Source organism: Carassius auratus, unplaced genomic scaffold, assembly GCF_003368295.1.
Source record: "Carassius auratus strain Wakin unplaced genomic scaffold, ASM336829v1 scaf_tig00214963, whole genome shotgun sequence".
NCBI classification, from domain to species: Eukaryota; Metazoa; Chordata; class Actinopteri; order Cypriniformes; family Cyprinidae; genus Carassius; species Carassius auratus.
Window position 1 is genome coordinate 556,033 of NW_020527884.1, and position 72,089 is coordinate 628,121.

Below are 72,089 nucleotides of genomic sequence, written 5' to 3' on the forward strand. Positions count from 1 at the left end.
GTCACATGCATCAAACTAAGATTGATGTAAAGACACAAAGCACTTCCATTAAGTTAGCATCTTTAAACATACACTCATAAAAAAAAAATTATAATTAATGACTTTATAACCATAAACAATCTGGATGTTATGTTTCTAAACGAAACCTGGCTAGAAGACAACAATCCTTAATGAAGCAGCCCCTCCTAACTTTAATTTCATGAGTGTCTGCAGAACTGTTAGGAGAGGTGAAGCTGTAGCTGCCCTATTTAAAGATATCAAATTTAGTCAGTACTTGTCTTCTGAATATCTAGGGATTGTGCTGAAAGGTGCTCCACGCATTCTATTTATTATTATTTACAGGCCTCCAAAATACTCTTCAGCATTTGTTGAAGAGGTCACAGAAATGTGATCAATGATTTTAATATTTATATAGATAATGCAGAAAACAAAACTACAAAAGAAATAATAATGATTCTAAACACGTTTGACCTGATTCAGCATGTGCATGGACCCATACACAAAGGGGGACGCACTCTAGACTTAATCATCAGTGGGGGTCTAAACATTTCATCCATTGTTATTAAGGACGTAGGACTAGCTGATCTCTGCTACCACTGAATCTAGATCTGTCTCTGTCAGAAGGAGATGCGTAAACACAAGTATACTATTTATGGAGCCTATATCTTTAAGAGCAAATATTTCTGTAGACTCTTGATCTTCTCCTTGATTCCTTCAACTCAAAAGTTAAGAATGTTATTGATGATATTGCTCCAATAATAGTCACTAAGAAAAAAAAAAAACAGACAGAAATCAGCTTGGAGAAGATCAACAGCAGTTCAGAATTTCTTCTCAGACCTTACAAACAGTAAGTTAAAGGGTTAGTTGCCAGCAGCCATATCAACCTGGAGCCCAAGACCGGTTGCCCACTGAAGCTAAGCAGGGCTGAGCCTGGTCAGTACCTGGATGGGAGACCTCCTGAGAAAACTAGGTTGCTGCTGGAAGAGGAGCTAGTGAGGCCAGCAGGGGGGTGCTCTCCCTGTGGTCTGTGTGGGTCCTAGCGCCCCAGTGTAGTGATGGGGACACGATACTGTCAACAAGCACCGTCCTTCGGATGAGATGTTAAACCGAGGTCCTGACTCTCTGTGGTCATCTTTCGAAAAGAGTAGAGGTGTGACCTTGGCATCCTGGCTCAATTCGCCCATTGGCCTCTGACCATCATGGCCTCCTAACAGTCCCCATATCTCCTGATTGGCTTCATCACTCTGTCTCCTTTCCACCAGTAAGCTGGTGTGTGGTGAGCGTTCTGGCGCACTATGGCTGCCGTCGCATCATCCAGGTGGATGCAGCACACTGGTGGTGGATGAGGAGATACCCCCTGACTATGTAAGCGCTTTGAGTGTCTAGAAAAGTGCTATATAAATGTAAGGAATTATTATTATTATTATTATTATTATAGTTCACCCAATAATCAAAATTATGTCATTAAGAACTAACCCTCAAGTCGTCCCAAACCTGTGAGACCTCAGTTTATATTCGGAACACATTTTAAGATATTTTAGATTTAGTCTGAGAGCTCTCAGTCCCTCCATTGAAACTGTGTGAACGGTATAACGTCCATGTACAGAGGTAAGAAAAAACATCATCAAAGTAGTTCATGTGATATCAGAGGGTCAGTTCGAATTTTTTGAAGCATCGAAAATAAATTTGGTACAAAAATAGCAAAAAACTATGACTTTATTCATCATTGTCTTCTCTTCCATGTCTGTTGTGAGAGAGTTCAAAACTCTGCAGCGTAGTTATGTCCGGTTCACAAACAAATCATTCGATGTAACCGGATCTTCTTGAACCAGTTCACCAAATCGAACTGAATCGTTTAAAATGGTTCATGTCTCCAATAAGCATTAATCCGCAAATGACTTAATAACTTTTTTTAATGTGGCTGACACTCCCTCTGAGTTCAAACAAACCAATATCCCGAAGTAATGTACTCAAACAGTACACTGACTGAACTGCTGAAGAGAAAACTGAAGATGAACACTGAGCCGAGCCAGATAGCTAACAAAAGACTGACTCGTTCTCGAGTCAAGAACAGTTTCTGTCAGACGCGTCCGATTCGAGAACCGAGGAGCTGATGATACTGCGCATGTGTGATTCAGTGTGAAGCAGACCGACACAGAGCGTCTGAACCAAACTGATTCTTTTCGTGATTGATTCTGAACTGATTCTGAGCTAATGTTATTAGCCCAGGTAAACCGAAGGTTTGAATCAAGGGCAAATATTGAAAATGAAGTCATTAGGTCGGGCGCAAAAGAACCAGTGAACCAGTTTACTGAATTGAACTGTCCGAAAGAACTACTGGTGATCCCGAAAACCGATGCAACCGGTTCTTGACTCGAGAATGAGTCAGACTTTTGTTCATTATCTGGCTTGTGATCAGTGCGGGAAGAGTTATTTTTGATTTGATTTGATTTGATTTATTAGACAGTAAAAAATAAATGCATAACATGAAGTCATCATAGTGACATTATACATTAATCAGAACTGTCGAGGATAACACAAGAAAGTTAAGAACTTATTTCCATTGTGGTCCTCGTTGTAGTCTGATAAAGATGGTCAGGCAAGCTACAGATGACTAAGGTACCTTAAACATTCAATCACATCCAAAAAATAAAATAAACAAATACATACACTTCAATAATAAATATTCCATAAGATCACATAAAAAATTTAATCTAATTAGCATTTAGCAACCATTCACCACATGCTCTATTAAAACAATGATCTGACTGGCTTAACTTAATCTCAACTGGGAGTTTGTTCCATTCCATTGCTGCAGTGTACAAGAAGGTGTTTTGCCCCGAACAGCTCTTAAATCTACAAGGAACTATGTCTGTGGCACTACCTCTAGTTGAATAGCTATGAGAGTTCCTAATAAGTTTAAAATAATCTTCAAAATACTTTGGCTCATTCGTATACAAAATCTTTCGTGTCAATCTCAGTTTCAACTGTCTCACCCTGTTTTCAACTGTCAACCATTTTAATTTCTTAAGTTCAGGAGAGCCGACATGGTTCCTATTGTTGAGGTTTAAAATCAACCTGACTAATTTATTCTGTGCCATTTGGAGTTGAACTTTTTTCCTCTTTGGGGTGCTGCTGTACCATGTAATACAGGCATAATCGAAGTGTGGCTGATTAAAGCATTTGCTAACATTTTTAACGTTTCTGTATTTAGAAACTGAGCCTTACGTGCCAGGAATTTAATTCTTTGGTTCACTTTTATAATAACCCTTTGACCCATACTTTCTCCACTCACAGAACTATCCAAATCACAGCCTAAACATTTTACACAATTTTTAGCTTCAATCTGGGTGCCACCCAGAGAAATTTTGAGCTCAGGAGTCCTACTCAACCTTATTTTTGGACCAAATAGAATAGATTCGGTTTTCCCCAGATGCAAAGACAATTTGTTCTCGATCAGCCATTCACTTATGTTATTTAACTCCTCACTTAAATGGTTCTCAATAACTCCTTTGTCCTTATGGGAGAATACCAAGGCTGAATCATCTGCATAGAGAAAAAGATTACAGTTGCAAACAGATTTCATATCATTTATATACAAGAGAAACAACAATGGGCCCAGGACACTACCCTGAGGCACCCCACACATTATTTCTCTAGCTTCAGACAGAGTGCTGTTAATATCAACTCTTTGATACCTCTCAGTCAAGTATGATCGAATCCATTCACATGCCATACTGTTAAAACCTAGAGCTTTTAGTTTAATTAGCAAGATCTGATGGTCAACAGTATCAAATGCTTTCTGGAGGTCTAATAATACCATGCCACAAAGTTTACCCAAGTCGATCTCACTTCTTAAATAATCTGTCAAGTATAATAAACAAGTATCCGTAGAATAAGATGTTCTAAAACCAGATTGCAATTCATAAAACAAATTAGAATTACTAATGTAATTATTTATTTGCTCTTGTACTATTCTCTCCAAAACTTTTGATACAACCCCCAAAATTGAAACTGGTCTATAATTACCCTCTTCTAATTTGTTCCCTTTTTTATGTAACGGAACAACCCTAGCAAGCTTCAAATCTTTCGGAACTCTACCTGACCTAATCGAAAGATTAAAAATATGAGTGAGATATGGAGAAATATATTCTGCAGCATCTTTTAAAAAACTGGCCAGAATTTCATCTAGACCCATTGCTTTTGAACACTTAAGTTCATTCAATAACTTTAATACCTCGTCCTGTGAAACCATAGAAAGGCCAAAAGTGTCTGCTACCACCCCAAGTTTAGAATAATAATTAATCATGACCTCACTATCATATAACCCAGGTTTTCTTGGTAGATTTTCAACTAAATGTCCAGCTACAGATGTAAAAAAGGAATTAAATTTATTTGCAACCTTTAAATGATTAGAAGAGAGCTCCCCATTGATATTAAGGCAAGTATTTTTTGTCTTTGTCTTAAGCCTATTACTGTACCCAATTTGTTTCAATGACTGCCAAAGTTTCTTTGGGTTACCTTTATGCTCAGTTAATTTATCACGAAAAAAGTCCTTTTTACACCTTTGAATCATCTTTTGCACTATATTTCTTAACTTCTTATACTTATCCAAGTCATACTGCTCTTTACTCTTCCTAAATACAGAAAAGGCTTTATTTCTCTTACTAATTGCTTCTAAAATATCACCATTCATCCATGGTTCTGACCTCAGTTTTACTCTAATAGTTTTTATCGGAGCAACTTTATCTACTGCCTCTAAGAACATATTTTTAAACTGCCCCCATGCTTCCTCAACATCCGAACATAACACTGAAGACCAATTCAATGAATTCAAACACTCAATAAAAACCTCACGACTATATTTTTTCAATGACCTAATCTTAATTGTGTTTTGTTTCTTCAATACAACTTTATACTTTTTCCTTGTACAATAAATTAATGAGTGGTCACTCATAGTACAATTTACAACCCCACTCTGAGAAATCATAGATTGCTCAGATACCAAAATAAGATCAATGACCGTTTGACTCATTTTAGCCACACTTGTGGGCTCTTGAATTAATTGCTGTAAATCAAAAACCTGGCAAAACCTATTTAAGGCTTTGTACATCCCATGCTCCTTGTTAGAAACATCAGTATTAAAATCACCTATCATTATAACCTCATCCCTAAAATCAGTACATGGGACAAAAGATTCTTCCATCAACTGATAGAAATTATTCTGATCAGGAGGTCTGTACAGAGCCCCAATTAATATAGGCTTACTTTTAATTAACTGTACATCAAACCACACAGCTTCAATATGATCGTGATTTAAATCCATTCTACGATTAAAACAAATATCAGCCCTAATATAAACACATACTCCACCACCATTACGATTTCTATCTTTTCTTAAAACAACATAATTTTCGATTTCAATTTCTGTATCACTAATCGAGGCGTCCAGCCAGGTCTCTGAAAAGCACACAATCCCAACTTTACTATTACACATCATCAATCTTAACTCATCTAATTTGGATAATGAACAGATACAACTGTTTAAACTTTAGATACATTTATTTGTCAATGTTCATCTTCACCTTCAAAGCCAGCAGATTCAACTCTGAGATTCAGATCAACTCAAAGATGAAGTTCCTCCCCAAAGAACAATGTCACAAGTTTTACATTATTGTATATTATTTATTTAAGTCATATATTTGTATAAGTTAGTATATTCACAACAAAAGCATTACCTGCCTCTTTAGACACAATTTCTAGATTTGTTTTTTTTCTTCAGTTTGTGTAATAGGATGTGTTATTTTGCTGTGTCACATGCACACTGCTCATTAAATTGAATCGAGAGTAGAATATAGTCAAATCATATTTTTTTCTCAAATATTTGTTAACACCTTAACTGTCACTCATATTTTTCAAGAGATTTGAATGTGCATGATACAAACCAAAATTTTTATAATTCATGACTGAAAATTCATGATTTTAAAGTCCTTTATTCGTTATTTAAGTCACTAAATAACCTAGGACTGAAATAAATTGCAGCTATGCTCACCGAATATATGCCAAACAGAGCACTCAGATCATTAGGATCGAGTCAGTTAGAAATACCAAGGGTTCACACAAAACAAGGGGAGTGCGCCTTTACTTACTATGCTGCCTGCAGTTGGAATAAAAACAAAAATTGTTATGACCCCTGACTCAAGGGAAGCAACAAAAGACAAGAGACACACGCAAACCAAATATTAATCTTAAGAAAATGTTTATTTACCACTAAATTAAAGTAATATTAAATAAAATGTAAAAAAAATTAAAGGAAATCACAATGTGTCTGTATTTGTCAGTAATGTCAGTGTGTAAAGCAAAGTGCATGGTTGGAAGTGTAACACAATGTTGAGGCATAAAATGCAACAGAACAAGTCAAACAAAAGTCCCAAAGCCAAAACAAAGTTCAAACCAAAAAAAGACCAAAGTTCCAAAATCCCCAAAGTTCCTCCTTGGCTCAAGTGGAGATCTCGTTTTAAAGGAGCGCCTGAAGCACTGGTCACAGGTGTCTCCAATAGACTGCCAATTTGTGGAAACAAGTAACAAGCTACAATATCCAAAACCAACAACAGAGGTCGTCACATTGCGAAAAGGTTGTGGGATTTATAGGTATACTCTAAATAGGGATGCCAGAGACCGGTATGTGGACAAAATCAGCACTAATAACAGTTTGGATCTATATGAAATTCCCAACAACGAGTGGAGCACTGACGACTTGCTGCCGCACTTTTGCAGCTACCCTGTTTGTTTTGTGAGCGCCTACACTTCTGAATAGTTCTGAAGCTACAAGTCATTGGAGTCTCATGTGCAGTTCACAAATGGATGGGTTCAGGAAAATCATAGAAAATTTGCAGGAAAGTTGTGGAAAGTTAATCCATTCTCATTTTATTTTCCCCATGGTGATTATGTTGCGCTATTAGACCCCACAATACAGCAACGGTTTACCATAGTTGAAATAGATTTTTAATTACTCAAATTAAGACACAAGAATGAAAGGGAGTACGTCTAAACACTGCGCAGTAGCCCGAGTAGCAGTAAAGGAGGCCATCAACATGGCTGCGATGCCAAGTAATGACGTCACGATGCCCAAGACCTTTTGGCCTCGGATGTGCATGTAATCAGTGAGATGCTCTCTGGGAACTGTAGTCCAGGGTGATCTGTGACAGTCTGTGTGGTGCAAGAGTAAATGTAAATCACAGGCAAATTCTGGTGGCGATCGGACAGAAGACTACAAACCAGGTGAGTTACAGTAAGTTTAAAGTGAAATGCTTTTCATTCAATCTTGGGAATTTTCATACTTTCATACTTCCTTTCAATTTCATTTCACTTCTGTACTCGCGATAGCAACCTATCTCCCAGTTTTCCTCAGCCTCAAAACAGCCAGCCAATCAACAAACAGAGGGTGGGCTGAGAGCCGTGGCATCGGCCCTAAGCATTGAATGTAAGATCGAAAGTTTAGGTTAGGGAAATCGAAAACCACAGCGGACATAGAGACATGGGACGCTATTCACAGAGTGTTCGTTTTACATTTTCAATGGAGGTGATGTTGTGGCCCTAATCGTGACAGGTTTTGGGAAAAGTTTAATTTATCAACTGTTACCGATCGTCAATGAGACAGGGTGATAATTGTGATTGGATCAGGTTAAAGAGGCAGTGAAACTCGCTCAATGGTTTGTTTTCACAGCAGTCCTGTTTTTACAGAGGAAGTTTGAGGCCACTGAGCCAGCGCTTAACACACGTCATAACCAGACGTTATGTGATTGAATTATGGGTAACTAATGATTTTAAACTTCAGACAAGCTTGACTCTTGATATACCACAAAGATATTCTGTCAAGACCCATTCACAAAATAAATAGATCAAGCATATAAAGCATCATATTATTTAACTACACCAACCACTTAAAATAAACTGAATATTATCATCCCTTTACGTGGATGCTAAAATACTTGGCATTAGTTATTGATCTTGAAGTGAAAGAGTGGGGCCTCAGGACAGGTTACATAAGCTATAGTTATTAAAGTCCCCAAGAATGGTTAAAACTAGGGCTGTAGCTATCGAATATTTTAGTAATCGAGTATTCTAGCACAATTCCATCGATTAATCGAGTAATCGGATAAAATGTGTTTTTGCTTAATTAAAGTGCAATATTAATTATGCAAGATAAAATAAGACTCCTGGACCTCTTAAAGTGAACAACTAAGTTTCCTTATTTAGAATTTTTTTAATTTAATTTTTTTAATGCATTGAATGCAATGCATACATCAAACATAAACATTTAATTATTATCCATTGTTTCTCTGTCTGTACTTGTACTGTGAACAATGACAATAAAGTTGACAGATGAATTAAGTGCTTTTAAGTGCCATTCAGTTGGGGTTTTAAATAAAGCATTTTATGAGATGCACATTAAACATTAATTTAATTTATCTTTTAATTATTGAAAATTAACTTAACTTTTTGGTAAACAAAGGGGATTTACTATAAATTTCGTGTTTAAACCTTATAAAAATTTTTGAGGGGGATGATGTACCTTTACAGTTCTGTGTGTGTGATGTTACGCTAGTTTTACTCAAATTAAACGGTCAACTGCTCATAAAGTGACTGTCAGAGCAGTTCTGGAGATGTTGTTCATGTGTTCACGTCTTATTTAGTGAGACAGCAGACGCTGAAATCACCGGAGCGACACGCGCACTTCAGTGTGAGTGATAAAGGAACGCGCGCTTCTTCTCCATTCATTAACAGAGACAAGCAGAACATGAAGGATTCATATTTAAATAGACTGTTCCAACTTAATATTTACAGATATTAGTCCATATCGTGATTTGATGTAAGTGCAATGGCCTATTTTTGATTAATTAAAAAAATGTGGCAAATTCCGTGCCATTCCGCGTTAAACTGTAAATTCCGTTTTTATGACTGGATTCCACGATTCCCTCCGCGTTTAATGCATTGCGGAAATCATAGGGCCCTAGTTGTGGTATGCCAGCCCTATCTTGCAATGGACACACGCCACGACGTTCTATTCACGTTTGCACGCGACCTCAAATCAAAACAATGCTGACTCCTTGCAGTATGCGATTTCGGACTCCGCGCTTGTGTCTCCTTCTGCTTTTTGGGTGATGTAAATGCGTTGTGTCACATTAAAAAAATTATTGCGAAAGAACCTGACGTGAGATTTAAAATAAATTAAAAGAGGCTTCGAGGCAGAGGAATTTGACTCGATCATTTTTTGTAATCGAGTTACTCGAGGAATTGTTTCAGCCCTAGTTAAAACTGATTAGCAAGATTAGCAAGTTCACAAGTAAAATTAATATTAATTTTTTTCCAAGCTGAAAAAAGAGGAAATCAAAATGGAAAATAAGTTGTTGTAAGGGAAACAGGTCAGTTTAGCTCAAATGGAATTATTTATGTTATTTATAGGGAATTTGTTCAGAATCGTTGTTTTATGGTTGATCAGTTGGCCAGAGATTCATTGAATGAGCCTCATAACATCAATCAAAATTATATATATAAAAAGAAATTAACAAAAAAAAAACAAACACTTTATTAGCATGGTAACAGGATCAGCAGTTTAAGACATTATCTTGTAAGCACAAAACAAAAAACATACAATTTTCAGTGTACATAAGACTTTATTGGAGAAATCAAAAAGACATGTAAACTAATCTAACAAACACACACTCATACATTCACACGAGTTGCAGAAACAAAGAGGAATCATATCCATATAGGAAATTACTGAACAGTTTTTAATCAATAAACCAGCAAGAATCTGGAGGTTGTACTTGTGTTGCCTTCATTTTAAAGGAATTAATTTTGCATGGCATGGCTGCAGAAAGGGGTTTCTGTAGGTTGTTGATTGGCTGGAAGTTCAGTAGTCATTGGAAGTGATGTCATGGGCGTTGGCTGAAGGATGGTGTGAAGTCGTGTACAATGGTTGAAGTTTTAAAGTTGGTGCAGACAACATCTGACGTAGCTTTGTGGCAAAACTTAGAACAAAAAACTGAACAGGAAAATAAACTGATGTAGAAGAAAGAAAGAAAAGCTGTTGAGACTAGACGGCTTGTCTTCTCATGCTGGTTGAGTAACAGCAGGCGTGCAGGCCAAAGCACACTTTGAAGAGCGTTTAAAAAGCTGGTCATATGGTACTTTAAAGTGCCCTAATATTGTATTGGAATCCCCTACAACAGGATTAAATGCATTTAAGGTAAGAAAACATTGTAATTTTCAAACCTAACTTTACCGCGCTGAACTTTGAAACATGGATTTAAGAAATTTTAATGATATTTAAGGTCTTATTTTATACAAAGAATCTATGAATGTACCACATTTATCTTAAATGACTGTTTGAAGAATAAACACCCACCTCCTTGTTCCTCGTGTTTTATTCTCAAGGTTTCTGGTTCACTGGTGTTCCCTTCACTCTCCTCTTTAATGAACTCTTAACGCAGCAGATCTCAGTTCAGATTATACTCCTCCAGAGATTCCTAATTGATTCAAAACTTAGTTAACGATTATGAGGATGAGAAAATAACAAGGTACTGAGTCAAGAACTGTATATTTCTCTTTAAAAAAAAACACGTCTAACCGTTTCTATTAAAGCAGCATCCCAACAAAACAACAACACAGAGTGCGGTGAAACTAAACTTCTTCCTCTGAGGTTTAATGGTGTTTGGCAAACAAACAAATGTGTTTAGCGCCACCCGCTGGACTGGAGCAAGAGGGTCTGGCTGCAGACTTGCACTCTCAGACACTTGCACTTCCGCTAGTGACATCACTTGCAGTATTTATTTTTTATTTTGTTGAATTTTTTATTACTTTTTGTTTGAATTTCCCAACATTTTATAACAGTAGCCAGGTGGCGAAGACAAGAAAAAAGAAACTAAATTACAATCTCACTTGCAATCGCTACTTGCACCCTCCGCTACCTGTGACGTCACTTGCAGTCAACACAAATCATGCATGTTGCCAATGGAGAGAAGATGCTGTGGTGATGATTAAACGATTAAACCTAATTTAGTACTATAATGTACAGGGTCCTGCAAGAAAAAGACAAGACAGGCAAATCCGTGGCCAGAACACCAGAATATGAACGCTTGCGCTTGAAGTCTCTCGCTAAGCGTTTTTCTCCCGTAGAAAAACATAAACACTTAACATGGCTTAATGTATTAAGATGCTATTAAAATATCAAATTAAATATACAGTTCATTATTTTAATGAATATGTTTATAGTATTTTCCTCACAAAATGTGGCATTATGGACTAAGATGATAAAGGCCAAACTCAATTTGCCTCTCTACATTATCAAAATACATAACTAATATGTACAGGCAAGCAGGTGAGCCTAATAAGTGCAACACGCAAAGTTTCGCGTTAAGCATTTTCCAATATAGAATAAACTGTCTACAACTCGTTTCACTGTCTTTGTCCATTAAGCTACATTATGCGTTTTATTTATAATGATTTTCTATAGGAGAAAAACTTTTAATGTACAATTTAACGCACTGCGTTCTGTACTCGTCTGCTGGCCTGTACGGAGTTGATCCTTTTAAAATCACTTAATGCATTGCATAATGCACGTTCCCAGATCGCACACGTACATCTGCAAGATGTCTGTTAAAGATCTGTTGATCTGGAAAGCATCTGCTGTCTACAAACATCTGACAGACGTCTTTCAAATTCACGTCAATTTCAAATTTCATAAGCATCTTATAGACATCTATTTGACATCTATTGCAGATGAGCAAACACTCTAAAAAATACATCTTGCAGTCAACAAGACATATAGGCTAGGCCTACTGAATTGTCTTTATCATCTTAGTCTGTTATTAGGGCACATTAAGCATTTTGCTGTTTGAGAGGACAAAGTTTGCCCATTGTGTTCAGCCATCTGCTTGCCTTGTAGTACATTAAATAATTACTGTATATCCAATTTGGTCTTTTAATTGAACTTAATGTATCTTAATACATTGTCATATTAAGTGTTTGTTTTTTTTCTACAGGAGGAAAACGCTTAACGAAAGACTTTGTGCATTGCGTTCATTTTCTGCTGTTCTGTGGCCATGGATTTGCCGGTCTTGTCTTTTTCTTGCAGGACCCTGTAAATTATAGTAGTAGTCGTACTAATTTAGTTTAAATCGTTTAATCACCACCACAGTGTTGTCTCCAGTGGCAACAGGCACGATTTGTGTCAGCGGAGACAGCGGAGAGTGCAAGTAGCGACTGCAAGTGACACTGTAATTTATTTTATTTTTTCTTGTCTTCACCACCTAACTACTGTTGTAAAATGTTGAGAGATTCAAAAATAAAGTTATCAATAAATAAAACAAAATAAAAAAATTAAGCCTGTCTAGCGTCTTGTGTTGTTCAGAGCGTTGGCATTTTTCCGTGTATCATGTTCTGCCTTCCTTGTGTTTGTTTCTCTTCGTTGGATTGTCCTGTCTTCCCGGAATGCCGTCCACTCACCTCATCTCTGGATACACCACTTACCTTCATGGCTCGCTCCCCCGCAGTTCCTGCATCACACTCTCCTGCTGCCAGCTCACCATCGCACTCTGGATCATCGGAGAACCTGCCTCTTCCCGGACTGTGCATCCCCCGTCAAGAATCACCTGTTCCCCTGTCTTCATGTTCATTGATTGTGTACCTTCATTAAATACTGTTTAACTCGCACTTGCTTCCTTCCCTTCCTTTTACAAATCGGTACACAAAACCATTAAAATATGGTCTCAAGAATCCGAGTCTCGAGTAGTCAACACTGTATCCATTGCAGAGTTGAATACGGCTCGTTCAATGAATTGCTGGCCGTCTCAGTGATCAGCCATAAAACAGTGAGTCTGTCTCTTTTTGGTAATGAAAGTACAAATGTATTATTTAGTTTTGCTAAAGAAAATATAAAAAAAGGGATTTTACTGTAGAATGCTGTGTTGCAGACGCAATGAAGAAGGCATCTAAGAAGAAGTCTCGAAGGAGAAAAATTAGAAAATGGAGAAAGACTTTATATAGGAATCTTCTTGGGGATTTCCAGACCTCATAACTTCACAAGACATTGGGATCCTCCTGCTGCTGGTGGATGCAGGTCTCACATCAGTGAGCTTCAGTCTGCAGCTCTGGACGATTCTGAGAAGATGGGGATGCTGAGCTAGTCTTCGAAGGACATCCTAAGTTCCTGCCAGGCCTCTGCCTTGATTTTCCATTCACCAAAGATCCTAGGATTCTCAGCTGATGTCTCTCATTAGCTCTTTTTTACTTTCCTCTGCACTGTAAAAAGTAATCACTAAATCTCCTAAAGAAAAGCTTGTAAATACAATTCAATTAAGCTGTGTTAAATGAACTTTCAGGTGGATGCGGTAGTTAAACTAAACATCTTAAGTAAAACAAATTTAAGAACATCTAGTTCTGTAAAATCTAACAAGCTTGTTAACTTTCTGTTGACTTTACTTAATGTGAAGTTGTTTGTTTATCTTACTGATGAAGACATAGTACTCCTTACTATTTGTTAATCACTCAAATAATCCTAATTAAGGTAGACTAATGTGAGTTGCTTGAGTGCCATTTTGTTCAGAAAACTTATCAGAGTTTCAGGACCATTTCTATTCAGCTGTCAATCATGTCAGCTTAGTTAGAGGTTTCCAACCTTTAAAAACCTACACAAGATCATTTAAACACAAAAGTTGAATAATAAATAGTAATCAGTAGTGAAATGGCCCCAGCTTTATATTATAATACCTGTTTACTTACATAGTAACTAGAAGTGCACACAGTAAGTTACCACCATCCAAGTACACATTGGTACATAGTATCTACAGCCCTAATGTTTGTGTAACTACACATATGTAACAATCCACTGAATGTGTGTAACAGGACATTGGTAATAGCACTTTATGGTAATGAAAGTGCAATGTGTAAAAGGACTAACAGCACTATTGGTTAAAGAAAATGTTGAACTTTATATTAGATTTATCAAGTAATTACTCTGTTACACAGCAGCGGCCAAAAAAATGTCCTTGAAAAAATAACAACCTTGCTTTGGTATGAGATATTATTAAGTATTGCTTTTGATAATACAAGCTCTTTTGTATCATTAAAAAAACATTCCCGTCCATTGTAACACATTTGAATGATTTAATTGTAACCATGTTGTTACAAGGGGAAAAGCATGAACTGTTTATGAATTCCATTTTAAAGATTGTTATTACAGCAGCATGAAAAACAAAAAGGTTATTCAAACTGGGAATAAATAATATAAAGAAACAAAGCACTCCATGACATCAGTCTAAAACTGTTCTGCTTTTTCACAAAAACTCTGTGGTCCACACTGCACAATCAATCTCTTTTCTGCAGTTTGTTGTTTATGCTGATGAGTGAGTTTGTGAATTAGTGAGCGATCACTAAAAAACTCCAGAGTCCTCCACTGCAGTCAAAAATAAATATGCTGTAAAGAAACAAAGCAAATCCAATTTAAAATGCGACAATTGACACCTTTCAGTCATTTCACTTTACACATTTCACATGAATCAATCTAGCTTGAAATCAAATGTGTCAAAATCAAATCAAAGTGTAAATTATGTTCATAAAGGATGTTCATATGTTCATAGTTTCTGCTTATAGTGTACATACACTTTTACATAATCCATCTGTATAGTATGTTCATAGTACACCCGTCTGTATACAATGCTGATAGTATTTAAAATCTGTATATTATGTTCATAGTACTGCCTTATTTGTATATTTATTTGTAACATATTGTAGACACTGAATATTCTGTACTTACTGCTTATTGCACTTCTGGTTAGATGCTAACTGCATTTTGTTGCCTTCTAACTTACATTGCAGGGGTTAAAGTGGGCCGGAACGGTCCGGAACTGCGTTCCAGCATGTCATATAAGTTAATAAATCAATAGAATCATTAAAATCAATGATAGAGCGATGGTAGGTTATAGTAAAAAAAATAAAAATGTTGCTATGCACTGTCAAATTGCAGCCAGCCTGGTGCTTCCTATCTGAAAGAGTCTTTACGCATCAAGTAATATCACGCCCTGGCCCGCCTTTTTTTACTTGAAGAAAATAGTTTGCAATTTCATCAGCAGAAGTCAGCTTCAACACTCTCGAAGGAGTTCGCAGGCCGCCCCCGTACAATACAAAATCAACCACAGTTATACCCTGACAGAGGATACTAATTGCGTCAATACATAAGTCAACAAAATTCTGATTGGTTCCAAAACCAAGATAAACTCTCCAAAGACGTATTTCTGATACGCTGGACACTGGCAGTTGATAGTTTGTCCTGGGACTGTCTGAGCTTCTCCCTGTACAGACAGATACTAACACACATACACAGAGAACTTATCTAAAATTCAAGGCTTTCTAGCACTGGCGAGTGTCTTATCATTACGGTTGGATACACACACATAATATGTGGACATTAATCTTGAGGAAAAGAAATACAGCAGACATAAGGTTACACATTTCACTCTTGCTATAACTTGATTAATAGTCAAACAAGAAATCATGTAATAATATAATATAATATCAGTATGAAGGATATGGCAACTCGGCATCCACTCCTTCAGTCCCCCGTTTTAGATCAATGTGGGGTCTAATACCCCACATCTGGTCTAATAAATTAGGTCGGGTGTAGTTGTGATGCATGCTAATAATGCAGGCTGTTTGTCAACTTAAACATGTGCATATACTTAACATCTCTGGTACTGGCTGACATTTCTAGTAATAAACACATTATTTTGTACAAAATACTTCCCATATACATTCTTACTTCCCATATACATTCATCTACTTACCTAATCCCACAATATCTGCACTTGCACTAGTCTTTCTTAACAATGTCTTTTCCAGTGAATCATTCTGTGTGTCCCTCAACCTGGAAAAGTGTCCTCCATCCATATATACTTTCATCAACATCTATTTGTAAATACCTCTCTTCCTACTACAGCTACTTCACACTTACCCTCTAAAACAAAACATTTATCCAACAACCTTAAGACTAAATTTGCATATTCATTAACCATATTTAACAAATCATTAAAGAAAACCGTATACACTATAACCAATTCATTTTTTTTTACCTTTAAGAAGGATATTTGTCTTATTTGTTTTCTTTTAACATGTCTTATACAACTATGATGAATTTTTGTTAATTTGGTCATATCGTAAAATAAACTCATAACCACCGTTATTGCATTCCTGACATATGTCAGACCCTCAGTCACCTCACAGATACCAAAAACAGACATTGCTTATAACCTAAATCCCAGGAAAGATACCCTTATTTTATGAAAATCTATAATTTTCCAGATCAATGGTGCAATTAGAGTGATTGAATATCCATTATACCCTTTCACTCCAAACTTGGTGTTAAAAAAAACACAAAAATGAACAAACCAAAAATAAGTAAGATCAATATTGAGCCATCTTTAAAAATAAAAATAATCATAATCATTATTTCCTCGAAAACCTAGAGCAGTTCCTAGTTTATTACTTAATAGCCCTTTTATTAAGTTTTACTTTCACCACGAATCCAGTTGCAGTCATCATAGATCACATGCTGTTTAAACATATATGAACCATTAAACTAAACTTGTCATAGTTAACAACATTTGATCAAAATTAAATTTTAAGTATTGAAGTGTCTAACTTCAAAAATACAACTAACCCGTCCACTTATTGTCATGCATGTATTTTTATACCATGACATTACTGTTAACCATACTCATTGCCTTTTTATGACCTTTTTTTTAATGCAAATCTTGTCAATTATCATACCATATTACTGTACTCAGACTATATTAATGACACATTCAGAGGCAAATCATCAATACTTCGTATAAAGTCAATTTAGTTCTCACTGTTTTGTCAGTTAGAAATGCTTACAGGTCCGCTACGTGATCAATGTCTTAAAAACCCTTCGTTCATGTTTGTCATTTGGCAGTGATATTTATTTACTCAAAATTATTATAAACTGAAAAAGAGCAGACAGATTTTTCCAATACTATTACTAAATGAACAATACTATTACTTAGTTCTAAACGGCCAAATATTTATTAAAGAGACATCCTCAGTTTCTGTAAATCTGTATTGAAACAGTATACATTATCAAAAAGCCTTGTCAGTGTTCACAATATTAATTTGATTTGACTTGACTAGGTGTTCATAAGCAGCTCTATAGAGCCTATTACAATTGTGTTGTTTAAACATAATTTATTTATTTATTTTGCTGTGCTATTTCAATTAATTCAAACCTCTTGTTATGGAATTCCTCCATTAAGGGGCTATCCCAGGAGATCCACACCTTTTTGTTCAACTTATCTCTGTTCTACATAGACCACTACATAAAGCTTTTGCACTATATTACACAAGCAGGATTCACTCCTTTGTTTTCCCACCAGGCTTCTTTATGTGAGGGTGCTCTCTGGATAAATTGGTTAGTGATGTAGCCAATCTGTCACTGTTTTTCTGCCGTCAAGTCTAAAATATTTACCTTTACCATTCAAACAACAAAGTGTTAACTTGTTAAAATTTAGACCCTCATTTAAATTTAGGCATGGATTTTAAACCCATTTTGGACGGCAAACTTAAATTTCACAAATTCAATCATATAAACACTCTTAAACATATTAATCCAGAGAGTGATTTAAATCAGCATTATAAAAGACAAAACAAGTCATTATTACCAGTAGCAGACAGAGCTGGATAACCAATACACTTAAAGCTCGTCCCATGTTCGGCATTGTCTTTTTATTAGTTTCACTCAGAATTATCGACTTCTGTAAAGTAATTTCACTTAACACATCTGTAATGATAAAACCCTCATTCCAGAGGTTAGTGAGTCTAGTGACACAATTGAAACAAAACAGGAACAGAATCGTCCCCCAAAAATATATAGTAGCCATCCTCGTGCATGCACACACTTAACACATGAATATTTAACAGCTCATATTTAAGGTTTGCTTTTGGTATTAAATCGGAAGGATTTAAACTTAAACATTGTCTGTGCATATTACTAGTTTGAACCTAGTCTCTTATCTAATCTCAAAGTTTGCCTGATCATTAATGATTTTTATTTTTAGTAAAATCAGCTGGGTTGTTTTGGTCTTAAAATCATTGCTCTCTTTTGGTTACTTTTACTTAGTAGGCCGATAAGAGAAGCAGAGCACCATCCCTGCCTCCACTCAAGCACTCTCTCTCTCTCTCTTACTGTGCAAAAAAATATTATTTATTTTGACAATTTGTGCCAAACTTTAACTTAGACTTTAATATCTAATTCATTACAACATCTTCCTACGTGTGTTATGTTCTCGTCAGTTCTAGGACCCTAGTTTTTCCTGACAGCGCCACCTACCATACTGGACGATAAAGCGATGGCTGCAGTTTCAGGACCGCAGTTCTAGTACCCTGTTGGTTTAGTTTGCAGTCACGTTACTTTGTATATAGCATCAATATATTAACCTCAGTAGCATTTTTTTTTAAATGTGATTTTTGATTCAAAATGCAGCAGAGGTTAATTACTAAGTGTGCTTTGAGTCACAATTTTAAATTTAAACATGAATTTACACAAAATATAAATGAAATATCAATTTTGTAAAGTTGATGTATCAATTTTAAAACAATTGTAAAAAATTAAGAACCTTAAAAGTCTTAGTGTCTTGAATTATACAGTATATTGATTAACCTACTTAAGGGGAATTAGCTCATTATCAGGTAAGTTAAAGTTGGAATCAGCGTATGGAGTCACTAAATTACTGCCACTATTTTAAAAGTTGTTGAGAGGCAAGACAAGACACAAGAATGATTCAAGAATGTTTATTTATATACATATTTCACGAGTTCACCCTTACATCTAATCTGAAGGCAAATAGTAGGCATATTTTGGCGTGCTGTCCTGGGGGAGGGGTCCGGGCCCGGAGCATAGCCCGAACCCAAATAACTCCCCCTATCCCAATTTGGGATAAATAGATTAGAAGTGAGGAGTTGGGGTGGAGGAGGGTTGCCGAAAAACTGTCGTGGGACAGGAGGTAGGAAGACTGGATATATATACGCGTGCGTGCTATAAGATGATTAGCTAAACGAGATGCACCTGTACCAAATTGGATGATTATCTGATCGTGCTTCTCCCGAACTTTGTTAATAAAACCACATATATACACACACAGTACAGACCAAAAGTTTGGACACACCTTCTCATTCAAAGAGTTTTCTTTATTTTCATGACTATGAAGATTGTAGAGTCACACTGAAGGCATCAAGGGCTATTTGAGCAAGAAGGAGAGTGATGGGGTGCTGCGCCAGATGACCTGGCCTCCACAGTCACCGGACCTGAACCCAATCGAGATGGTTTAGGGGTTAGCTGGACCGCAGACAGAAGGCAAAAGGGCCAACAAGTGCTAAGCATCTCTCGGGGAACTCCTTCAAGACTGTTGGAAGACCATTTCAGGTGACTACCTCTTGAAGCTCATCAAGAGAATGCCAAGAGTGTGAAAGGCAGTAATCAAAGCAAAATGTGGCTACTTTGAAGAACCTACAATATGACATATTTTCAGTTGTTTCACACTTTTTTGTTATGTATATAATTCCATATATAATTCCACATGTGTTAACTCATAGTTTCGATGCCTTCAGTGTGAATCAACAATTTTCATAATCATGAAAATAAAGAAAACTCTTTGAATGAGAACAAAACTTTTGGTCTGTACTGTATATATATATATATATATATATATATATATATATATATATATATATATATATATATATATATGTCATTTTTGCGACAACATCACAACAGCACCAAAGTGAACCCCTTTTCCATCAGTTGCTGCATGGATAGAATGGCTGTAGGCTTCAACTCTAGAGAAAGAGAGAGAGAGAGACAGAGAGAGATAAATAAGAAACATTTGTTTACCATTAAACTGGAATATATATATATATATATATATATATATATATATATATATATATATATATATATATATATATATATATATATATGAAAAGTGAAAGTCCTTGCAGCATGTGGTGCATCTCTTCAATTCGGGCAGGGATTTCCCTTTTTGGATTGTTATATTTATCTTGAAAAAGAGAGAGGTGTACTTGTTAGAATATTTTGAGATCATGAAAATATCCCTAGTGCCTTTTTTAATCATCTCTCCTACAATGAGCCTAATCAAATCCAGAAAATCCCTTCATATTGGCCATGCAGAACATGACAGAAACGAACACATGATATCAATGGACTGTATGTGGAGAAGACCTGCAGATTAGGCCAAATTGTAACAAGCTATTAAAATTGCCAAATGCCTCATTTATCATTGCAAAACAATGCCAAAACAACAGGCTAACACATACTGCAACTATACAGTCAGTGCAGTTTAATTATGAAAGATATTTTATACCTAAATATGGTAAAACAACGACTATTAAGCCAGTATTCACACTAATACATTAAGCTGCAGGTAAATCTTACAAACCTTACATCAACCAGGCTCTTGTCATCTGATAAGTTTAATTAATGTGCAGGCTAGATTCACTTATAATACTTCATCATTAAAACACAACAAGGATTTGTGAAATCATAGCCACGAATTAACGTCGTAGTAATTTATAAAACTAGGTCACAAATTCTTAATTTGGTGGGAATTAATTATTAATTCATAGGTAGCAGTTCTCACTATGTAAACTTTGCACCGTTTAAACGTTATAAAATAAAACTTAATTAAATATGGGTACTCACCATCTGACTGCTGTCCACGTCGTCCATCTTTAATTAGTGTTGATCCAGTACAGCAGGTGGCACTGTCACAAAAATACTAGGGTCCTAAAGCTGCGGTCACAGAATTGCGGTCCTGTAACTGCAGCCTCCGGATGTGCAGGATTACCCTTCTCGGTGAAGTTGCATGATGATGTTATTGTAGGGAGGTATTGGGAGGAGCTTCACTGATTATGTGTTTGCCAACTCAAACACATCTGGTGTGACACTCACAATTTCAGCATCAATCTCATTCTTAAGTCCAAGCGTGAGTGTCACGCCAGATGCGTGAGAGTTGGCAACCCTGCTAATTGATTCCAGAATATATAAATGTGAATTCTTCCAAATATAGAGTGGTGGGAAACCCGTTGAAAGCATAAACACAGAAATAAATGTACATATGTTTAACCAAATAGCCTCAGTCTGTTGACACCAATGACAGGAGATTTAAGTGGTAGTTTACAGGAGAGCTGAAGACATCAGAATGATAAATGAGGTGAAAACAGGAACTTTTGACATGAAATAAAGTCTTTTTTTTTACTCAATTTCTGAGTTATGCATGTTGGGTAGTTTTGGTGTAACCCAGCTGTTGGGTTAGTGGGTGGCTGCTCGATCGTATCCCCTGAAAACAACAACAATGAAATGATGAAGTGTGGAGACAGCCACCAGTGGTCAGAATATTATAGACAATAGAATAATGATTAACAGAAGTTCAGAGTCAAGTCATGTTTGCAATACAAAAGAACCAATCCATTCCCATAATTAGTCCTTTAAGTGTGAATGGCTCATAGTTTGAAAAATTTAGATTGATGTGGGAAAAAATACATTGCAATCAGTTTGTTACTTTGTTTTATTAGTGTTCATTTATTTTATTAAACTGGATACTTTTTATATTCAATATTGTGTCATGAATTACTTTAGATAATAACAAAGGTTTATTGTTTGTTCGTTTGGCATATTATTAATTTGTATACCCTTTAAATTCGCTCACTGAAAGAACAGCAGCAGCAGTATGGTGTATCATTTATTTGAAACATTTGTATTTGGAAATTGTCTCTAATATATCAAAAAACTTGTTTTCTTGTGCCATGTTCTGTCTGAATACTCGATTCTGATTGGCTGGCAGGTGTTGATTAAATTTGTTTAACTGCACAGGTAGTTCCAGGTCAGTTTATCATGTTCTACATTAATGTGCTTCCTATAAACATTGGAAACCATAATCTAACATCTAACAAGTTGTGAATGACAAAAGTAAACAAACTTTTATCATTCCAATCAAATATTGCAGAACAAATATTATTAACATCTATTATGTGCATGCAAATGACCATGGCATAAGCAGGATAATTAGTGACTAGCTGTGCATTAAACAATTTTGAATGCACTTTGTGGAGGCAACCACCCTCCGCTGCACGCCTTCAGTACAACAGATCCTGCTGCTGGATTGCAAAAAAATTGTAACGCATCTCAGACGGATATCTGGATATTATCACATGTAGCAACAGTTGGCAAGATACAGTTAGCTTGACAATATTTATATACCAATAATAAATTGTTAGTGTATTTCCTTAATTGTTCTAGCACCGAAAGCAGAACAGTTAACATTAGAGTTTATTGATATGATGGTCTTTCATAATTTTGCCTCAGGGCTAATTACGGAGTTCAGACATTAATTCCTACAGAAAGAGAAGCAATTAAATATCAATTACAAATCTACATGACAGTATATCTTGCATCTGTGTTTTCTGAACATATCATAGAAGAATTACTTGTTTTAAAAGTAACAATGAATAACCAATTAAAATGATATCTTGGTGTCTCTTAAAGTGTTAGTCTCCTCTACAGCTTCCTGAACAAGAACAGTTTGTAAAAAGCTACTTTCCTTCATGAAAACTTAAGCAAACTACAGGTGATATGCGTTATAAGACAACTGAACATGAATTAAATGAAACTCATAAGAAAGCACAATGATATTATTCAAATCATGAAACAAACTGATATACAAGAAAAAAACTTTTTGACATTCTTTCGGGAGGAACTGCATCTTTTAGTTGATCTGAATATCAGGTGAATCTGCTGATTTTGAAGATGAATAAAATCCGGTTTCAGGCTCCCAAAATGCTTGATCTGTCTGGATGAATACAGCTAAATGCGTGTACGGGGCCTTATTTAATTGTTTTTTTGTAGGCTATGTCTGTGTAGAGCAGATGATTGATTGAAACACTTCCCAGATTCAGTGCAGTGATACGGTTTCGCTCCAGTGTGAATCCTCTCATGTGTGTTTTCAGATGTGATGACACACTGAATCTCTTGTTGCATTGTGGACACTTACGAAGTTTCTCTCCAGTGTGAATCCTCTGGTGAAGTTTTAAACAAATCACTGAAGTCTTTTTTTTTCACACTCAAAATCACATGTACTCTTTCACACCAGTATGCATTTTCTGATGTACTTTCAAATTTTGTAGACACAGAAAAAAAACTTGCCACACAAATAATTGTTTCTATTGTTTTAAATGATTAAACGTAAATGTAAATTACATAAATGTGGTTTCTCTTTTGTATGTACTTTCAGGTCCTGCTTCAGATCTGAAGCGCTCAAAAAATGTTTTTCTGCATTGATCACGAGCACAGTTTCTCTCCAGTGTGGATGTCCATGCGTTCCTTTACTCTTCCGATATTGATTACATGTGAATGATTTCTCTACAGTCTGAACTCTCATGTGATGCTCAAGACTTGTATTGCTTTTCAAACTCTTTTCACGGTGAAATGCAGAATAAATATTTCTGTTTGGTTTGAGAGGAATTCTAAAGTTTTTCTCCAGTTTTAACGTGATTTTTCTCCTTAACTTCACTTGATTCTTTAATCACCTCGTTTTCTTCAGTCAACTCTGAAAAAAAAAAAAAGGTTTTATTTTCAGAAATGTGAAGATAAAAATGAAACCTGATGTAACAGCGCAGGGCTCCAGTCTAATGCTTGGTACAGACCACAAGATAATCGGACTATTTGAGACCGATTATTCCCTTTCCAATAATGTAATTTAAAAAAAAAAAGTTTTTTAAACGTATATACTACTCTTACTAAATTTACCATATTTTAGAATTTCAATATATAAAGCAAATCATAGAAATGAATGAATAATAAGTGATTAAGTGCACCTTCACTGCCATCTACTAGGGATGTAACAATTCACTGAACTCACGATTCGGTTCTATTTACGATGTTGATTTAATGATTTGATTCACAATTTTTTTTTCTTTTTTAACAAAATTATATTTACGACAAATTCTGAATTAAATGTGCCCTTTTATTATTGCTTGGAGAAAATTTTGTACATTTCTTTGTGAAATTATAATATAGCTATAATAATATACAGGCCCGCTGCTGGCCAAATGGGTGCCCCAAGCAGGATTGTATTGTTGTAACCCCCTTCCTCAAATATGATAAAAAAATAAATAAATAGAGATGGAGGTACTGGGGCATGTTCTTCGTACGTCGCTAACTCAGTTAGCTGGATTTGAATGTTGACGATTTGGAGTGATCTTGGATCGTTTGGTTCTTCAAAGCTCATCCCGGAACTGCTGTCATAGCAACAGGTCCGTCAGCTTAAACCTGCTCGGGAGCAGCTTATTTCATGTAAACAGGATTGGATCGCTTCTTTTTAACCAGAACTGATACTCAAAATATGTCTGCTACCACCGCTACTTTATTACAAGAGTATCGTACTGATCCAGGGACAATAATTTAAAAGATTATTTTATTAAATTATATTAAAAATTATTTTAAAATAATATAAAGATGCTACTATAGACACAGCCAGTTTTACTCACTGAAATATTTATTTGTCATAAAAGTATTACTTCATAATTGTATTAGAGTCTTACACACATGCTATACAGATAATAGAGTTGTGCATTATTTTGAGTGATGCTATTATAAGAGTGGCTTGATGGAGCGCAGGAGATGCAGATAACATGATATTGACCCTTAAAAAACTTTCATTAATGCTGTCACGTAACAAATCTGTCCAAATATAAAATTAAATTAATAGATAATTTCTACATTGAAATAAAAATGTAAAGACTGCACAACTATTATAAATTGCAATCCAAATAATTGGGAATCATGAAAAAAATTCTAATAAAATAAAAAATATATATATATTATCTGTTTCGTGTATCTATTATAACATTTATGTAGTTTTGTTTGTTTGGCTGTTTCCTTATAAAAGTCCAGAAATTTGTCAAGTTTTTCGTCAGGTGTCGTTTTAAATTATATGACGTCATTACATTGCCGCCTTGCCACCAGCCAATCGCTGCACTGCTGATCATGGTTTCGAGTATCGATACATATCCCCTTTTAAGCAAACACATGAACGCGCAATTATCTCCGATAACTCAATCCAGCGATACTAATCATACACAACAGGTGTGTTCGAAGAACCCAATTAGCCGGATAATGATTAGCACGATGATATCATCTTGGAGGTGTCATTTGATCTCGGATGTAATAAGCGACGTACGAAGAATGGACCCCTGGTTTGCTCATCTCTAATGACTGTAAATTTAATCCCTTACCATCTTTAGGTATCAACGGCTCCTTTGAGCCTCATTCAGTTACTGTTACCTACCCTCTTAAAATACATTTTGCAGTTGTCTATCAACTCCCAGGACCACTAAGTAACTTTTTAGATGAATTAGATGTGCTGCTCTCAAACTTTCCTGAGTATGGTACTCCCCTAGTTATGCTTGGCGATTTCAACATCCACCTAGATAAATCTCTGTATGCTGATTTCCACACTCTGCTTGCCTTGATACTTATCCTGCTTGATCTGTACGCTGCTTTTGACACCGTTAACCACCAGATCCTCCTATCAATCCTATTGGCAAAGGGTATCTCAGGAACCATACTTCAGTGGTTTGAGTCTTACCTATCAGATAGGTCATTTAAAGTATCTTGGAGAGGTGAGGTGTCCAAGTCACAGCATCTAACTACTGGGGTGCCTCAGGGTCAGACCACTTCTCTTCTCTGTCTACATGGAATCATTAGGTTCTGTCATTCAGAAACATGGCTTTTCATACCACTGCTATGCTGATGACCCTCAAATCTACCTCTCATTCCATCCTGATTATCCGACGGTAGCTACTCGCATCTCAGCTTCTCGCATCTCATGTCTTGCTTGATGATGGACCACCACCTTAAACTCAACCTCGCCAAGACAGAAATGTTTGTGGTTCCAGCTAACCCATCATTTCATCACAATTTCACCATCAAGTTAGGCACATCAACCATAACTCCTTCAAAAACAGTCAGAAGCCTTGGAGTTATGTTACTTTCTAACACCACATTGCAAAAATTGTCCGGTCCTGCAGATTTACTTTATTCAACATCAAGAAGATCAAGCCCTTTCTTTGGGAACATGCTGCACAACTCCTTGTTCAAGCTCTTGTTCTGTCCAGGCTGGACTATCGCAATGCCCTCTTGACAGGTCTTCCAGCCAATTCTATCAAACCTTTACAAATTAATCCAGAACGCGGCAGCAATATTAACTTTTAATGAGCCGAAAAGAATACATGCCACACATCAACATACCTCACATTCAAGGCATTGATGTTTGCCTACAAAATTACCACTGTCTCTGCTACCACTTACCTAAAAGTATTACTTCGGACTTATGTGCCCTCTATAAGCTTGCATTCTGCAAGTGAACGTCACTTGATTGTGCCATCCCAAAGAAGCAGAAAGTCACGTTTACTGACTTTTATATATATATATATATATATATATATATATATATATATATATATATATATATATATATATATATATATATTTATATATATTAATTAATATAATAATTAATTATCGGACGCATTAATTATCGGACAATATTTATCGCGCACCCCTAACAGCTATCAGTGTGAATTTGGTCTATATGAATAGTGTGTGATTATTGAGGGGTGCGTGATTTCACCAAGTATAATGTGTTCCTGGATCAACATCCTTGTTGATGTTGGAACAAAATTCGGTAACACTTTAGAATAAGGTTCCATTAGTTAATGTTAGTTAATGTATTAATTAACATGAACAAACAATGAATAATACATTTATTACTCTATTTATTCATCTTCGTTAATGTTAGTTAATGAAAATACAGTTATTCATTGTTAGTTCATGGTAATTCACAGTGCATTAACTAATGTTAACAAGCACAACTTTTGATTTAAATAATGCATTAGTAAATGTTGAAATTAACATGAACTAAGACTTATAAATGCTGTAGAAGGATTGTTCTTGCTTAGTTCATGTTAACGAAAGTAGTTAACTAACATTAACTAATGGAACCTTATTCTAAAGTGTTACCCAAAATTCCAATCAACCAATCAAAACTAAGATATAACTTTTCAGGAAACATCAGGTTTAGGTGCTTCTACACTCTTGTTAATCAGCTATCATTTCTCATTGATTTTAGGAATAAATTATGGGTTGGGTTAGGCTTAGGGGTAGGGATTGGGTTAAGTCTATGTTTTTGGACAATAATGTTGATCAGGAACATGTCTTACTTGGCAAAATCACTGCGACTGACTTCACTTTTTATGGTGTATCAGTGTGATTACCATCTGTTTAACTGGCCATCAACATGTGATTATTGGTTATATGAGTATCAGTGTATCATGTAATGTAATTGACCTACACAGTTAATTATTTATTATTATTATTTCTTATTACTCAAATGATTCTTATTGTATTTTTCTAGAGCTCAAAGAAATCATTTGTACAAGATTTAAGTTTCTGTCTACTGTTTCAAAACTGAAAAACTATGCAGTGTTATGTTTAATGACTAAAATATTTTGTAGAACCTTTCAATACATTTGGTAAATATTTTTCCCTAAAAGGGGTAGGGTTTCTAGACAGTCTCAGAAAAATGGTCGCAGGGATCATTTTTCATGGCATCTTCTTCAGATTTTCAATAGAAACTCATGAGACGTGAGTTTAAAAACATCAGTTAATTAATTAAAAACAATAATATGTTTTGACAGTAATTTGGAGAGGAACTCCATCTTTGATTTGATCAGAATTTCAGCTGAATCTTGAATACTTACTATGATTGTTTTTTGTATGTCTGTGTAGAGCAGTTGAACATTTGAAACACTTCCCACATTCAGTGCAGTGATACGGTTTCTCTCCGGTGTGGTTCCTCTCATGTCTTTTCAGATTTGATGAATGACTGAATCTCTTGTCACAGTGTGAACACTTGTAGGGTTTCTCTCCAGTGTGGATCCTCTTGTGCAGTTTTAAACACTTTTCTCTAGTAAAAGTCTTTTTACACTCAAAGCACATATACTCTCTCACAGCACTATGTATTTTCTGATGTTCTTTCAAAGTTGAAAAACGTGAAAAACTCTTTCCACACAAACTACATGAATGTGGTTTCTCCTTTGTATGAACCTTCAGGTGCTGCTTCAGGTCTGAAGCTCTTAAAAATCTCTTGCTGCATTGATCACATGAGTGCTGCTTCTCTCCAGTGTGGGTGTTCATGTGTCTCTTAAAGTTTGCTGAGTGTGAGAAACTCTTCCCGCACTGATCACAAGTGTACAGTTTCTCATCAGTATGAACTCTCATGTGAATCTCAAGACTACATTTGCTAATCAAACTCTTTCCACATTGATTACATGTGTACAGTTTGTCTCCTGTATGAAGTCTCATATGTCTTATAAGGATTCCTCTCCGTGCAAAACTCTTCCCGCACTGATCACATGTGTACAGTATCTCACCAGTATGAACTCTCATGTGACGATCAAGACTATATTTAGATTTCAAACTATTTCCACATTGATTACATGTGTACAGTTTCTCTCCTGTATGAATTCTCATATGTCTTATAAGGATTCCTCTTCGTGCAAAACTCTTCCCGCACTGATCACAAGTATACGGTTTCTCTCCAGTGTGAATCCTCTCATGTGTTTTCAGTCTTGATGAAGCACTGAATCTCTTGTCACAGTGTGAACACTTGTAAGGTTTCTCTCCAGTGTGAATTCTCATGTGAACATTAAGACTATTTCTTTTTGTGAAACTCTTTCCACACTGATTACAGGTGGCTCTTCTTTTCTTTAAATTTTTCTGTTTGGTTTGAGAGCAACTCGAAGGTTTTTCTCCAGTTTTGAAATGATCTTTCTCCTCATCTTCATTCAATTCTTCATGCTCCTCACTTTCTTCAAGAAACTCTAAAATAAAAGAACAGACATGTTCAAGTACATAGAAGTCAACCCTAGTCTAACAGACAATTTCTATTCAAAATTTAGCTCCTTTTGATGCAATTTTCAAAACCTTACCTTCCTGAAACTTTTCATGAACGAAGTACATTGATCTTCAATATATAATTTTTTAAACATTATAGACACAAATCAGGTTTCCACAAGGAGAACTATAAAATATATTTGATCAACTACACAATTATTTAACATACATTTTGTTGAAAAAAGTGTAACTTATTTGCTGCTCCATCTATTTTAATCAACCTCTGTAAAGATTGTTTCTGTTACAACAAACAAAATCTAAAACTGCAGCAGATGTGTTCTTGATGTTTTCAAATAAGCTAGTTGCTAGTGTTGGGCGATATGGTCATTTTTCAAATCATCATATCGTCAGCACGTGAGATCGACGATACACGATTTTATCGTGCATGGGTGGAGCAAGAGAGAGACTCTTTGTTCTTGTCATAGCAGATCTATTGGGTGTTTTAAACCGTGCAGCTGCGTGAGAGAGAGAGCCTGTGGAATCACCAATAATATAAAAATACACTTTCCAACATACTGATAAACTAACATTAAATATAAAAATACTGTATTTAAAATAGCTAGTTCATAGTTGGATGCAACTGTCATCTCAACGTCCTGTGACAAATTTGCTGCATCTGCACACGGAGGAAGTTATCAGTCAAAATGATCTAGAAAATCAGTCAATGGTGAAAATCAACAGTTGATTTCATTTTAAGTAATATTGGACCTAAACGAACACATTAAATATAAAGTATTCAAAACAGGTAAGTTGATATATTTGGAGTAGATTTGAATTGAACTGCTGCATCAGTAATACTCAGAGGTGTAGTGGTAAAAAAAAAAGAGGTGGGTAAACTATAAATTCTGGGTGACCACATCGTGGTCACGGTAAGGTGGGCCACTGTGTATGTGTATCCTGATGACATCGCTATAGGCTATCATTTGATATTACTATCATTTGGTATCACTGGTTGTTCCTTCATATAGGTCACACAATCACTATTCAATTAATATATTAATCTAAGTTTTTGTTAAAGAGACTCAAGAAGGAATGAGGTTGAAGTTGAAGAATAAGGTTGAAATCTTTAAAGTTTACTAAATGATAAAACAGAGAGAATAACTTCTTAAAAAGAGGAATAGAGAGGGAAGCTTATATCCAGGGGTTCCAATGCAATGCACTTGTACGTAATGATTAGGGATTTGGGATTATTTTAATAGTCAATTAATCTGATTAATATTTTCTCAATTAATCAGTTAATTGTTTGGTCTATATTTTGTCAGAAAAATGTGAATCAGTGTTTCCCCAAAAGCCCAGGAATGGTCCTTAAATGTCAAACTCAAAGATATTCAGTTGACTGTCACTGAGGAGAGAAGACACTAGAACATATTCACATTTAACAAGCTGGAATCAAATATTTTTTTACTTTTGTCTTTCATATATTTTAGCAATGACACAGACTGCAATGACACAGACAGTTTCATTGCAGAAGGACTTCCTTTTGATCACGTGGTTCACGTGAGATGATTGACAGTTTCACAAACTAATGATATTGCACTGATGTCATAGCTGACGCGAATCAATACGAGGAGAGTGATCGTTAGCTCTGTTAGCTGTTTTAGCTCTTCAAATCGCATAAATCAGTGTAAAATAAATAATGTTATTCTGTATGACGAAATATTTTACAAACATGTCATAAAATTATTATCTCTTCAAACGTGTGCACCATTGGACTATAGCCCTGGCGGATCGTGGATATTGTATGTATATGAACACAAATAAACCGGAGGTGAGATGAATGGCTGCTGTATGAGTGATGATTTATATTAAAAATAACAAACGTTATTATTATTATTATTAATTGCTGGATATCCATTTTTGAATCTAGATGCAGTCTGTTGAGTGTTGTTCATTTTGAACGAATCTTTAATATGACTCAGGACTATCGAGTTGTCTCAGAGAGTGATTCGTTCATTTTGTGTTGACTGCACATGCGGATTACACAACATATGGGTTCTGAACCGACAGGTGAGGTCAGAGTCTTTTATTCTTCCTGTCAGTCTCATAGAGACGGGAAGAGAAAGGATTAGTAAATTTTGCTGAACGAGACTCAAAGATCCGAGTCAGTAAAATGATCTGAACTTCCCACTACTACTGGCAACACCGCAATTGGTCAACACTGACAAGTTGCAGCACAATATGAAATACTTCATCTTTAACAACAAACAAGCTATGAAACTAATAATGAACAATACGAAACTAAAACTACATAAGCTTAATTTAAAATGTCATAGGAACTGTAGGCTATTTAGAGGTGGATAAACTCAATTTAGAGGTGGATAAACGTTTTTTGGAGGTGGGTAAACGCTATTTCCGAATTTTGGGGGGTGCGTAAACGGCGTTTACGTGCGTTTAGCCTCCACTACATCCCTGGTAATACTGCACTCCAGACCGCTCCTCATGACGAGACTGACGCACTGCCACAGAAACAAGAATGAGATGCAGTCTAACATAACTGTGACATTAAACTCAGTAAGTGAGGGCTCTTTAAAAAATTGCAAATATATAGGCCATTCAGATTACTTGTTAAAATGCAATGAAATACCTTATATCTGCAGACAAGTCAAAGCGTTACAACTTCTTCACTGACTACAGGCTCTAATCCTCTTTTGTGTGTGTGTGTGTCTGTGAAATGTGGTGCTGAAGTGAAATAGCTGGGCAGTTTGATAGCCGAATTACAATAGGCTGCCTAATAAAAAAATAAAAAAAAATAATAGTTATTATCCTAATTTAATACATTAATAGGAGAATGAGCGTAATATAGTCTTGACTATCAACAGAGACATCTGCTTACATCGATATATTTGACTATTTTCGATACATGATACTATCGTCTATCGGCACAACCCGAGTCATATGATGTGATTTCATTTTTTTTCCATTCTCTTTGGAGTGTTAGAAACTCATGGTGTATAAAGAAGATCTGTAAAGTTGCGAAACCTAAAGTCTCAAATCCAAAGAGATATTCTTTATATAAGTTAAGATTTGTCCACACCCCCCTGAAATGGCTCTTTTTAAACACGCCCACACATCTACCTCACAATGTGGGAAGATTTGCATAATGCCGCCCAAATGTTCACTAAAAAGAGATAAGGCGTAACTTTTATTCTTGTTGCTGAACATTTGAATATTTACTCACATCCACATTTAGCTTATTTCTTTCCCAAATTGCACTCAGACATACAGCGAATAATCTCGGCGATGCGGAAAAAATCAGACTGGTTCCTAGATTTGAGTCATAAAAATGGAATTCAGCCTAACGCGGACGGAACATGCCACATTTTGGACGAATAAATCGAAATTAGGTCAGTACACTTGAATCAAAATGGGATATGGGAGTGTGAATATTAAGCCGCAAAATGTCAATCTATGAATCCTGCACGTTCTGCATGTCTGTGGAAATCAAACGCTGACTGGCCATCGGGAGAACCGGGACAATTCCCGGTGGACTGGAAGACGATTCGCCCTAAATTTTAATATTTTTGTTGGATAATTGCACGCCAAATGTACTAAAGCTATCATTCCAAATACGCTATTCGATAATTAAATCTCTGATAAATCATGAATCGTTAGTAGTAAATGGCAATGTTTGGGCTTGCGCACTCTCCGCCGAACGGTTTGGGATTATTAGCAAGGTGTGGGATTATTTTGAATTAGAAAGAAACTGAAAAGTTGTGTGTAAACTGTGTTATTTTAAATTAGCTTACAATAACTCTACTGGAGCGGTGCATAATCATAATCATTACATCACGTAGACATCTAGCTTAGAGTCTAGCCAAAGCCAGCTAATGTCAATCACTACAGCCTGTCGCAGTAAGTGACGATTTTGTTCTCTTTAATGCGTTGGATGGAAACAGTGCTTGTTCACAAATGTTTTATGTTATATTCCAATTTTGCGCTTAAGTTAAATTCGCAACTTTGGATGGAAACCGTTATCGCCTCAGGTCCTGTTTTTCTTTTTGGTTGTTTTGTTTTTAGATGATATTGATTACATGATGAAGTATGTTTTTAAAAGCCATTTTAATGCTATTTCTTGATAAAGTTCCCTATTGTTTTTGTCATTTGTGTTTTAATATGTTGGCTAAAGTTAAATGAAGATGAAGAATTCTGTCAGGCTTATATGATATATATATGAGCAGTTTATATGACAGGGCTTAAAACCAGACTGAATTTTTTCCATAAATATTAAATTCATCTATAAATGATTGAAGTCGATTAAAAACAACTCCAAGACTTTCAATAAAAAGGGGAGTTTAGATATAGGTCTAAAATTTTACAAAATGGAACGATCCAAGTTATTATTTTTTAGTAGTGGTTTCAACAACAGCATGTTTAAACTGGTACGCACCCTGAGCTGGGAGATGTATAAACCAAAGATACAACGCTTGGCCCAACAATGTCAAAGACATCTGTATAGCATATTTCTAATAGCACAAGATATGATATATACGATATCGTATATATCTTATCTTGTTGTGCTATTAAAAATATAAAATACAGTGCAGCACGAAGCTTTCACAATGTACGCATCCGCTGTGCAGAATGATGCGCTTGAAGCTACACGGCGTCACGTCATATGAGCAACAGTTATTGACCATTTCTTTTAACAGTTTTACATTTTAGTTACTGTGCACACTAAAAACAATTTAGTCATTTTTACGCCCTTGTTCTCACAGACACCCTGTAGCAAGTAACAAAACAACATTAAAGTTGTTAAAGTCCTCTTTGCAAATTCATAGACATGTATTTACCAATCAAGTATACTAATGGGAACACAGAATGATCTTAGAGAGCTTTACTGAGCTGACTGTCGTAACCCAACGAGACTAGCGTTTAAAGGCTGACTGACAAGACACAGTAGAGAAAAGAGTTCATGTTAACTTTAATGTAAGGGCTTAAATATCAATTTGTAGCTCACATTAAGCCAGGGGTTCTAAATTACAGTCCTCGCAAGGAAACAGTGAAATCTGTTAAGGTTTACCTCAGGTTGGAACATTCATTCACAGATTTGAGCTGTGCAACGTCTTCACACACTGATAAGTGTGACATCATACAACTCTGTAAATAAATAATTTAAACTCACATCTCGCACACTTCAGTGCTCTTTGAATGAAACATATACTTTCCCTATAATGGTGGAATGTCCTGTGATGTCCACTTCGCAGGGCACTTATGTTCGAATAGAACAAAAGTCTGAAGAATAATTTGTACAATAACAATCACAAAAAAAATAATAATAATAATGTCTATCATTATTTACTCACTTTCACGTTGTCCCCAAGAATGTGTGTGACCAAAGAGTTGATGGTCCACATTAAATTTGATAGTGGCAAAAATACTCTCGAAGTCGCTGTCGACCAGCAACTGTTTTGGTGGTATAAAACTAAAACTATGGCAGAACTGACAGGGAGCTGACATAATTTTCATTTTTGGGTGAACCATTTAACGTTAATGAAACAACAAAACACAAAGAGAAAAATCACTCACTGATCTTGACTGAAGAAATTTAATACAGTTGCTTTAGGAATCAGTTTACATAGTGTTTTATTTTTATATTTGTTCATTCAATTTCTTGAATGCTCCTGCTAAATAAATCTATCCTTGAAAATAAAGCACTTTTTGCTTGTTTTTGTATGTGTAGTTTTAATGCATATCTTTGTCATTATTTTATTTTTTGTTATTAAAAAATGAGAACAAAGATTTTTATCTTCACCCTCTTTGGCCTTAATATCTGCCTTTATTATTTTTTGTAACCTTCAAATACTTTATCTTTATAATAGGGAAATTAGTTTGTCTGTAATGCTCAGACAACTTGCAAAATAGTAAAACCAACATGACAAAGACCTGTGCTAAAATTGTGAATCGTGAGATTTCAAAAAAAAAAAAATTTTTGATTGATATTTTATTCATATCGCCCACTCCTAGTTTGCATAGGTTAGAAATGGTAAACAGATGTGAAGTTTGAGTCTAATAGGCTTCAGTGTGTTTAGATTTGAATTTTCTCAAGCCAACCTAAATATTAACAGTTGTAAATGTCACAATGGAACTAAATAAAGAAATGCGATGAAAATAGAAAAAAAACATCAACTGCAAACTAAGAAAAGAACGTCATCAATTTGACAAATGCGTTGCAAATACTTAACACAGCCAAACAAAGAAACACGCTGCTAATAAACTTCTTTATTCGGCCGAGAGTATTTACAACACCTGCTATCAAACTGATGAAGATGTTTTCTTGATTTGCTGGTGCTTTTTTATTTGCATGCATTTTCTGAAGTTGCAGCACGTTTCACAACCTTCTTTGATCTGATTTTCTTAGGGTGCCAATAATTCTGACCATCTCTCTCTCCCTCAAAAAAAACTGCTCTATGTTTAACATCATAAAAAATTATTTGCATTTTGCAAAACTGAGTGGAAGATTTTATGCAATAATTACAAAGGGATTTCTAGGCATTCCTTTTCTTTTCTTTTACATCTGATGTGTTCAATTTACTTTGCTAACTTTAAAAAAAGTTAGCTACATTTTTCGTTTTTTCCCCCAGTATTTTCCACTGCGATTGTTTTTTTGGATTTGATTCTCAGTTCCATTAAATTTCAAGCTTTTCTTTGTTCATTCCATCTTTTATAGGCAAACAGTCAAACATTAAAGATGAATGAAGAATAAACACTAACCTCCTTGTTCCTCCGGTTTTATTCCCAAGGATTCTGGCTCCCCGTGTTTTATTCTCCAGGTTTCTGGTTCCTCTTGTTTTATTCCCCTGGTTTCTGGTTCCTCTTGTTTTATTCCCCTGGTTTCTGGCTCCTCTTGTTTTATTCTCCAGGTTTCTGGCTCCTCTTGTTTTATTCTCCAGGTTTCTGGTTCCTCTTGTTTTATTCCCCTGGTTTCTGGCTCCTCTTGTTTTATTCTCCAGGTTTCTGGTTCCTCTTGTTTTATTCTCCAGGTTTCTGGTTCCCCGTGTTTTATTCTCAGTGTTTCTGGTTCACTAGTGTTCTCTTCACTCTCCTCTTTAACAAACAGCATCTTCACAGCAGCAGATCTCAGTTCAGATGATTCTACTTCTCCAGATATTCCTGTTTGCTTCAAAACTTAACCACGACTGTGAGGCTGAGAATATTACAGGCATTTACTTTTCAAAAAACCAAAAACTATATTTTTCTATTTACATAAACAACATTTCTAAGCTCTTGTATTAAAACAGCACCACAACCAAATAAAACAGAGAGCATGGTGATACCAGAGACTAATTCTTCTTCGTCTGAGGTATAATGATGTTTGGCAAACAAACGCATGTGTTTAGCGCCACCCGCTGGACTGGAGAGTGAAGCGACGAGAGGAGGGAAATAATACTGTGAAAATGACTTTGCACAGTCTAAAGACGGTTTCAACGGCAATGAACGCTACTACAAGAAATACAGTGATATTAAAACACCAACACCTCGTTTTGTCACGTGCAGTATATGTGCTCATCTTTATTCAAAGTTGCAGCATGTAAATGAAAATTAAGATCAATGAAAACACGATAGTGATGAGATGCAGCCTTATAAAAAAATGTACTGAATCCAAAATATAAAAGTTTAGTATGAAAAAGTTTGTTCATTTTTCATCCATTTTGAGTTTGCTGGTATAATAATTGCTTTTCCTAGGTAAACTTGACATTTTGGTCTAATATATGTACAAGAAGATTGTTCAAAGGACATTATGACATAAATTAAAAGCAAATAACATTTTGAACCTTAAAACAAGTAACACTACAGATCTATAGTCTAATCTGAAGGGTGAACTCAAAAAACATAAATTATACAACAAAGTCATTTTTTAGGATAAGAATCCACTGTAAAAAAAAAAAATGATTTTTTTCTTTTTCAAAATGATTTCACCATCATATGGACAAAATTTTAAGCATAACCAATAATTATAACATAAATAATAATAAGTACTATGCACCCATTTGTAAGGAAGGCTGTAAATTAACTAATTACTCTAGCCAAAGCAGTGCATGCTGGTTATAAATTCTGTCCGACTTGAGCATAGACAGTAAAAGAAATGGACACAGCGAACCCATTGGATTCAAAAGAGACAATTAGATGAACGCACTTCCTGGGGGTCGAGCGTACTGCAGACTCAAACTGAGCTTGATGACGTAGAGGTCACGTGAGCAACTTGTCTGACAATTTTAATTCTTCTAATAGCTGTGCCAAGAGAAATCTGAATCACCCACCGAATCTTACAGAGAAAGCGAGACTGAACAGGAGCACATTTTGGCAAGTACTCTGATTAATTATCCTCCACGTCCCCCTGATTGCCTCATAGACAGTAAAAGATTGCCTGCGAGCTTCTCCTCCTGTCCATACGTTAATTTTCTACTGTGCGACAGAGAGTCGCAGGTTATGACACAATCGTTAGCCTATTTTTACAAAAACTGTTTCTACGGGGCCACAAACTAAGATACAAGGTAATGGAGCATTTTATACATTTTCGTGTTTCTTTAGAAATAATGAATGGACAAATGGAGTCTTTAAATGCCTCATATATAATGTTATTCGCTGTCAAAGTGACGCCAAAATTAATGGGAGTCAATGGAATGCTAACAGCAGGTGGGGGTCCGCTAGTCAATGGCAGCGCCCAGGGATGCTTCAATAAAATATGAAACCCTGCCCTCCTGGACTTGAGATGGCGCCGACGCCACATGACTGTCACTTGTGTCTTCAAAATACTGCGAAAGCGTTTGGAGAACAGTACGGGCATATTCTTGACTTGGTTATGTCATATGGGTTTCACATTGATAATATTATCATAAGCCTATTGTTTTCGATGTCATATTATCAAGTTCTATACATACTGCTAAAAATAAAGGTGTTTGTTCTCATTATATTAACTTTTCTGATATGTTTAAATCAAATGATGTTTCAACTACAATCTTAGCTGCTGCTGAGCAATCTTCAAGCCCAGAAAATTTTATTTCTCTCTTGAACTCATCTAGTTCAGTTGTTTTTGGACTCTATAGCCCTTCTTAAATACAAATCCCTAAAATTTAAATCACAACCATGGTAAGATGATACCACACTTTCACTTAGACTGTCTCTTCAGAAATCTTTAAGAACTCCCTGGTAAACTTTCAGAAAGCAGCTAGAAAGGCAATTTCTTCTCTGATTAGATCAGTAAATATTCTCATACCCCAAAAATCTTGTTCACTGAGTCACAGGACCTGTTCTCAATTTTAACCATGTAATGTAATTATAACCAATTTAATCTGTGAAAGATCACGACATTAATCTCTCACAGATCAGAACATTCAGTGATATCAACATTAGCACTACAAACATCACATGAACATACAAACCACTCAGGTCTCAATTAACTTCACAGGTTTTCCTCACATGCTTGTTGCCTGCTGTTCTATGTGTTTAAGACGGCAAATACACAAACAGCGCTGTACTCGATTATAAGAAAGAAACGACCACGTATGTTGCATAAACAAACTGTGTTAATGTATTGTACAATCGAGATGACCGTGATCTACTCACCTCTCCTCAAAAAACGCTACGCTGAGTAAAGTGAGCGCGCTAGTGATGACGTATATGTCACGAGGCGGGATCAATGGCAGATCGTCAAAAGCTCCAAACTATATTTAAAACATCGAAACATCTATAAAACAACACATTCAACAAAAACAAGGGTTAGCCTACTGACTGATGTAATATGATTTTGCTTAAAGGTGTTTTGTGTTTGATTAAAAATAAAACCAAAAGATCAAAATGTTTTGGTTTATTCATGAGACAGACGGTGAACTCATTGTTTTGCTACAAATAGACACGCTCTCTGTTATTCTCTAGCGATGCTGGTTTAATACAAACTGTTAGAAATGTCATTTCATTGAATAGAAAAATAAAGATTTTGAATTAGTTCAGTTACAATACCTGTAATATTCTGGTCCTCACAGTTGTGACTAAGTTTTGAATCGAGCATGAATATCTGGAAGAGTATCATCTGAACTGAGATCTGCTGCTGTGAAGATGATGTTTGTTAAAGAGGAGAGTGAAGAGAACACGAGTGAACCAGAAACCTGGAGAATAAAACACGAGGAACCAGAAACCTGGAGAATAAAACACGAGGAGCCAGAAACCTGGAGAATAAAGTTCAAGCATGAATATAAAGCGCTTTATAAATAAAGGTGACTTGACTTGACTATATTCTGAGCATGTGACAGTTGTTTAATACATGTCCATTACTTTATGGACGCAGTCTTTTTTTATTCCTCCCTCCAACCTTTGAGAGCTGGGACACCTGTACATGACACATGAAAAGCCACTCAATACATTAAGAATAAACCAATGGTGTTGTAAATATACTGATTGTTGCCAGATTTAGCTTAAATGGGAACTCGTCATGTTGATTCATCCATACAATAACACATCCTATAAAGCTGTGTGCATGTTAACAGATGCTGCAAAAACCATATTTTTTGCACAATATAGATAATTTTGACTTTTTGGAGACTTGGAGGTCTAGCCTCATTGACACGGTTTAGTCCAATTTCTGTAGAAATCATACCCTTTGTTCCCAGAGCAACATGGACAGCAAAATTCAGCGGCTCATTGTGCCTTCCGACTCTTTTTATCTCATTTAGAAATTCAACTAGCTTTCCAAGCACTGACTTCTGGTATTCTGTGGAAGAAAATACATTAATTTATTTATTTTTGTTACATTATGATTATTAAAGAATCATACAATAATAAGTATTGACCATGGACGTACTATCTTGGGGAATAAGCCTCTCCTGGACTGTGATGGCTTTCAAACTCCACGTTGAGTAGAGGTGTGAACCTACACTGGTCTCACGGTTCGGTTCGATTACGATTATCAAGTCATCGATTCAGTTCGATTCGATTATCTCGATGCATCACAATGCATTGATGATGCACTGCATCCTTATTTTTCAATTTTGCTTCATGTATACAATTTTGTCAATAAATACAAGCAGTTAGATTTATGAACTGAACCTTTAATTTTACCTGAAACACGCTTCTTGAATGTATCAAACATCAAATAAAACTCAAGTCTGGGCACAGAAGACAACAGCAGCATTAGATTAGAACACACAAATGTAAGTACTGAAAGTGCATAATGCAGGGAGTATACTTAAATACTTATATAGTGCAGTGTACTTTCTTGTAAAACACTTAAATATTGACAAATGTATAAACATGAAATTAAATCACAAACCAAAATAAACAAGAGGCCAAACCTACTTGAATATAATCAATATACAAAAACCTAAATCTGCACTTCAGCAGTGTTTTGGATTCTGCCCAAAAGCCTTGAGAGCGCGCCCACTTTAAGCGTGCGCTGGGATGCCAGATTCAGCGTATGCGCGAAGCATGTTACTAGGGGGATTTTTCCGAATTGAGCTGCAGCGATCATGTTCGACGCATTATCTGTTACAAGCACTACATCCTTATGTGATAGCTGCCATTCATCCATGACATGAGACAGTAGCTCTGCCAGATGAGCGCCCGTGTGAGACTCATAAACGGCTTTCGTTTGCAGCACATGAGACAAAATCTTCCAGTTATCGCAAATGTAATGTGCCGTTATTGTCACATACGACTCTGTCGCGACCGAAGTCCAGGAATCACATGTTATTGCAACTCGATGAGCTTGGCTCATTGACGCCATTACCTGGGCTTTGGTTTCGAGGTAGCGTTCCGGGATAACTTTTTCTGAAAAGTGGCTGTGAGAGGGGAGCCTACATTAGTAGGCTACATTATAACCGGTTATGGGCTATTACTGAACCGAAACCGAATCGTCCTCGTCTGCATCGCGATGCACCGTAGAAACGATTAATTTTGACACCCCTAACGTTGAGGTGTGTGAGAACACCTAGATCCTGAAGAAAAAATAAAAACAGCATTGAGGCTCATTGAAATTGTTTTTAAAGACAGCTGCTCCTGCAATGATGTCAATGAGTGAGGTAGGAGAATTGACATCTATGAAGAATTAAATTAATCATGGACTCACTGGATGAGGATGCCCGACTCTTTCTGCTCCCGGATAGATCCTAAAAATTTTTTATTAATTAAAAAACAGCATTAAAGCTCGTTGATATCATTTTTAAAGACAGCTATCCTTTTTAAAGACTCACTGAATGAGGACGCACAACTTTTTCTGCTCCCGGATTGTGATGGATTTCGAACTCCACACTGAGGTGTGTGAGAACGCCTAGACCCTTAAAAAAAAAAAAAACTGCGTTGAAGCTGAATGAAATCATTTTTTGCTCTTGCAATAATGTCAATGAGTGAAGTAGGAGAATTGACAACTATGAAGAATGCAATTGATCATAGACATGAAAAAAGTACTAGCCAATTTAAACACATTTTTTACTGACTTATGGTGAAATACTTTGTTTTGAACCCAGAATATTTTATATTCCATTTGCATTGTGAGCAAGTAGAATAAATAAAAACATGAAATTACTGTCTGAAGATGCAGGACTCTCTGGTTGTCTAATGGTGGTGTTAGCCAGTTCTGGAGATGCAGGTAACTCGAGCAGCATTGCATTTTGTCCTGCGGTTGTTAAAAGACATTCCAAACCAGAAGCAGTATAACAACTTAAATGACATAAAAACTCATAATGCCAACCATTCCCTTAAGTTTGATGACTGAATTATACCACTGGACCAGCCCAGTTATTTTACTCACCCTTATTTGAGAGCTTAATCTTTGGTGGAAGAACCGGAAGCAACACCGTATCCTCTAGACAAGAACATGCACAATGAAATTAATCACAGTAAGATAATGATTAATACTAATACAGTTTACACAAACAACTTAAACTGTACTCACCCTTTTTCTTGTCTGGCAAGGACTCTGACCCTGCCATTATATTTGTCACTTATATGTGATTGTTTACATCATACGCTCATTGCTTCTATCAAAATATTTGAGAATGGTGAATTAAACTGATCTCAAGAACCACAAATATTGCTTAATATTATTACAAGAAAGATATCCTTACAAAAAGTTGGCAGTCCTTGAGAGAATCCAGGATTACACTATTTAAATTGAAGCAAGCATCATGACATGACAGACATTATTTTCTTATTATTAGCATAATTTTTGCTGCTACGTTTACATGAACACATCACTACATCAGCACTGAAAAGAAGAAAAAGAGAGAGAATAAGACTCATTGTTTGACTCATTTTGAGGAATTAAAGTTAGAAGGAATTATAGAGTTATAATAATTCTGATTAGTCGAGAGGATTTATCCGTTTAGGCTAAAAAAAGAAATCTTGCAGTAGCCTACATTTTAAACAAGGATTTGGTATGACACGTTGATGTAGCAAAAATGATAGGACAATGTTTTTTTTGTTTTTTTTTATGGCGCTTTGGAAAAGAGCTCTTCAAGAACATATTTTTCATCTGCTACTACCTGCCCGCAAGGAGTTCATTATCCGCCCGCATCATCGCCCGTGAATTTTAGGAATGTCACCACCCGTTTTATCCACTTTTATAACGTAAAGTTACCTGACCCATTGCAGGACTCTGATGGCAATAGATAGCAACCTAAAATGGCGGCTCCTTCGCGGAGTGAAATGCGTGATGTCTCATTCTCAATCTTGAACTTCACCATCTATCTAACCAATGGGGTTTTGTGCTTGCTAACTTCACTTACAGAGGGCAAACTTCTGGAGGGCACATACGATTTAACCAGTGAGTTTAGGTATGTTCACAATGTTTCACAATAACTTTGATATTGTGAAATATATTTAAATGAAAACTGAATGCTAAATAAATCACACAATATTTTCACTTTACAGTTCCGTAACAGTGAGGTTGGAAACAAAGTGGACCACTGGAACACTTATTTAATGTATTCAGATGATCGTTTACAATTCTCGAATTATTCACAAGCAGTGTTTTCAGAGCCCTCAGTTACACTGTTTTAAGCAGAACACTAGCATTACAGTTTAGTAAAATAAGTAAACTCTAATTCAGTAAATTTTTAAGCACAATCAAAACCTATCACAAAGGGTCAAAGCATCTCTACCAGAAGTGACAGGGCAATGTAGCAGATGAACTATTTCTTACCAATGTTTCAAGAATAAGCTGGATCATTGATGACTCCTCAAGGGGAAAGAAGAAATGGTTTATTGAAAAGTTCTTAAAAAGCAGGATTTTATTTTATACCATTTTTTTAAAACCATTGGTTCTCAAACTTTTTTTATACCAAGTACCACTTTAGGAAATATTTGTTATTAAATATTAAGTTCCACTAGTGACAAACATTAAATTTCAGCAGCATAGTAGGCCTAAATATTCAGCTACAGTTCTACAGTTAAAAAAGAGGCAGTTTTATTCTAATAAGAATATTTATTGATGTCAGCCACTTTACCATGGTAAATACAGTTTGAACATTAACACTACACTTACATACAAGTAAATGAAAACTTAAGTTTAAATTAAAATGCGTTATAACAAAATTTACATAACTAACTTATTAATAATTTACTGTACATTAACGGTACTTAAATGTACCAAAAAAAACTTACTCAAATATTAAATTAAAATGTATTAACATTAATATTTAATTTAGAGATTCACCTGTGTAACCACTAGAGAGGGCCCTGACACTGAGAACCACTGCTTTAAACAATCCTAATTCATTTTTAAATTCATTTTCATTAATTCATTAAAATTGTACCGACATTTGCACTTATGTTTCAGAAAACACTTTGAAATTATTATTAGAATTAAAACATATATAACACACCTAATGCATGAGATTCATATCAGGAAAATGTGGAAAAATCTCTAAAAGACAGACATTAACACAACTTACCAGCAACACAGTAGGTGAGCATCTAACTTGATCATCTGTGATAAAGCAATGCAAAAATACACACAAGGGTATTTATCTTCTTCAGGTTACATGTCCTTTAAGCTACCTATTTGTAAACTCTGGTTATACTTTTTTAAAAAGATGATAAAGATAGCGATTTTCTTACCTCATTATACCAGTATGTTTGCAGGACCTTGCAGAACACATCTGAGCCTTCTTGTGTTCACAGTTTTTGTTCTGCTTTGACATGTCTCGACTCAAATTCGTTCAAAAAAAAAAAAAAAAAAATGAACAATTATATTAAATATTAAATAATTCGGGACCGACTGAGCAGTCAGTTATAATGAGCAGCAGCTCACAGTTAGCCGCCTCACTCACAGAAAGACGACAATAACGGTCATATTTTTAAATGTAGAAAGGTGCAAACCGATTCATTGTCCAGTTTCCTGAATGACAGCAAGATTAACCAATAATGATCGAAGTAATAAAATAAAACTACCAATGGGAGTTGTTTCAGTGTGATAAAGCACCGAAATGTATTTAGTTTTATTGTTGTTAATGATGATAATATTTAACATATACCTTTAGATTTTATAATAGGTATCATGACTAAAATATTTAAAAATGCTATTAAATAATAATAATCTTAAATAATTTAATATAAATAATTTAAAAGTTTGTTAACCTTATTCAACCATTTAGCATTAAACATTTATAATAAATTGCTTGTTTTTCTCCTCTAATCCTCACCCAAGAAGACTGTTGATGCTTATCAAAAACCAGTCTATAATGGTAAGTAGATTTTAATTTGCGTGTACAGATCAGCTTTTAAAAAGAAAATGAAAAAACAGTGCACAAAGTAATATCCCTCGTATTATTTCCTTCACTCTCCAGTCCAGCGGGTGGCGCTAAACACTTACGTTTGTTTGACAAGCAATATTAAACCTCAGGAGAAGAAGATTAGTTTCACCGCGCTCTCTGTTGTGTTGTCACGTTGTTTCTGTAAATAGAAAATACAGTTTTTGAGTCAGGTCAGTAAATACCTGTAATATTCTCATCCTCACAGTCGAGACTAAGTGTTGAATCAAGCAGGAATATCTGGAAAAGTATCATCTGAACTGAGATCTGCTGCTGTGAAGATGGAGTTTGTTAAAGAGGAGAGTGAAGAGAACACGAGAGAACCAGAAACCTGGAGAATAAAACTCGAGGAAACAGAAACCCGGAGAATAAAACACGAGGAGCCAGAAACACAGATAATAAAACATGAAGAACCAGAAACCCGGAAAATAAAACATGAAGAACAAGGAGGTTGGTGTTTATTCATAATATCTCTTTTATTGTGGTATTACACACAGGATTTCTGCAAATCTTTGTTAAAACAAGACTTTAACCATTTCTACTAGAAATGTGACTCAATCGACACAAAGACAGTTATATTCTTTGACTTTATTTCTGCTTTTTTTTGGGGGGGGGGGGGTAACATAAAACTGTTAGCATGTGAGACTGAGTTTGTTTTTATGTTAGTAGTAGGGGTGTCCATGGTTAACCGATTAACCGTTAGAAATTGCATAACTGAGTGAAACATTTTGCTCGGTTAAGTGACGTCAATGGCGTGCATTGAATTTAGTTGTAATACATTTTTGCACCACTAGAGACCGCCAGAGCGCTCCCAGACATTTGTAATGTCCACAAGAAGTCATTTTTCTAATATGAAGTGGGCAAAGAAAAGTACAGCGTTGGAGTACTTTAAAATTGAGAGTGACGGGGCAAAATGCAAGTATTGCAATACAGTGTTTAGATATACTTCAAGTACAACCTCGTTGTTGTAATCTCAAAAGCCAACACCCGGGCATCATTAGGCCGGCAACACACTGGATCTGTGGCGAAAGCGTCTCAGCTGCGTGGCGTGTCTGTTTTTAATTCGTCTCCCATGTTAACAGGTTAGAGCTTGCCGACTCCCTGCGTGAGACGCGCGGCTCGACGCGTGCATGCTAGAAATAGAACCTACACCTTGTTGGAAGCATTTCCAGGCAAAATATAATAGGAAAATATGTTTATATGTCATGTTTATATGTCATGTCATACATATGAATTCATGACATTTTGATATTTGAAAGTCTATAGGTTGACATAAATTCAGATATAAATGTAATAAAAAAAAAATATTATCGATTTTCAAATATTGTACCTGTCAAACATAGTCATAGTCATAGCCTTAGCGAGGCGGCCGCGGAGCCTGCTTGTTACCTTCGCCTAAACACGGAAAGTTACATAACTATTACTAGAGCCGGTTAATGAAAAACTTGAAAACATGCAGCCCTAGTTTGTAGAAGACAAATTTGAAGTCGCTACAGGACTGGGGTTATTTACAACCATTATTTGGTACATTTGACAGTGGAAACAGACTTTTACTGTCATATAAAATACGTATACAGCCTTATCACAAAATGGGAGTATTTACTGTAGGGATGATGCGCAATATTGGATTTTCGCCAGTATTCGATAGAAATATATATTTTTAATTTTGATTATTTTTAACAAGAACTTATTTCTTAGAATAAGATAAGCAACAATGCAGTTCTTTTATAAAGACCATACATTGAAGATTTAATAATTAATTTAAATAATCAATATATTAATCACTGCATTATTTTCCCAGAAAGACGCAGTGGTAACCTTAACATTTTAATTTTATGATTTCAAATTTGCAAATGGTCTAAAAAAAGGGTTGTAAAAATTCTGAAATTCTTTTAGAGCTCAACATTTGTTTAAAAAATAACATATTACACATTAATAAATACAGTATACATACTTTTTAAAATAAACTATGAGGGCAAAAAATAATGTAAAATGATAAAATAAATAAAATAATAATTAAATAATCATAATCAAGGTGAAGTGTTCAATTAATTGAAGTTTTGATTTTAGGTCATATTGTCCAGCCCTATCTCTGCTATTTTATCATGGTTCATTTGTATGTCTTTTCACAGTTCTGTGTGTGTTTTAATGAGTTACTAAAAAATAAAATTTTTACATTTTATTTCAGAGTATATTGAAGAAAATGTGGAGAAAGAATTGGAAGTTGAGGAGAGGAATCATATTAAAACTGGAGAAAACCCTTCAACTTGCTCTCAAAGAAACAAATTGTCAAGAAAAAATGGTCTTGATGTTCACATGAAATTGCACACTTGTGATCAGTGCGGGAAGAATTACATACGAAAAGATCGCCTTAGAGCACACATGGGAGTTCACACTGGAGAGAAACCGTTTAATTGTGATCAGTGCGGGAAGAGTTTCACACGAAAAGAACTACTTACAGCACACATGAGAGTTCACACTGGAGAGAAACCGTTTAATTGTGATCAGTGCGGGAAGAGTTTTTCACTAAAAGGACTACTTACAGCACACATGAGAGTTCATACTGGAGAGAAACCGTTCACTTGTGATCAGTGCGGGAAGAGTTTCTCACAATTATCACATCTTTATGCACACACAAATGTTCACACTAGAGAGAAACTGTATGCATGTGATCAATGTGACAAAATGTTTTTGAGGGCTTCACACCTGAAGCAGCACCTGAGAGTTCATACAAAAGAGAAACCACATTCATGTCATTTGTGTGGAAAGAGTTTTTCACGTCTACAACATTTGAAAGGGCATCAGAAAATACATACTGGTGTGAGAGAGTACATGTGCTTTGAGTGTGAAAAGACTTTTACTACAGCGACCAATTTAAAACAGCATGAGAGGATCCACACTGAAGAGAAATCCTACAAGTGTTCACACTGTGACAAGAGATTCGGTAATTCATCAAGTCTGAAAACACATGAGAGGATCCACACTGGAGAGAAACCTTACAAGTGTTCATACTGTGAACAGAGATTCAGTCAGCCAGGAGTTTTGAAAACACATGAGAGGATTCACACTGGAGAGAAACCGTATCACTGCACTGAATGTGGGGAGTGTTTCTGTCATCTAACTTCTCTACACAGACATACAAAAAACAATCACAGCAAGTAGGTCATCTTCAGATTTGATGCTGCCTCCCAGTACCGCCACTCCCTATACGCAGAGTACGCAGAGAGAAACTCCCTTCTGATATTGCTCCACTATTTTTCGCCGCAGCATTGGAGGAATTGGTGATCCTCTGTCCATCTTGACTTCTGAAAGACACTGCCATTCTGAGAGGCTCTTTTTATACACAATCATGATGCCAATTGACCTAAGTTGCAAATTGGTCATCCAACCATTCTTTATATGTACGTTTAACTTCTCTTGACTCTTATAGCTACCTGTACCAACTTTTTTGGAATGTGTAGCTCTCATGAAATCCAAAATGAATTAATAGTTGGCATGACATTTCAAAAACTCTCACTTTCAACATTTGATATGTTATCTCTATTCTATTGTGAATCAAATATAAGCTTATGAGATTTGTAAATTCTTCATTCCTTTTTTATTCACAATTTGTACAGTGTCCCAACTTTTTTTTAAATCGGGTTTGTAGATGCAGGATATACTGTCATGTTGATTTGTAATTGATGTTTTGCTTCTCTTGTAAAAAACGATCTAAATGTATTAGATGGGCCCATTTCAGAAGCAGTGTGAGCTACTCCGTCAGTGCAGATTCAACAGACCACAGAGTGAATATGTGAGAGTGATCCCATCTAAAAATAAAAAATAAAGTTATTTTGCATTAAGCATTTAAATAAAAATTCCTGTTAAATTTGACTAAAACTCCTGTATTTAAAAAAAATAACCAAAGAAAATTGCATTTTTTTCTAAAGCATTTGATTGTATGCATGTTTTTAATACCTCTTGAAAGGTGACAATTTTTAGTGTTTCATGAAGTTTAAAGCCTTAAAGCATTGAGTACTGCTGGCAGAACACTGGAGCTATATCAGGTTAATGGTAATGCGGTTTATGATTACTTGAAGAGTCATATTAAACATAGGCATGCTCAAACTACAAGAGTTATTTCTTAGTAATTAAAATGGGGGTCAAATTTGTTAATTTTTGCAATAAATTAGCAAAATGTCAATTGATTCTTTGTAAACGTCAAACTATAGGTGGCGTTGTATGTAGTCTTTTTTTACGGACAAACTCTTGTTGATATCTACCTCATCTTGTGCTGCCATGTTACATTTAGAAGATATTGGAGCGGACTTCAAAAGTGTAAATGTGTTTTTTTCTTGTCTTTGTCTCAAGAAGTCAAGAGACGCATGAACGGTTTAAAAAGTTAAACAAAATGAAAAATTTGCCATAGTGTACAGACTTCTGGTATTTTCTTCAGACATCTTACCCATTAAAGGTTTTCTTTTAAGTGAAAGACATCTATAACCTTTTTTGTAGCAGTTTAATAAATGCAAACAAGAGTGAAGCATTGGAATGAGGTTTCTTTATTCACAGTAGTCAGAAATATAATAAAGGTCCCCATAGTCATAAAGACTGAAAATGCATATAACTTCTTGTATCTTCAATACAGAAGATTGAACGTAAATCGGTGAAGAAAAAAAAAGTTACAATTTAAAAATAACATAATACATTACTTATTTGGCGTATCTGAAACAGAGGTGGAAGATGGGGAAGTTGACCTGTTTGCTTTCGGCTGACTGTCTATAGGAGACTCAGCTATAAAAAGGTCTTGTTCGTGTAGGTCATCATTTGGAGGTGCAGATTGCGTAGACGGTGAGAAGCGCATGAGTGGAGTGCTTGGTTGTGGGGTGTCTGGATGTGATGGCTCTGGATTTGCCAGGTGGGTGATGAAGTGGTTGTGTATGGTAATTTTCATTGTGGGGAGGTCTAAAAGTGAGTCCATTATGGTGTCTGTCGTGGGGGTTTTGGAAATTTGAATTGTGGATCGGAGAATGTGGTTTTCGATGTTGACTGATTTGATATCCTCACAGGTTGTTGTTCTTATTTTAAGTTTAGCATGAGTGTGTAGTGTAATGTGTCGGATCTGTAAAATACGTCACATTTGTCAGAGGAATCTGGTGCAGGATAGTGCCATGTGATTTAGTGGACAAACGTAAATGATGCTGACTTTGGCGCCAATGTTGTTCCCGGTTACATGTTCAGATGTTGTGGCTGAAAATGTTTGTCATTGACAGGAATTTTTTACCTCTGAAGACACGTAGTGACACATTGGTGATGTACAACCAGGAGTCCAGCTGGAGGTTGTGTTGTACTCCCCAGACTGCAACCTCCATGATCCCAGTGGTGTCCGCTATGGTGTAGATGTTTTTTTCCAGGAAAACATCATCCTGGAGAAAGGCAGGACCTTCACTTTCCATCTGGATGATTTTGACCGTGATATTAACCTGCAGAACATGAACAATATAAATTAGTGTCTCAAGGTATATTTTTAGTTGAATTACTTTCATAGCCCACTTTATATATTCTAGTAACTAAGTAACTTTGCGACAAGATGTTGGCCAACTCTTAGAAATATAGACTTGATCAGGTTTAGAGTAACAACAAGTTGACTTGTTTATGGTGCTCCTTCAGCTAACATAATACAACTTCACAAGATATTGGGTCAACGGTCTGATACAGTTACTAGTACCTGATGATAATTATGAATTCAGTTCCTGGATCTGTTGAATGTCCAGAGGTTTAAAGAGCTTAGTAAACCTGCATTTTTTGTTAACCCAGCTACCAGTATTTTCTTGATGTGTTTAGTATAGCTTGAATGATTGATAAAACTAATGTTTTAAATTTTTCCCCTCTCCCCACCACTAGTACTTTGTGGTATTACATGTCCATTTTTGAAATTTGGCTTATTGTTTGGTCTTGAACTGTTGCCATTATGGTGCAGTTGTAGGGGTAATCTACTGCACTCAAGCAACAACATTTGGACTGGTGTGTGAACATTATGTCCATTTCACATTTTCTTCTTGATGGCTGGATGACCACATTATCATCACATTACCACATTATGTCATGTGAACGAGTCTGGCGAGCAGCTGATTACTGTTTATGGTCAGTCAGCGTCTCTTCTGTCGTGTCTACCACAGGATGGATATAAAAGAAGAAAATAGCCTATTTTATCATTATCATGTGATTTCATTAAGGCTTATCTTAATTTCCATAATTTATGCTGCAACCCAGCCGGTAATTCAACGTTGAAACAACGTCAGGTACCATGGTTGGATCAACGTTGAATTACCTTTTGATTTTGCAAATTGGATCAACGTTGAAATCACGACGTTGATTCACCGCTGAAATCGCGACATTGATGAACGGTTGAAATCATGACATTGATTCACTGTTGAAATCCCGACGCTGTTTCACCGTCTTACCATCATGGATGAATTATGGTGGTCGTTCTGCAGACCTTGGATTAACGCTGAATGAGGTGTTGATTTTTAAAAGTTAATCAACATTGATAACACAATGTTGTTTCACCGCCGTACCTGGCACCATGTATACACACTTGTATGTTCAATTAGCAGAGATGTATAAAGTACTAGAGACCCATACTTGAGTAAAAGTACAAGTGCTCTATCAAAAAAGTGACTTGAGTAGAAGTAGAAGTGCTCTTTAAGCACCACACTTAAGTAGAAGTACTAAAGTATTCAACATTTTTTGTACTTAAGTATTGCAAGTAGTCTATTTTAAAATTTACTACTCAAGTACTGAAAGTAAAAGTAGAAGTATTGTGTTATGTAGCTATTAAAGAAAGTAGTCAAAAGTTTGAACATATTGTTTTTACTATTTCAAATGATTAACCCAAAGGACAATCACAATTCCTTTGACTGTAACTTCTTGTAAACAAAAAATGGTTACTAGGGTTAGTTAGCCCAATTTGCAAAATGATGTCATTAATAACTTACCCTCATGTTGTTTCAAACCCTTAAGACATCAGAGGGTCATTTAGAATTTTTTGAAGCATCGAAAATACATTTTGGTCCAAAAATAGCAAAAACTACGACTTTATTCAGCATTGTCTTCTCTTCTGTGTCTGTTGTAAGACAGTTAAAAACAAAACAGTTTGTGATATCTGGTTCGATGTTCGATCATTCGATGTAACCGGATCTTTTTGAAACAGTCCACCAAATCGAATTGAATCGTTTTAAACGGTTCGCGTCTCCAATACGCATTACTCCACAGATGAATAAGCTGTTAACTTGTTTAATGTGTCTGACACTCCCTCTGAGATAAAACAAACCAATATCCTGGAGTAATTCATTGACTCAAACAGTACACTGACTGAACTGCTGTGAAGAGAGAACTGAAGATGAACACCGAGCCGAGCCAGATAATGACTCGTTCACGAGTCAAGAACCGTTTCTGTCAGACGCGTCTGATTCGTGAACCGATGAGCTGATGATACTGCGCATGTGTGATTTAGCGTGAAGCAAACCGACACACAGAGCGTCTGAACCGAACTGATTCTTTTGGTGATTGATTCTGAACTGATTCTGTGTAAATGTTATGAGCCCAGGTGCAGTAAACGCCAATGACGCCATTGCATCGAGCGCAAAAGAATTGGTGAACTGTTTTCTTCAACTGGTTTATTGAATTGAACTGTCAGAAAGAACTAACGTTACTGGTCATCCGAGAACCGATGCAACCGGTTCTTGACTCATGAACGAGTCATTATCTGGCTCGACTCGGTGTTCATTTCTCTCTTCACAGCAGTTCAGTCAGCACGCGCAGTCTTCTTAATCGCTTGTTTCGCTCAATGATGTGCCAGCTTCATCAAACCTGCCATTTTTATAATTGTAACGAGTAACGATGCAGCACATAAAAAAAATATCGGAGTAAAAGTATTAAACTCAGCGAAAATATGTACCGAAGTAAAAGTGGAAGTAAGGGAAAAAAATAATACTCCAGTAAAGTACAGATACCGCCTTTTAGTACTTAAGTACAGTAGTGAAGTAGTTCTACTTCGTTACTATACATCTCTGTCAATTAGATTCTAGTTTACATTTAGATCAACAGGACAGGATAAAGGCTAACAATCAAATGACTGGCAGCAAAGGCTTTACAATCAACTTCAGTTAACTACCACATGCTCAAAATTGTATAACAGCAGTTTTATTTTGGAAACATACTGTATAAAAAAGATGAAAATAATCCCAAACCTTTTTTTTTGCAGAGTATGCATGGATGCATTGTTAAAAACATGTAGTAGAACAATCCAAATACAATAATATTTAAAGGTTTTTGTAAAATAATTTGGCATATAAATTCTTTTTTTTGTGGCACTTGCAAGGGAAAACCCCTGTACCTTTATGACTGAAACCAGCTGATCTTTTATTTTACATTTACATTTACATTTAATCATTTAGCAGACACTTTGATCCAAAGCGACTTACAAATGAGAACAATAGAAGCAGTCAGGTCAACAAGAGAACAACAACAGTATACAAAGTGCCATGACAAGTCTCAGTTAGTCTAGTATAGAATGCATAGCCAGGTGTTTTTTTTTTTAAATGAAAAGACAAGAAAAGGAAAAAAAAAGTGCTAGTGTTAGTTGGTTAAGTGCAGGCGAAAAAGATGAGTCTTTAGATGTTTCTTGAAAATGAGTAAAGACTCCGCTGTACGAATTGAGATTGGGAGGCCATTACACCAGCTGGGCACAGTCCAGGAAAAGGTCTGTGAGAGTGATTTTGAACTTCTTTGGGATGGTACCACAAGTCGTCGTTCACTTGCAGAGCGCAAACTTCTGGAGGGCACATAAGGTTTAACCAATGAGTTTAGGTAAGTTGGTGCCGTGCCAGTGGTCGTCTTGTAGGCTAGCATCAGTACCTTGAATTTGATGCGAGCAGCTACTGGTAGCCAGTGTAACTTGATAGGGAGAGGAGTAACGTGAGCTTTTTTTGGCTCATTGAAGACAACCCTTGCTGCTGCATTCTGGTTCAATTGCAGAGGCTTGACAGTACATGCAGGAAGGCCCGCCAGGAGAGCATTACAATAGTCCAGTCTGGAGAGAACAAGAGCTTGGACAAGAAGTTGGGTTGCTTGCTCTGACAGGAAGGGTCTAATCAACCTAATGTTGTATAAGGCAAACCTGCAGGACCAGGTAGTCGTAGCAATGTGTTCAGTAAAGCTTAACTGATGATCCATCACAACTCCTAGGTTTCTGGCTGTCCTCGAAGGAGTAATGGTTGATGAGCCCAGCTGTATAGAGAAGTTGTGATGAAGCAATGGGTTAGCTGGAATCACCAGGAGTTCCGTTTTCTTAAGGTTAAGCTGAAGGTGATGGTCATTCATCCAGCTAAAGATGTCACTCAGACAGGCTGAAATGCGAGCAGCTACCGTCGGGTCATCTGGCTGGAATGAGAAGTAAAGTTGGGTGTCATCAGCGTAGCAGTGATAAGAAAAGCCATGCTTCTGAATGACAGATCCTAATGATGTCATGTAGATGGAGAAGAGAAGTGGTCCAAGTACTGAGCCTCGAGGAACCCCAGTAGCAAGGTGGCGTGACTTTGAAACGTCACCCCTCCAAGACACACTGAAGGATCTGTCAGAGAGGTAGGACTTAACCCACAGGAGTGCTGTTCCAGAGATGCCCATCTTTCTGAGGGTGGACAGAAGAATCTGGTGATTAACAGTGTCAAAAGCAGCAGACAGGTCCAGTAAGATGAATACAGGGGATCTTGAAGCTCTTGCTATTGCTAGTCGCAGGGCTTCAGTAACCGAGAGCAGAGCAGTCTCAGTTGAGTTGTTACTTTTGAAGCCAGATTGGTTGCTGTCCAGGAGGTTGTTCTGTACAAGGAACATAGAAAGCTGGTTGAACACAGCTCGCTCAAGTGTCTTTGCAATGAATGGAAGAAGGGATAGCGGTCTGTAGTTTTCAAGAAGCGCTGGATTTAGAGATGGTTTCTTGAGCAGTGGGCTTACCCTAGCCTGCTTGAATGCTGAGGGAAATGTTCCAGAGTGAAGAGAGGAGTTGATAACATGAGTAAGCGAAGGTATGACTTAAGAAGAGATCGCTTGAAGGAGGTGAGTGGGGATCGGATCAAGTGGACAAGTAGTAGGATGATTGGACAGGAGAAGTTTGGAGACATCCATCTCTGAGAGTGGGGAGGAGGAGGAGAAAGATTGTGCGTCGGTCACTGCTTTAAACAATCCTAATTCATTTTTAAATTCATTTTCATTAACTCATTAAAATTGTACTGACATTTGCACTTATGTTTCAGAAAACACTTTGAAACTATTATTAGAATTAAAACATATATAACACACCTAATGCATGAGATTCATATCAGGAAAATGTGGAAAAATCTCTAAAAGACAGACATTAAAGCTGCGGTAGGAAACTTTTGATGCTCTAGCGGTTAATAAACAGAACTGCTTGCGTCTTGCGGAAGAACATCGTAGCCGGAACTACTTCTCTCTGTTTATGTCTATGAAGAATCACAAAGGTACTGGGTTACTCCACCGCGGTATCCCCGAAGCAATATAAAATAGTCCGAATATAAACACTTATTACAGGTGCACCCTAGTGATTCAGGACAAGCGAAAAACACGGTTTGGAAAATGGATTCATGGTGTACTCGCTTATTATATACATTTTTCTACATTTTGAACACAAACTAAGTTACGGACCGCAGCTCTGATTGGTAATTTTTTACCGGGAGCAATGGAGTTTCTGCAAATGGCAATAGGACCACTGGGAGGAGCCAGAGGAGCTTGATTTTTTTCACAGATTATCTGTCTCATATTCTACTGTCAGGACATAATGACAGGTTTAATAAATATGTAAAAAATATTTTTTTACAAAAGTTCCCTACAGCACCTTTAACACATAACTTACCAGCAACACAGTAGGTGAGCATCTAACATGATCATCTGTGATAAAGCAATGCAAAAATACACACACGGGTATTTATTTATCTTCTGCAGGTTACATGTCCTTTAAGCTACCCATTTGTAAACTCTGGTTATACTTTTTTCAAACGATGATAAAGATAGCGATTTTCTTACCTCATTTTGCCAGTATGTTTGCAGGACCTTGCAGAACACATCTAAGCCTTCTTGTGTTTTTGTTCTGCTTTGACATGTCACGACTCAAATTTGTTAAAAAAATTAAAAATAAATAACAGGCAAATATTAAATAATTTGGGACCGACAGAGCAGTCAGTTATAATGAGCAGCAGCTCACAGTTAGCCGCCTCACTCAAAGAAAGACGACAATAACGGTGATATTTTTAAATGTAGAAATGTATTTAGTTTTATTGTTGTTAATGATGATAATATTTAACATATACCTTTAGATTTTATAATAGGTATCATGACTAAAATATTTTAAAATGCTATTAAAATAATAATAATCTTAAATAATTTAATATAAATAATTTAAAAGTTTGTTAACCTACTTCAACCATTTAGAATTAAACATTTTTAACGTTGTTTCATTAAAACAACTGACCTTATTTCAACCATATTTCAACGTTGAAAGTTGGTCATGTGCTGGAAGTTTTTCAACTGTTCATCTTTAAACGTTAAATCAACGTTATTTCAACGTTGAAACCACAACTGACCTTATTTCAGCGTTGAAAGTTGGTCATGTGCTGGAAGTTTTTCAAACATTCGGCTTTAAATGTTGAATCAACGTTGTTTCAATGTTGAAACCACAACTGACCTTATTTTAACCATATTTCAAAGTTGAAGGTCAGTCATGTGCTGGCTGGGAACTTGTCTGATTTTCAATGAAATATTGGACTAATAAAAACGCTTGTTTTTCTCCTCTAATCTTTACCCACGAAGACTGTTGATGCTTATCAAATACCAGTCCATAATTGTAAGGCGTTTGTCAGTCGTTAGTCTTTTGTTGCTAATTTGCGTGTACAGATCAGCTTTTAAAATGAAAAAGAAAAAAGAGTATATTCAGTAATTCATCAAGTCTGAAAAAACAGGAGATGATCCACACTGGAGGGAAAGGTTTTAAGTGTTCACACCGACAAAATATTTAGTAATTCATGAAGTCTGAAAACACACGAGATGATCCAAACTGGAGTGAAACGTTATAAGTGTTCACACTGTGGCGAGATTCAGTATTTTATCAAGTCTGAAAACACACGAGATGATCCACACTGGAGTGAAACCTTATAAGTGTTATACTGTGACAAAAGATTCAGTAATTCATCAAGTCTGAAAACACACAAGTTGATCCACACTGGAGTGAAATGTTATAAGTGTTCACACTGACAAAAGATTCAATGATTCATCAAGTCTGAAAACACATGAGATGATCCACACTGGAGTGAAACGTTATAAGTGTCCACACTGTGACAAAAGATTCAGTGATTCAAGTCTGAAAACACACAAGATGACCCACACTGGAGTGAAACGTTATAAATGTTATAATGTGACAAAAGACTCAATAATTAATCAAGTCTAAAAACACACAAGATGATCCACACTGGAGTGAAACGTTATAAGTGTTCACACTGACAAAAGATTCAGGGATTCATCAAGTCTGAAAACACACAAGATGATCCACACTGGAATGAAACGTTATAAGTGTTCACACTGACAAAAGATTCAGTGATTCATCAAGTCTGAAAACACATGAGATGATCCACACTGAAGTGAAATGTTATAAGTGTTCACACTGTGAGAAAAGATTCAGTAATTCAAGTCTGAAAACACAAGAGGTGATCCACACTGGAGTGAAACATTATAAGTGTTATACTGTGACAAAAGATTCAGTAATTCATCAAGTCTGAAAACACACAAGCTGATCCACACTGGAGTGAAACGTTATAAGTTTTCACACTGAAAAAAGATTCAGTGATTTATCAAGTCTGAAAACACACAAGCTGATCCACAGTGGAGTGAAACGTTATGTGTTCACACTGTGACAAAATATTCAGTAATTTATCAAGTCTGAAAACACAGGAGATGATCCACACTGGAGTGAAACCTTATAAGTGTTATACTGTGACAAAAGATTCAGTAATTCATCAAGTCTGAAAACACACAAGTTGATCCACAATTGAGTGAAATATTATAAGTGTTCACACTGACAAAAGATTCAGTGATTCATCAAGTCTGAAAACACATTAGATGATCTACACTGGAGTGAAACGTTATAAGTGTTCACACTGTCACAAAAGATTCAGTGATTCATCAAGTCTGAAAACACACAAGATGAATCATTCAGTGATTTATCAAGTCTGAAAACACACAAGATGATCCACACTGGAGTGAAATGTTACAAGTGTTCACACTGACAAAACATTCAGTAATTCATCAAGTCTGAATACACACAAGATCCAAACTGGACTGAAACGTTATAAGTGTTCACACTGTGACAAGAGATTCAGTATTTTATCAAGTCTGAAAACACACGAGATGATCCACACTGGAGTGAAACCTTATAAGTGTTATACTGTGACAAAAGATTCAGTAATTCATCAAGTCTGAAAACACACAAGTTGATCCACACTGGAGTGAAATGTTATAAGTGTTCACACTGACAAAAGATTCAGTGATTCATCAAGTCTGGAAACACATGAGATGATCCACACTGGAGTGAAACGTTATAAGTGTTCACACTGTGACAAAAGATTCAGTGATTCAAGTCTGAAAACACACAAGATGACCCACACTGGAGTGAAACGTTATAAATGTTATAATGTGACAAAAGATTCAATAATTAATCAAGTCAAAAAACACACAAGATGATCCACACTGAAGTGAAATGTTATAAGTGTTCACACTGTGAGAAAAGATTCAGTAATTCATCAAGTCTGAAAGCACAAGAGGTGATCCACACTTGAGTGAAACATTATAAGTGTTATACTGTGACAAAAGATTCAGTAATTCATCAAGTCTGAAAACACAAGAGGTGATCCACACTGGAGTGAAACGTTATGTGTTCACACTGTGACAAAATATTCAGTAATTTATCAAGTCTGAAAACACATGAGATGAAAAATTCAGTGATTCATCAAGTCTGAAAACACACAAGATGATCCACACTGGAGTGAAACGTTATAAGTTTTCACACTGAAAAAAGATTCAGTGATTTATCAAGTCTGAAAACACACAAGCTGATCCACACTGGAGTGAAACGTTATGTGTTCACACTGTGACAAAATATTCAGTAATTTATCAAGTCTGAAAACACATGAGATGATCCACACTGGAGTGAAACGTTATAAGTGTTCACACTGTGACAAAAGATTCAGTGATTCAAGTCTGAAAACACACAACATGACCCACACTGGAGTGAAACGTTATAAATGTTATAATGTGACAAAAGATTCAATAATTAATCAAGTCTAAAAACACACAATATGATCCACACTGAAGTGAAATGTTATAAGTGTTCACATTGTGAGAAAAGATTCAGTAATTCATCAAGTCTGAAAACACAAGAGGTGATCCACACTGGAGTGAAACATTATAAGTGTTGTACTGTGACAAAAGATTCAGTAATTCATCAAGTCTGAAAACACAAGAGGTGATCCACACTGGAGTGAAACATTATAAGTTTTCACACAGTCACAAAAGATTCAGTGATTAATCAAGTCTGAAAACACACGAAATGAAACATTCAGTGATTCATCAAGTCTGAAAACACACAAGATGATCCACACTGGAGTGAAACGTTATAAGTTTTCACACTGAAAAAAGATTCAGTGATTTATCAAGTCTGAAAACACACAAGCTGATCCACACTGGAGTGAAACATTATAAGTTCACACTGTGACAAAATATTCAGTAATTTATCAAGTCTGAAAACACAGGAGATAATCCACACTGGAGTGAAAGGTTATAAGTGTTCACACTGACCAAAGATTCAGTGATTCATCAAGTCTGAAAACACACAAGATGACCCACACTGGAGTGAAACATTATAAGTGTTGTACTGTTACAAAAGATTCAGTAATTCATCAAGTCTGAAAACACAAGAGGTGATCCACACTGGAGTGAAACATTATAAGTTTTCACACAGTCACAAAAGATTCAGTGATTCATCAAGTCTGAAAACACACGAAATGAAACATTCAGTGATTCATCAAGTCTGAAAACAACACAAGATGATCCACACTGGAGTGAAACGTTATAAGTTTTCACACTGAAAAAAGATTCAGTGATTTATCAAGTCTGAAAACACACAAGCTGATCCACACTGGAGTGAAACGTTATGTGTTCACACTGTGACAAAATATTCAGTAATTTATCAAGTCTGAAAACACAGGAGATGATCCACACTGGAGTGAAAGGTTATAAGTGTTCACACTGACCAAAGATTCAGTGATTCATCAAGTCTGAAAACACACAAGATTAATTATTCAGTGATTAATCAAGTCTGAAAACACACAAGATGATCCACACTGGAGTGAAACGTTATAAGTTTTCACACTGACAAAAGATTCAGTAATTCATAAAGTCTGAAAACACACGAGATGATCCACACTGGAGTGAATCGTTATAAGTGTTCACACTGAAAAAATATTCAGTAATACATCTAGTCTGAAAACACACAAGATGATCCACACTGGAGTGAAACGTTATAAGTTGTCACACTGACAAAAGATTCAGTGATTCATCAAGTCTGAAAACACACAAGATGATCCACACTGGAGTGAAACTTTACAAGTGTTCACATTGACAAAACATTCAGTAATTCATAAACTCTGTAAACACCCGAGTTGATCCACACTGGAGTGAAACGTTATAAGTGTTCACACTGACCAAAGATTCAGTGATTCATCAAGTCTGAAAAACACACAAGATGATCCACAATGGAGTGAAACGTTATAAGTGTTCACACTGTGACAAAAGATTCAGTGATTCATCAAGTCTGAAAACACACGAAATGATCCACATTGGAGTGAAACATTATTAGTGTTCACACTGACAAAAGATTCAGTGATTCATCAAGTCTGAAAACACACAAGTTGATCCACACTGGAGTGAAACATTATGTGTTCACAATGTGACAAAATACTCAGTAATTTATCAAGTCTGAAAACACAGGAGATGATCCACACTGGAGTGTAAGGTTATAAGTGATCACACCAACAAAAGATTCAGTAATGTATCAAGTCTGAAAACACAGGAGATGATCCACACTGGAGTGAAAGGTTATAAGTGATCACACCAACAAAAGATTCAGTGATTCATCAAGTCTGAAAACACACAAGATTAATTATTCAGTGATTAATCAAGTCTGAAAACACACCAGATGATCCACACTGGAGTGAATCGTCATAAGTGTTCACACTGACAAAAGATTCAGTAATTCATGTAGTCTGAAAACACAAGATGATCCACACTGGAGTGAATCTTTATAAGTGTTAACACTGACAAAAAACTCAGTAATTCATCTAGTCTGAAAACACACAAGATCCAAACTGGACTGAAACGTTATAAGTGTTCACACTGTGACAAGAGATTCAGTATTTTATCAAGTCTGAAAACACACGAGATGATCCACACTGGAGTGAAACCTTATAAGTGTTATACTGTAACAAAAGATTCAGTAATTCATCAAGTCTGAAAACACACAAGTTGATCCACACTGGAGTGAAATGTTATAAGTGTTCACACTGACAAAAGATTCAGTGATTCATCAAGTCTGGAAACACATGAGATGATCCACACTGGAGTGAAACGTTATAAGTGTTCACACTGTGACAAAAGATTCAGTGATTCAAGTCTGAAAACACACAAGATGACCCACACTGGAGTGAAACGTTATAAATGTTATAATGTGACAAAAGATTCAATAATTAATCAAGTCAAAAAACACACAAGATGATCCACACTGAAGTGAAATGTTATAAGTGTTCACACTGTGAGAAAAGATTCAGTAATTCATCAAGTCTGAAAGCACAAGAGGTGATCCACACTTGAGTGAAACATTATAAGTGTTATACTGTGACAAAAGATTCAGTAATTCATCAAGTCTGAAAACACAAGAGGTGATCCACACTGGAGTGAAACGTTATGTGTTCACACTGTGACAAAATATTCAGTAATTTATCAAGTCTGAAAACACATGAGATGAAAAATTCAGTGATTCATCAAGTCTGAAAACACACAAGATGATCCACACTGGAGTGAAACGTTATAAGTTTTCACACTGAAAAAAGATTCAGTGATTTATCAAGTCTGAAAACACACAAGCTGATCCACACTGGAGTGAAACGTTATGTGTTCACACTGTGACAAAATATTCAGTAATTTATCAAGTCTGAAAACACATGAGATGATCCACACTGGAGTGAAACGTTATAAGTGTTCACACTGTGACAAAAGATTCAGTGATTCAAGTCTGAAAACACACAACATGACCCACACTGGAGTGAAACGTTATAAATGTTATAATGTGACAAAAGATTCAATAATTAATCAAGTCTAAAAACACACAATATGATCCACACTGAAGTGAAATGTTATAAGTGTTCACATTGTGAGAAAAGATTCAGTAATTCATCAAGTCTGAAAACACAAGAGGTGATCCACACTGGAGTGAAACATTATAAGTGTTGTACTGTGACAAAAGATTCAGTAATTCATCAAGTCTGAAAACACAAGAGGTGATCCACACTGGAGTGAAACATTATAAGTTTTCACACAGTCACAAAAGATTCAGTGATTAATCAAGTCTGAAAACACACGAAATGAAACATTCAGTGATTCATCAAGTCTGAAAACACACAAGATGATCCACACTGGAGTGAAACGTTATAAGTTTTCACACTGAAAAAAGATTCAGTGATTTATCAAGTCTGAAAACACACAAGCTGATCCACACTGGAGTGAAACGTTATAAGTTCACACTGTGACAAAATATTCAGTAATTTATCAAGTCTGAAAACACAGGAGATAATCCACACTGGAGTGAAAGGTTATAAGTGTTCACACTGACCAAAGATTCAGTGATTCATCAAGTCTGAAAACACACAAGATGACCCACACTGGAGTGAAACATTATAAGTGTTGTACTGTTACAAAAGATTCAGTAATTCATCAAGTCTGAAAACACAAGAGGTGATCCACACTGGAGTGAAACATTATAAGTTTTCACACAGTCACAAAAGATTCAGTGATTCATCAAGTCTGAAAACACACGAAATGAAACATTCAGTGATTCATCAAGTCTGAAAACACACAAGATGATCCACACTGGAGTGAAACGTTATAAGTTTTCACACTGAAAAAAGATTCAGTGATTTATCAAGTCTGAAAACACACAAGCTGATCCACACTGGAGTGAAACGTTATGTGTTCACACTGTGACAAAATATTCAGTAATTTATCAAGTCTGAAAACACAGGAGATGATCCACACTGGAGTGAAAGGTTATAAGTGTTCACACTGACCAAAGATTCAGTGATTCATCAAGTCTGAAAACACACAAGATTAATTATTCAGTGATTAATCAAGTCTGAAAACACACAAGATGATCCACACTGGAGTGAAACGTTATAAGTTTTCACACTGACAAAAGATTCAGTAATTCATAAAGTCTGAAAACACACGAGATGATCCACACTGGAGTGAATCGTTATAAGTGTTCACACTGAAAAAATATTCAGTAATACATCTAGTCTGAAAACACACAAGATGATCCACACTGGAGTGAAACGTTATAAGTTGTCACACTGACAAAAGATTCAGTGATTCATCAAGTCTGAAAACACACAAGATGATCCACACTGGAGTGAAACTTTACAAGTGTTCACATTGACAAAACATTCAGTAATTCATAAACTCTGTAAACACCCGAGTTGATCCACACTGGAGTGAAACGTTATAAGTGTTCACACTGACCAAAGATTCAGTGATTCATCAAGTCTGAAAACACACAAGATGATCCACAATGGAGTGAAACGTTATAAGTGTTCACACTGTGACAAAAGATTCAGTGATTCATCAAGTCTGAAAACACACGAAATGATCCACATTGGAGTGAAACATTATTAGTGTTCACACTGACAAAAGATTCAGTGATTCATCAAGTCTGAAAACACACAAGTTGATCCACACTGGAGTGAAACATTATGTGTTCACAATGTGACAAAATACTCAGTAATTTATCAAGTCTGAAAACACAGGAGATGATCCACACTGGAGTGTAAGGTTATAAGTGATCACACCAACAAAAGATTCAGTAATGTATCAAGTCTGAAAACACAGGAGATGATCCACACTGGAGTGAAAGGTTATAAGTGATCACACCAACAAAAGATTCAGTGATTCATCAAGTCTGAAAACACACAAGATTAATTATTCAGTGATTAATCAAGTCTGAAAACACACCAGATGATCCACACTGGAGTGAATCGTCATAAGTGTTCACACTGACAAAAGATTCAGTAATTCATGTAGTCTGAAAACACAAGATGATCCACACTGGAGTGAATCTTTATAAGTGTTAACACTGACAAAAAACTCAGTAATTCATCTAGTCTGAAAACACACAAGATGATCCACACTGGAGTGAAACGTTATAAGTGTTCACACTGACAACAGATTCAGTGATTCATCAAGTCTGAAAACACACAAGCTGATCCACACTGGAGAGAAATGTTATGTGTTCACACTGTGAAAAAAGATTCAGTAATTCATCAAGTCTGAAAACAGATGAGATGATCCACACTGGAGTGAAAGTTTATAAGTGATCACACCAACAAAAGATTCAGTGATTCATCAAGTCTGAAAACACACAAGATGATCCACAATGGAGTGAAATGTTATAAGTGTTCACACTGTGACAAGAGATTCAGTAATTCATCAAGTCTGAAAACACACGAGATGTTACACACTGGAGTGAAATATTATAAGTGTTATACCGTGACAAAAGATTCAGTAATTCATCAAGTCTTAAAACATGAGATGATCCACACTGGAGTGAAATGTTATAAGTGTTCACACTGTGACAAGAGATTCAGTAATTCATCAAGTCTGAAAACACACAAGATGATCCACACTGGAGTGAAATATTATAAGTGTTATATCGTGACAAAAGATTCAGTAATTCATCAAGTCTGAAAACACACGAATTGATCCACACTGGAGTGAAATGTTATAAGTGTTCACACTGTGACAAAAGATTCAGTAATTCATCAAGTCTGAAAACATGAGATGATCCACACTGGAGTAAAACATTATAAGTGTTCAGACTGTGACAAAAGATTCAGTAATTCATCTAGTCTGAAAACATATGAGATGATCCACACTGAATTGAAACATTATAAGTGTTCACACTGACAAAAGATTCAGTGATTCATCAAGTCTGAAAACACATGAGATGATCCACACTGAAGTGAAACGTTATAAGTGTTCACACTGACAAAAGATTCAGTAATTCATAAAGTCTGAAAACACACAAGATGATCCACACTGGAGTGAAACGTTATAAGTTGTCACACTGACAAAAGATTCACTGATTCATCAAGTCTGAAAACACACAAGATGATCCACAATGGAGTGAAACGTTCTAAGTGTTCACACTGTGACAAGAGATTCAGTAATTCATCAAGTCTGAAAACACACAAGTTGATCCACACTTGAGTGAAATGTTATAAGTGTTCACACTGACAAAAGATTCAGTGATTCATCAAGTCTGAAAACACATGAGATGATCCACACTGGAGTGAAACATTATAAGTGTTCACACTGTGACAAAAGATTCAGTGATTCATCAAGTCTGAAAACAGAGGAGATGATCCACACTGGAGTGAAACCTTATAAGTGTTATACTGTGACAAAAGATTCAGTAATTCATCAAGTCTGAAAACACACAAGTTGATCCACACTTGAGTGAAATATTTTAAGTGTTCACACTGACAAAAGATTCAGTGACTCATCAAGTCTGAAAACACATGAGATGATCCACACTGGAGTGAAACGTTATGTGTTCACACTGTGACAAAATATTCAGTAATTTATCAAGTCTGAAAACACAGGAGATGATCCACACTGGAGTGAAAGGTTATAAGTGATCACACCAACAAGAGATTCAGTGATTCATCAAGTCTGAAAACACACTAGATTAATTATTCAGTGATTAATCAAGTCTGAAAACACACAAGATGATCCACACTGGAGTGAAACGTTATAAGTGTTCACACTGACAAAAGATTCAGTAATTCATAAAGTCTGAAAACACACAAGATGATCCACACTGGAGTGAATCGTTATAAGTGTTCACACTGACAAAAGATTCAGTAATTCATCTAGTCTGAAAACACACAAGATGATCCACACTGGAGTGAAACGTTATAAGTTGTCACACTGACAAAAGATTCACTGATTCATCAAGTCTGAAAACACACAAGATGATCCACAATGGAGTGAAACGTTCTAAGTGTTCACACTGTGACAAGAGATTCAGTGATTCATCAAGTCTGAAAACAAACAAAATGACCCACACTGGAGTGAAATGTTATAAGTGTTCACACTGTGACAAGAGATTCAGTAATTCATCAAGTCTGAAAACACACAAGATGATCCACACTGGAGTGAAACCTTATAAGTGTTATACTGTGACAAAAGATTCAGTAATTAATCAAGTCTGAAAACACACAAGTTGATCCACACTTGAGTGAAATGTTATAAGTGTTCACACTGACAAAAGATTCAGTGATTCATCAAGTCTGAAAACACATGAGATGATCCACACTGGAGTGAAACGTTATAAGTGTTCACACTGTGACAAAAGATTCAGTGATTCATCAAGTCTGAAAACAGAGGAGATGATCCACACTGGAGTGAAACCTTATAAGTGTTATACTGTGACAAAAGATTCAGTAATTCATCAAGTCTGAAAACACACAAGTTGATCCACACTTGAGTGAAATATTTTAAGTGTTCACACTGACAAAAGATTCAGCGATTCATCAAGTCTGAAAACACATGAGATGATCCACACTGGAGTGAAACGTTATGTGTTCACACTGTGACAAAATATTCAGTAATTTATCAAGTCTGAAAACACAGGAGATGATCCACACTGGAGTGAAAGGTTATAAGTGATCACACCAACAAGAGATTCAGTGATTCATCAAGTCTGAAAACACACTAGATTAATTATTCAGTGATTAATCAAGTCTGAAAACACACAAGATGATCCACACTGGAGTGAAACGTTATAAGTGTTCACACTGACAAAAGATTCAGTAATTCATAAAGTCTGAAAACACACGAGATGATCCACACTGGAGTGAATCGTTATAAGTGTTCACACTGACAAAAGATTCAGTAATTCATCTAGTCTGAAAACACACAAGATGATCCACACTGGAGTGAAACGTTATAAGTTGTCACACTGACAAAAGATTCACTGATTCATCAAGTCTGAAAACACACAAGATGATCCACAATGGAGTGAAACGTTCTAAGTGTTCACACTGTGACAAGAGATTCAGTGATTCATCAAGTCTGAAAACAAACAAAATGACCCACACTGGAGTGAAATGTTATAAGTGTTCACACTGTGACAAGAGATTCAGTAATTCATCAAGTCTGAAAACACACAAGATGATCCACACTGGAGTGAAACCTTATAAGTGTTATACTGTGACAAAAGATTCAGTAATTAATCTAGTCTGAAAACACACAAGTTGATCCACACTTGAGTGAAATGTTATAAGTGTTCACACTGACAAAAGATTCAGTGATTCATCAAGTCTGAAAACACATGAGATGATCCACACTAGAGTGAAACGTTATAAGTGTTCACACTGTGACAAAAGATTCAGTGATTCATCAAGTCTGAAAACAGAGGAGATGATCCACACTGGAGTGAAACCTTATAAGTGTTATACTGTGACAAAAGATTCAGTAATTCATCAAGTCTGAAAACACACAAGTTGATCCACACTTGAGTGAAATATTATAAGTGTTCACACTGACAAAAGATTCAGTGATTCATCAAGTCTGAAAACACATGAGATGATCTACACTGGAGTGAATCGTTATAAGTGTTCACACTGTCACAAAAGATTCAGTGATTCATCAAGTCTGAAAACACACAAGATGAATCATTCAGTGATTTATCAAGTCTGAAAACACACAAGATGATCCACACTGGAGTGAAATGTTACAAGTGTTCACACTGACAAAACATTCAGTAATTCATCAAGTCTGAATACACACGAGATCCAAACTGGACTGAAACGTTATAAGTGTTCACACTGTGACAAGAGATTCAGTATTTTATCAAGTCTGAAAACACACGAGATGATCCACACTGGAGTGAAACCTTATAAGTGTTATACTGTGACAAAAGATTCAGTAATTCATCAAGTCTGAAAACACACAAGTTGATCCACACTGGAGTGAAATGTTATAAGTGTTCACACTGACAAAAGATTCAGTGATTCATCAAGTCTGGAAACACATGAGATGATCCACACTGGAGTGAAACGTAATAAGTGTTCACACTGTGACAAAAGATTCAGTGATTCAAGTCTGAAAACACACAAGATGACCCACACTGGAGTGAAACGTTATAAATGTTATAATGTGACAAAAGATTCAATAATTAATCAAGTCAAAAAACACACAAGATGATCCACACTGAAGTGAAATGTTATAAGTGTTCACACTGTGAGAAAAGATTCAGTAATTCATCAAGTCTGAAAACACAAGAGGTGATCCACACTTGAGTGAAACATTATAAGTGTTATACTGTGACAAAAGATTCAGTAATTCATCAAGTCTGAAAACACAAGAGGTGATCCACACTGGAGTGAAACGTTATGTGTTCACACTGTGACAAAATATTCAGTAATTTATCAAGTCTGAAAACACATGAGATGAAACATTCAGTGATTCATCAAGTCTGAAAACACACAAGATGATCCACACTGGAGTGAAACGTTATAAGTTTTCACACTGAAAAAAGATTCAGTGATTTATCAAGTCTGAAAACACACAAGCTGATCCACACTGGAGTGAAACGTTATGTGTTCACACTGTGACAAAATATTCAGTAATTTATCAAGTCTGAAAACACATGAGATGATCCACACTGGAGTGAAACGTTATAAGTGTTCACACTGTGACAAAAGATTCAGTGATTCAAGTCTGAAAACACACAACATGACCCACACTGGAGTGAAACGTTATAAATGGTATAATGTGACAAAAGATTCAATAATTAATCAAGTCTAAAAACACACAATATGATCCACACTGAAGTGAAATGTTATAAGTGTTCACATTGTGAGAAAAGATTCAGTAATTCATCAAGTCTGAAAACACAAGAGGTGATCCACACTGGAGTGAAACATTATAAGTGTTGTACTGTGACAAAAGATTCAGTAATTCATCAAGTCTGAAAACACAAGAGGTGATCCACACTGGAGTGAAACATTATAAGTTTTCACACAGTCACAAAAGATTCAGTGATTAATCAAGTCTGAAAACACACGAAATGAAACATTCAGTGATTCATCAAGTCTGAAAACACACAAGATGATCCACACTGGAGTGAAACGTTATAAGTTTTCACACTGAAAAAAGATTCAGTGATTTATCAAGTCTGAAAACACACAAGCTGATCCACACTGGAGTGAAACGTTATGTGTTCACACTGTGACAAAATATTCAGTAATTTATCAAGTCTGAAAACACATGAGATGATCCACACTGGAGTGAAACGTTATAAGTGTTCACACTGTGACAAAAGATTCAGTGATTCAAGTCTGAAAACACACAACATGACCCACACTGGAGTGAAACGTTATAAATGGTATAATGTGACAAAAGATTCAATAATTAATCAAGTCTAAAAACACACAATATGATCCACACTGAAGTGAAATGTTATAAGTGTTCACATTGTGAGAAAAGATTCAGTAATTCATCAAGTCTGAAAACACAAGAGGTGATCCACACTGGAGTGAAACATTATAAGTGTTGTACTGTGACAAAAGATTCAGTAATTCATCAAGTCTGAAAACACAAGAGGTGATCCACACTGGAGTGAAACATTATAAGTTTTCACACAGTCACAAAAGATTCAGTGATTAATCAAGTCTGAAAACACACGAAATGAAACATTCAGTGATTCATCAAGTCTGAAAACACACAAGATGATCCACACTGGAGTGAAACGTTATAAGTTTTCACACTGAAAAAAGATTCAGTGATTTATCAAGTCTGAAAACACACAAGCTGATCCACACTGGAGTGAAACGTTATAAGTTCACACTGTGACAAAATATTCAGTAATTTATCAAGTCTGAAAACACAGGAGATAATCCACACTGGAGTGAAAGGTTATAAGTGTTCACACTGACCAAAGATTCAGTGATTCATCAAGTCTGAAAACACACAAGATGACCCACACTGGAGTGAAACATTATAAGTGTTGTACTGTTACAAAAGATTCAGTAATTCATCAAGTCTGAAAACACAAGAGGTGATCCACACTGAAGTGAAACATTATAAGTTTTCACACAGTCACAAAAGATTCAGTGATTCATCAAGTCTGAAAACACACGAAATGAAACATTCAGTGATTCATCAAGTCTGAAAACACACAAGATGATCCACACTGGAGTGAAACGTTATAAGTTTTCACACTGAAAAAAGATTCAGTGATTTATCAAGTCTGAAAACACACAAGCTGATCCACACTGGAGTGAAACGTTATGTGTTCACACTGTGACAAAATATTCAGTAATTTATCAAGTCTGAAAACACAGGAGATGATCCACACTGGAGTGAAAGGTTATAAGTGTTCACACTGACCAAAGATTCAGTGATTCATCAAGTCTGAAAACACACAAGATTAATTATTCAGTGATTAATCAAGTCTGAAAACACACAAGATGATCCACACTGGAGTGAAACGTTATAAGTTTTCACACTGACAAAAGATTCAGTAATTCATAAAGTCTGAAAACACACGAGATGATCCACACTGGAGTGAATCGTTATAAGTGTTCACACTGAAAAAATATTCAGTAATACATCTAGTCTGAAAACACACAAGATGATCCACACTGGAGTGAAACGTTATAAGTTGTCACACTGACAAAAGATTCAGTGATTCATCAAGTCTGAAAACACACAAGATGATCCACACTGGAGTGAAACTTTACAAGTGTTCACACTGACAAAACATTCAGTAATTCATAAACTCTGTAAACACCCGAGTTGATCCACACTGGAGTGAAACGTTATAAGTGTTCACACTGACCAAAGATTCAGTGATTCATCAAGTCTGAAAACACACAAGATGATCCACAATGGAGTGAAACGTTATAAGTGTTCACACTGTGACAAAAGATTCAGTGATTCATCAAGTTTGAAAACACACGAAATGATCCACATTGGAGTGAAACATTATTAGTGTTCACACTGACAAAAGATTCAGTGATTCATCAAGTCTGAAAACACACAAGATGATCCACACTGGAGTGAAAGGTTATAAGTGATCACACCAACAAAAGATTCAGTAATGTATCAAGTATGAAAACACAGGAGATGATCCACACTGGAGTGAAAGGTTATAAGTGATCACACCAACAAAAGATTCAGTGATTCATCAAGTCTGAAAACACACAAGATTAATTATTCAGTGATTAATCAAGTCTGAAAACACACGAGATGATCCACACTGGAGTGAATCGTCATAAGTGTTCACACTGACAAAAGATTCAGTAATTCATGTAGTCTGAAAACACAAGATGATCCACACTGGAGTGAATCTTTATAAGTGTTAACACTGACAAAAAACTCAGTAATTCATCTAGTCTGAAAACACACAAGATGATCCACACTGGAGTGAAACGTTATAAGTGTTCACACTGACAACAGATTCAGTGATTCATCAAGTCTGAAAACACACAAGCTGATCCACACTGGAGAGAAATGTTATGTGTTCACACTGTGAAAAGAGATTCAGTAATTCATCAAGTCTGAAAACAGATGAGATGATCCACACTGGAGTGAAAGTTTATAAGTGATCACACCAACAAAAGATTCAGTGATTCATCAAGTCTGAAAACACACAAGATGATCCACACTGGAGTGAAATGTTATAAGTGTTCACACTGTGACAAGAGATTCAGTAATTCATCAAGTCTGAAAACACACGAGATGTTACACACTGGAGTGAAATATTAAAAGTGTTATACCGTGACAAAAGATTCAGTAATTCATCAAGTCTT

The 72,089-nt window shown here is 35.9% G+C and overlaps 2 protein-coding genes and 1 long non-coding RNA gene across 4 annotated transcripts; 1 reads left to right on the forward strand and 2 right to left on the reverse strand.

Annotated features, from left to right (window-relative positions):
* Positions 1–8,987: 8,987 nt before the first annotated feature.
* On the reverse strand, positions 8,988–10,706 carry LOC113093326 (uncharacterized). Its single transcript, XR_003287725.1, has 3 exons — positions 10,634–10,706; positions 10,412–10,532; positions 8,988–10,226 (listed from the first exon to the last, which is right to left on the reverse strand). It is a non-coding gene; the product is annotated as an uncharacterized LOC113093326 (long non-coding RNA).
* Positions 10,707–20,732: 10,026 nt separating this feature from the next.
* LOC113093311 (zinc finger protein 501-like) lies at positions 20,733–36,382 on the reverse strand. Of its 2 annotated transcripts, none has more exons than XM_026259118.1 (3): positions 35,813–36,382; positions 27,907–29,028; positions 20,733–21,428 (listed from the first exon to the last, which is right to left on the reverse strand). In XM_026259118.1, the coding sequence occupies exons 1-3, from the start codon at positions 36,159–36,161 to the stop codon at positions 21,286–21,288; spliced, it is 1,614 nt and encodes a 537-aa protein (XP_026114903.1). In that variant the 5' UTR covers positions 36,162–36,382; the 3' UTR covers positions 20,733–21,285. The 2 variants fall into 2 exon arrangements, with proteins under 2 accessions (XP_026114903.1, XP_026114904.1); XM_026259119.1 differs by lacking the exon at positions 20,733–21,428 and adding an exon at positions 22,396–23,693.
* An 8,545-nt stretch (positions 36,383–44,927) lies between these two features.
* LOC113093320 (zinc finger protein 239-like) lies at positions 44,928–49,242 on the forward strand. Its single transcript, XM_026259135.1, has 2 exons — positions 44,928–45,291; positions 47,030–49,242. Exons 1-2 carry the CDS (start codon positions 45,123–45,125, stop codon positions 48,001–48,003), a joined length of 1,143 nt encoding a protein of 380 aa, XP_026114920.1. The 5' UTR covers positions 44,928–45,122; the 3' UTR covers positions 48,004–49,242.
* Positions 49,243–72,089: the final 22,847 nt, after the last annotated feature.

Coding starts and splice junctions, on each gene's coding strand:
- LOC113093311 (XM_026259118.1), bottom strand. CDS start 36,161: ATGCTGTTTGTTAAAGAGGAGAGTGAAGAGAACACTAGTGAACCAGAA. Junction 29,029..35,812: donor AAAACCGGAGGAACAAGGAG/GTTAGTGTTTAT, acceptor CTTTTATTTTAG/AGTTTCTTGAAGAAAGTGAG. Junction 21,429..27,906: donor ACATACAAAAAACAATCATA/GTAAGTATTCAA, acceptor TGTTGTTTTCAG/GGGATACGATCGAGCAGCCA.
- LOC113093320 (XM_026259135.1), top strand. CDS start 45,123: ATGGAGTTTGTTAAAGAGGAGAGTGAAGAGAACACGAGAGAACCAGAA. Junction 45,292..47,029: donor AAAACATGAAGAACAAGGAG/GTTGGTGTTTAT, acceptor ATTTTATTTCAG/AGTATATTGAAGAAAATGTG.